Source organism: Amblyomma mixtum, chromosome 3 (genome assembly GCF_055824585.1).
Source record: "Amblyomma mixtum isolate Tamu chromosome 3, ASM5582458v1, whole genome shotgun sequence".
Taxonomy (NCBI): Eukaryota; Metazoa; Arthropoda; class Arachnida; order Ixodida; family Ixodidae; genus Amblyomma; species Amblyomma mixtum.
In genome coordinates, this window is record NC_143014.1 from 125,485,118 (window position 1) to 125,555,795 (window position 70,678).

At 49.2% G+C, this 70,678-nt stretch overlaps 3 protein-coding genes and 2 long non-coding RNA genes across 5 annotated transcripts; 1 reads left to right on the forward strand and 4 right to left on the reverse strand.

Moving 5' to 3' along the window:
• Nucleotides 1-25,450: 25,450 nt before the first annotated feature.
• LOC149351746 (uncharacterized) lies at nt 25,451-30,103 on the reverse strand. The gene is made up of 3 exons (XM_089575636.1): nt 29,867-30,103; nt 26,616-26,825; nt 25,451-25,621 (listed from the first exon to the last, which is right to left on the reverse strand). Exons 1-3 carry the CDS (start codon nt 30,101-30,103, stop codon nt 25,451-25,453), a joined length of 618 nt encoding a protein of 205 aa, XP_089431762.1.
• A 7,364-nt stretch (nt 30,104-37,467) lies between these two features.
• Nucleotides 37,468-42,383, forward strand: LOC149351747 (uncharacterized). The gene is made up of 3 exons (XR_016290647.1): nt 37,468-37,844; nt 40,053-40,180; nt 42,073-42,383. It is a non-coding gene; the product is annotated as an uncharacterized LOC149351747 (long non-coding RNA).
• Nucleotides 42,384-49,370: 6,987 nt separating this feature from the next.
• LOC149351748 (uncharacterized) lies at nt 49,371-54,660 on the reverse strand. The gene is made up of 3 exons (XM_089577082.1): nt 54,424-54,660; nt 50,581-50,790; nt 49,371-49,813 (listed from the first exon to the last, which is right to left on the reverse strand). The coding sequence occupies exons 1-3, from the start codon at nt 54,658-54,660 to the stop codon at nt 49,568-49,570; spliced, it is 693 nt and encodes a 230-aa protein (XP_089433208.1). The 3' UTR covers nt 49,371-49,567.
• A 1,658-nt stretch (nt 54,661-56,318) lies between these two features.
• LOC149351749 (uncharacterized) lies at nt 56,319-61,037 on the reverse strand. The gene is made up of 3 exons (XM_089575637.1): nt 60,801-61,037; nt 57,531-57,791; nt 56,319-56,585 (listed from the first exon to the last, which is right to left on the reverse strand). Exons 1-3 carry the CDS (start codon nt 61,035-61,037, stop codon nt 56,319-56,321), a joined length of 765 nt encoding a protein of 254 aa, XP_089431763.1.
• Nucleotides 61,038-65,267: 4,230 nt separating this feature from the next.
• LOC149351750 (uncharacterized) lies at nt 65,268-69,403 on the reverse strand. Its single transcript, XR_016289506.1, has 3 exons — nt 69,085-69,403; nt 65,856-66,065; nt 65,268-65,355 (listed from the first exon to the last, which is right to left on the reverse strand). It is a non-coding gene; the product is annotated as an uncharacterized LOC149351750 (long non-coding RNA).
• Between the last annotated feature and the right edge of the window lie 1,275 nt (nt 69,404-70,678).

Genomic DNA, 70,678 nt, shown 5'->3' on the forward strand with positions numbered 1-70,678 from the left:
CCACGACGCCGAAGCAACGCCGTGCGCTCGATCACGATACTGAGTCGATTTGAAGACCGTACTGTCAGCTTAACGTAGGTGAATTACACAACTCAGCTTCGGAGGAATGCTCGCCGCTACTCCTCGCGGTGAAGTTCGCACAAAGTACCCCAACTCGTTGCGGATAGGCAGACAGAGTAAAGCCTTCGCACAAATGTTGATGACAGATGCCACTTGTGGCGTTGTGGGTATTACAGTAAACAATAAACAAATAAACGCTCTAGCTACTCAAGTATGCGAGTTGTTCAACTGTGATGCTTTGAGGTAAACGCGCAGACAAGCATGTCGCAGAACAAGCGAACAAGAACCTCTTGACGACACGAGCAAACAATACGCTTTCGAAGCTCCGAACGCACGTCCGTATGTGGTGGATTTCGAGAAAATATAACGAAGATGCAAGAGAGCAGCTATGGAGATCATGTGAAGATTTAACGCGCGATATCACCCTCCAGGAACACTAAAAGTAAGCAAAATGCACGCAGAGTTTAACTCAAAATGGCTGACAGCGCGGCGCGCAGCTGTCGTCTGCTGCCTTCCCCGCAGCCCATAGAGTTTCTTACTATTACCTAGAGGGAAAGCTGGCAACCCGTGTATGGGAGTTTGCATGGAGGCCCCTCGAGACCACTTCAGCCACCATGGGCGCTCAAAGCATGGTGAGGCGATGAGCTAGAGACTGCAGAACTACAACTTTTGGGCAAAAAATAATAGCAAAATAAAGCTGTTCGATAACTACTAATGTCCTAACATTCAATATCCTGTCTGTAAATTTCAGCAAACGAGCACAAGAGCATGTAAATGCAAAGTTTGCCCAAAACGAGACATGGCTAGCTTTCCTGTTGGTCAAGTAATGAGCACTACAAAAACAATATTTCCATATTAACAGGCGAATTTTTAAAAGTAAATATGTTTTTAAAAAATATTGTTGCTTAGATACTTTAAGAGGCTTTTTAATGGCATTTTGGAAAAGTGAAATCTTTTATTGGCGTCGTGCGTCGTTGCATTTTCACTACTATGGCTTTTCCCCACTGCGTTCGCGCGAAAGTCGTCCGCGCACACACGAATAGTGTTTTCGGAATGAAACATGTTAGTAGTGCCATTCCGTGTTCCCAAAAAAAAATACGACTGTCCCGCAACAAGTAGCTCACCGTTCCATGATGCTTTGAGCGTCCATGGTGGCTGAAGTGCAGCGCCGCCAGCTTTCCCTCCAGGTAATAGTAAGACACTCTATGCTGCAGCCCCAAGTAGCCCGCGGACTGCTATAGCCGAAAAACGAACGTGTTCCTATGGCGGTGCAGGCAGTTTTCTCACTGGTGGTCGGAGCTTTTGGGCGGCCCGAGAAAAAAGAATACCGGACTCGAATCCGCAAGTAGTCCCGGACAGTCCGGGACTGAAAATCAAACGCGCCCAAAATTTCTAAGAGCAAGTAGTGTGCGCGCCCGAACCGGGGTCAGTGTCTATCTCGTATTCATTTGATTTCGGCGCTGTTTTGTGCCTTAGACGCCAAAATTCTTTGATCCCTGCCCCCTCACCTGCTAGAGCGAAGGACTGGTATTGATCGACATCATTTCAGTGTGTAAAGACCTTGTGAGAGAAAATGCACATCGCACGCCCATTGATCACGACAGACTACTTTCACAATACCGAAAAGGAGTAGAGCCTTCCGGAATGCCTCTATAACGCGCCTGACTCAGGTACACACAGAAATTATCGGAGCCAGGAGGACACAAAACAGCTCATTTGTCTTCTCGACTGGCGACGACGCCTGCCACGGATGGATGCAGCGTGCAGACTGCTTGTTGGGAAGCGCATTGCACCCTTTGCTTCGTGACTGCATGCTTAAGCAGCGTGGAAATCGAGCTTTTTCGTGGCTTCCGTGTTCCACGAAAACTTCATGTGCGTACACTGACGTCACATCCGTCCTCTCCTCGGAGGCGCCGCTGCACTCGTTTTTGCACAACCGGCCATTCCAATGAATTCGGCGCAAGAATTTGGCCTGATCTTGCATTCATAAACAACTTCCCACTGAACAATGCGTCTAACGTGAGTATCTGAGTATGGTTACAGCTGTAGGTTTCCAAAGACTGATCGGAAACATTGAGCTAGTATTTTCACTCCGTGATATTCATTTCATGCGCCTCAGAAAATTATTGTTTGCTACTGACGACGACGGCGAACAGTCTAAGGCCAAATGACAGTTGACGAGAGGAACATCTCAGTTCACGAAAGGGACGACAGTTGTGACCCATGGCCACCGATATCAAGCATGAATGCAGGGTTTACTAAACATTGCCGAACGCTGACACGTCGACTAGTTTTGGAAGCCGTACGATTTGAGCACCATGAACGCCGCCACACGAATGGACGCGTACCGGTGACGAACGCCAGGATCAATCGTGGCAGCATGCTCCGCGACGTCGGAGGGGACCCTGTTTTTGAAAAAGCTACCGAAGAAAACTGTAGTGTACCCGGCTGTTTTCTTTTGTCTCTTATTCTAGAATCGTTCTAAAACTTGAGAGCGTTTCGAAAAATTTTGAACGTGCACAATTTGACTCGTTCAATGAATCGAATAGTAGGATATTAGATTGGATGTTAGAAAATGACGAATATTCGCACACTCCTACTCTTAGGATAGATCATTCCTGAAGGCGTCACCGACCAGCTCATATGGTAGAGTGTCTAGCACCGGTCAGTAAAGACCGGAATAGATTCCGGTACAAAAAGGACGGCAGTACAACTCATTCACACGCACACACCACACAGAAGCAATGCACTGCCCGGCACAGACCAGGACCAGACAAGGAGATGATGGGCTGACTAAGATTCCGATCCACTCAAAACCAAAAAGACCACTGAGGAATGTTAATTTTTGCTTTACGGTGGCGTTGATTATGCGAGGAAATTAACTGCTCAATCATTTCACAAGGCAGATAATATTACATTCAGCAGAATAAAGACCCTGGGGGCAGCTGAATCCACAACCTGCGAATTTGTGTATAATGCTCAAGAAAGGGAGCTATAGTGACTACTGCCTTCGCAGGTATTCATCCTGTAGTCTTATGTTCAATATAATCACCCGCGCCACATCCGGCCGGCAATAACAGTGCACATGCGTTAGGCCACATTCTCACAGCCTGTTTTTCCCATGCTCCGTCGCCTCCGTCGCGCCTGCAGCTGACGGAGGGCGCTGTTTTTGGACCGTTTTGTCCCCTGCTCTACAATACCGCTGAGCGGCGGTGCCGGAGCGCCGCCCCACGGAGAACGCGTCAGTCGCAGCGCGAGCTTGCTTCAAGTGACCCACGGCTTGTTTCCTGCGACCAAGAGCTCGCGCTAGCGAGCATGGCGGCTTCGGCGGCGGCGGCGATGCGCGGGTTCGAAGGTGAGCGGGCATGGAGAAAAAAAAAGTTTTTTTTTTTTCGCAGTCGTGAAATGCACACGTCTTGCACCCCGAAAAGCGCCCGTTGCCAAGGAACAGAGAGCGGATAACGGTTGTGCTTCATTTGGCAATGTACGAGGTGTTCCAGCCAAAAGAGTCTCCGAATGAGTTTGGTGTTAGGACATTAGAAAGAAATGTATTAGAAGAAAGCCGCAACCAATCGGCGAAGCAGACCACTTAGTATGAAGACCGGTTTCAAAAGTTCAGGGGAAATATTCCTATATTTATAACAAAGTTCATTATCTCCCTTGAGACCTTCAATTTCGCTGACTGGCCAGAATAAATTCACTACATTGCGCATTCCTCTACCACTTCAATAATAGATTGCCTATTGAATCCATTAGCTTTAGCGCCGTACGCGCGGTGTTTTTCAGCAAATTGTGGAGTTGCGCATAGTTATTGAAACTCGCTCCTAACTTGTGCGTGAGCTCGCGAGATCACGTCGTTTTTTGTACGATAAGAAGCAAACAAACTAAAGCCGAGGAGGCGACAGACGACTTTCACCAGATCCTTCTTCGGAGCCCGCTTGGGAGAGAAAAAAAAGGCACTGACGTAGAGTCACGTGGGAACAGCGAGCGCCCACCCAAACTGGTTTGCCGGTGTCCGGCGCCTCTTTCGATTCGAAGACTACTGCGTTCCGTTGCGGCCGCGGTTTCAGCCTCCGTCGCCACCGCGCCGTAGTGGAGGTCGGCTGTGAGAAAGAGGTCTTAGACTGCGAGTGCTACGTAGAGTATGGTCAAGCGGGGACCACACAGGTCCAAAGCAACTGTCAAACACGATCTCCCGGCCAGAACGGAACCCTCTTCTTCTATTGTCTGTAAAATCACTTGCCTAAAACAGCTACTCAACTAACTTTCTTGTCCAATGAACTCCACTACTAAAAAAATTATTCCCGTGCACTTTAATTCGCTTCTATAGCTGCTAGTTTGTTTCGTAAATATAACCTAATCAGTCCCTCATTCTCTTATCCTTGCCTGCTGAGAAGTATAGCGAGGCTCTGTTTTAGCAGTAGTGATACCATAAGTAGCATTTGAAGGTTGTCGTACAGCTGATGTTTTCCCCATTACACCACGCACAATGTGGCAATTGAGCTACACCAGCACGGAATACGTTCACCATTCTCACCTGGAGTGGCGCTAGTGCATAATCTGAACTTGAGGCTAGGCGCAATATGAAGACTTAAAAATGAGGTGGCCAGACCGCCACCGCTGTAGTTCATTTGGCTAGAGCATTGCTTGAGAAATGCGAAACTCTTGGATTTCAGTACCACCAGCGGTTGCCTTTTATGCTTTCTGTAACACCCACGAACGATGTATTACTCATTTTCTTCTCGTGGTGGGGAAAACATTTATTGCACTGTATGCAACACGAGTACGAGTAAGTCGAGTAGGAAATAAAAAAGTATATTTCCATATGCTTTCTTCAGTTTAAGTGACTGATGGCGCATTTCGTGAATATGCGCTTGGCATAGAATAGCCTGAACACGCGGCTCAGTAAAGCTATTACTGAACTGACTATCCCTTTACGTATCAGCGAGTTTTCCATGCATGGTCGAATCAGCCTCAGAAGAAACAAGCGATTCGTAAAATAGTAGTTTTTCTGGTCTGTGGGCAAGAGCAAGTGTGGACTTGATGTGCGTCTTTCAAGTGTTCGTTTGGCTGCTTGACGACAGCCACCTTCAGTCGATTGTGTTACTCGTGCTGAGCAGAGAGTCCGCTTTGGCTGCTTTCGCTGCCTGATGCGCCTGAGCATTAGGACCATTTTCTTCCGCCTTTCCGCCGCCTTTGGAGTCCCTGACGGTCTTCGATATAGCCGTGCCCTTTTCAGCTCCAGCGTCGAAAACACGAAGAATTCGCAGTTTAGAAGACCCTTTTTACTCTCTACTCATCCGGCTCCATTCTAAGGCCGCAGCACAACCACTTACCAGTATGTGAATTGAAAGCGATAGATCTAATCCTTGAATTGAGTGCGTTGGAACTTAAGACGCAAAGGATGATCTGTGTCCTTCCCCTTTAGGTTAGTGCGGAAGCCGGCACCTCTTGTAGTTGCACGCATCAAGTACAAGCGCACAGATTGTCTCTGCGCAAATTGAGTCACTTGCCAGCTGTTCGCCAGATGCAGCACGTGGCAGAATTAACATTATTCACAAATCTTGCTCAGCTGCGGGAGTACAGGCATTATTGCAGTAGTACATAGTAAAGAAGAGAACAAGGAAAAAACAAGACCAACATAATGACACGAACGAAACTGCCATTCGCTGCTTGCCAAGCACTTCTCAGGGCGTCAAAGACTCAAGCTTGTTTTAAGGGCAAGCGAAACGCTAAAAGTAGGAGTAATAAAATTTTCAATGCCTCTATCCTGTGCTCGAGCCGTACGAGGCACTGACCACATACTGCACGGGCATCGCGCGCTGCTTCCCCTGCTGCTCTCTGCGCTTCGTGGGGAGGGTCGGCAATGCATCACTGCTAGAAAATACAGCCGCAGCAGCCGGCCGACTCCTCCCTTCAAGCATATGGCGCAAGCTACTAGTGGCTACTTCGAGGCTAAAATCCGGGTGGACGTAGTTTTGGTCAGGTGTCGTCACTTTCTAACGGTTCCCACTCATGAGCCAGACAGAGAAGAGTGTGACAATGCTGGTGGACAGCCGTTGTCGAGACCATACGGAGGTATTCCAAGGTGCAGCGTTTATTTGTCGACAACTCCAGAATCACGTAGCAGTATACTACGAGGGCGACCGTGGTCACCGCCAGTCACAGCGCGGAAACCAAGATGGAACCCCGTCGGTGTGGCTTACAATCAAAGCGGCTGCTGATGCCCTTTGAAGAATCCCGGTAGCGACACTGGTCCTCTTGCTGCCTGCCCACGTGCAGCTGAGGTAGGCTTCCCGGATATAGTTCCTATAGAGCGCGAATGCTGGGAATTACATGCTATTACCCGCTGCAAATTCAATCGTTAATAGGCATAAACGAATGTGGGACTGTTTGTGGCCAGAAATAAGTTTCGCAGAGAAAGCTTTTGGAGATTACTGCAGAATTAGGTGGGGGGGGGGGGGGGAACAGAACATACAAGAGAGAAGAGACAACAGCAACTCTCGTGTTGTGTCTCTCTTTCACATGTCCCGTTTTTTGCGCTTATGCTTTAGTCATAGCATTCCAACCAGCCAAACTTCATGAGGTGGCGAGATTTCAGATACAGTTGTTGGGGCTAGTCGGTAAGCCATTAACTCAGAAGAACCAGCGCAAAAGGACAACCAGCAGGTCGTCCTCATTCATTCTTGTCCGTTCTCCTTTTGCACTGGTTCTTCTGAGAACTTTAAGATGTTCTTTTGAAAGGAAGCTTTTAGATTTTCTTTTTTTTTATTAGTCTCGAGGAATGGTGACAGTCTCAGGAAAGAAAGTCATGGTTATTTACCTGTAATATAGCCTGTTTAGCTAGCAGGTCGCAGTCCCACGCGGTGCAAGGTAACACGGAGCTGGAAGCAACTGCAGGAGCAGCGGGCTTACGCAATGCACGGTGTTTGTACGAGCCGCCGCCTTCAAACAGCACAGCCGGCCCTTTCCATTCAGCAGCGTTGATGTTGTCAAAGGCTGGTGGCCAGTGGTCCATGAATAATGCGCTACCCTGCGATGACCAGATCGAAAGATGCAAATGGAGCTGTCCTGCATTCACCTTCTGGTGCCAGGAACATGGCACCAGGGACATTTTCCCCATTGCGGGAAAAATGTCCTGTGAAATTAAGCACGATATTTCCCGACAGAAACGTCTGGAAACTGGAGCAGCGCTTCGTGTACGCCATAATCCCTGGCGGTAATAACACGCACTGCCTAACACTGCAAGTACTGCTGAGTAGAAGATCACGTCGATTAAATGAATAGGTCAGCCGTAACTTACGATATAGATCGGGTGTAATTAAAACCACTATCGTAAAGTTTTAATTCTGGTGTTATTTAGTTAACAGGTTCCTGTGATCTACGGCGGCTCGCGACTGCCTACACAGGGCACAGCGACCTATACGACAGGCGGAGCTTGTTGGTGTCCCGATCTCGCGACCCGACACTGTGGTTACATCGAGAGGTCTGACTAAGCCTTACTCCTGAAGCAGTGCGCTTTCATTTGGGTCACTGCACAACTTCGACTTTCTGCAAGGAATGGATGGTTTGGATAAATACGCACTGCACGGCACTCATCTCACTGTTCACATATTCTGTCTCATCTCTCTCGCATTCTTGGCCCATATCTTGTGCTGTTAGTTTGCTACCCTTGACGCGTGCTGCTCCATGGTTATGGAAACCACCAACAAGCTGAGTTTTCTAATCTTAAACACTTTTATGCTGTGTTGTGATTTCGCAAGGCTTTTCCATGCGCCTAGGAGATAACTTGAATCCGAGCGCAGTGCCATGACAGTCTGCATTGTCCCAAAAGTGTGTCTATTGCCTAGGTTCTGCGCTATGCACGGGCTGCCAAGCACCGCAGGTGGATGCTTCGCGCGACCCGAAGGGCTCCGGTAAGGTCGTCACCGCACGACCGTTGCGGCGGGCACTCCGTCTCCACATTGAAAAGAGCGGCTGGCCAGGGCTCTGAACAGTGCTATAATTTCGGCACTAAGACGTTAATTGAGATCGTCTTCATACTGCACTTAATATTTCAGAATAATCCTGTCCCAGGACGCGCCGGAAGGACAATCTTGGCTGCGCGCACATTGTGACGTATACAATGGGCGCTGCCATCACGCCGCAGGAGTAAGCCTGTGATCTCTCGAGTAAGCGTGCGCTTCTGGCGCGTCCCGGGGCGCGGTGATGCGCAAATATTAAGTGTCATATGGGCAAGATATCAGTAAACCTCTCATTCCTGAAATTAGAGCCCTGTTTCATTGCGGCCACCCCCTCTCCTCCCTGAGGAGGCTGAGTCCATGCCGCAACGGTGCACCAGTGGGCGTGCGGTGGCGGCCTGACCGGGCCCTTCGGCTCACGCGAAGGTTCAACCCACGTTGCTTGGCAGCCTGTGCATAGCGCAAAACCTATAGAATAGACACACTTTTGGGACAGTGTGGACTGTCATGGCACTTCGCTCGGACTCAAGGTAAGTCCTAAGCACATGAAAACTCCTTGCGAAATGACAGCAGAGCTTTAAGGCTGTGAAGGTTGGAGAGCTCGGCTTTTGTTGGTGGCTTCCATAACCAAAGACCAGCACGCCTCATGGTAAGCCAATAGACAGGATCAGATGTGGGCCAAGAATGCGAGTGAGATGAGACGTGATATCCGAAGAGTGAGATGAGGGTCAAGCAATGGTGTATGCTCAGGTATGCGGTAAGCTTAATGAAAGACCACAGAACCATTTCCACGCAATGACACTGCATACGAGCCTCATATCTTGAGGCGAATGGATTTAAGAAAATAGAAGCAGATTCAGGCCAGGCTCTATTACCCAGTATAACGGGGCCGTGTCTAACGCTTGGCTGTGCATTGACCACTGGGGTGACGTGCTTATGAAGTGCACGCACATCCTGTTTCAGCACGATATTTCAGACATTTGAGACGATATTTGAGACTGACGCATGAAAGATTGCTTTCAAGGAACGCCGAAGGAGTCTCAGATAAAGCAAGTCAAAGCTAACTGCTGCCATTTCATAGCACGTATCACTGTTCCTGCCACCCAATTTGTTATAAAAATTTCAGCATACCTGAATATATCCGCCCTAAAAATCGATGTGAAAATGCCCACCGAACTGTAGCGGGACGAAAATTGCGGATCGGGTACACATCGTGCTACTCATGCCCTCTCGCGCTCAGTATGGCTAGCAATGCACCAGATGTTTCGGAGCTTCCTTCACAATGTAGTGCGAGCCCGATGGTGTTGAAAAATTGTGCATCGAGCTGCGATTCCGAGAGGTGACGCTTTTGCAGTATGCACCATAGGGCATTCAAGACCCGTGAGGCGCGACAAGCGGTAAAGTCGCTTCCGGCACGTTGCATGTCATACTGAGCGCGGCGTACACATTCATCAACAAAATCCGACGTGCAGCATTCTGTGACAGCTGGCTATACGGTCACGAATAAAAGCTTTCAGGGAATAATGCCGCACGTCAAATTTTTTCTTCTATTTTGAAAAGAAAGCTTCATTACGGGACCTCTGCTTCAATCGCGGAAGAGGTCAAACCATGAAAAAGAGAAAATGAAATTGTGTCAACATCCATGATTGGGAGTCGAACCCGTGGTGGCGCGAATTGCCATTCAGCTGGACTACTAGGCTATCGCCGCCGCTAACACGCTCCGTGTTAAATGGCGCCTGATTATCTCGATGTGCATTGCAGAGCGTCGTCTTCATCAAATTCCCACTGCTTGGTCCCGCCGCACTGCCTCCTCAACGTCGACTTCTACGTAGCACAAATCCGTGCTTTCGCTCCGATTCGAATGTAGTAAGCATTCTCAGTAGTTTTCTCACAGTATTTCGTGTGGACACAGCCGCATGCATGGAATTGACGCAGGAGATCTGCCGCGACAATTTTTCCGAACCTCCTTGATCAAATTACTACTAGCAGCTACGATGGCTGAGGTAGCTACTACTCGTGGGCTTGGCGTACGCCTCTATATAGCCTTACCTTGAAGCTCGCGACGTGGCTGCCGAAGTCGGTGCGTGCCATGAGGGTGCTCACGAGGGCGACGAGCTGGAAGCGGCCGTGGTCTCCGAACACCCCTCGTCGAAGTTCTACGCAGCGTCTTCCAGCTGGCGGGGCCCCTGACCCTTGCCCGCGAAGACAGCTGGCTCCAACGTCGCGAGCGCCTGGGTCTCCAAGGGTCAGAGCGAATGGAGGCTGCCCCGACTGGACAAGAGCATCCTTCCTGGTTGGCTGCCCATTCTGAAGTGCTGACGCTTCACCTGCGCGAGAGCGCGGTGTCACGGGGCCACGTCACGCTTAGCGCACCGCTGCTCTTCTTCGTCGTCATCCCCTTCCTCCCACTGGTATTGGGCATTGGGCGCATTTGTTTTTGCAGCCCGGGAATACTTGTTGTCAGGCCTCGGCTTCCGCTCTGACACAGCGTCATGGTCACATGACCTACTTACCAAAGGCCGCTTGCGGACTCTCCGCCAAAGTCGGGCTCCTCCTAGGTTACTGTACCAGGACGCTGTCATCTGATAGCAGACGACGCAACGTATGGCCACCACGACGCCGAAGCAATGCCGTGCGCCCGATCATGATTCTGAGTCGATTTGAAGACCGTAGTGTCAGCTTAGCGTAGGTGCATTACAGAACTCAGCTTCGGAGGTATGCTCGGCGTTACTGCTCGCGGCGCGCAGCATTTGTGGGCATAGTCTTCGCGCAAATGCTGACGACAAACGCTATAGCTGCTCAAGTATACGAGTGGTTCACCTGCGATGCTTTCAGGTAAGCGCGCAGACATCATGTCGCAGAACAGGCGAACAAGAACCTCTTGACGACACGCAGAAACACACGCGCTTGAAGCTCCGAACGCGCGTCCGTGTGTGGTGGATCTCGAGAAAATAGAACGAAGATGCAAGAACAAAAATCTTATGGTAGCTCAGAGAGCAGCTAGGGAGCTCATGTGAAGGTTTAACGCACGATATCGTCCTCAAGGAACACGAAAGTGCGCAAAATGCACACAGTCTAACTCAACATGGCTGGTAGCGCGGCGCGCAGCTGTCGTCTGCTGCCTTCCGAGCAGCCCCAAGTAGCCCGCGGACTGCCATAGGCGAAAAACGAGCATGTTGCTATGGCCATGCAGGCAGCTTCCTGACTGGTAGGCGGAGCTTTCAGGCGGCCCGACTCCTGTCCGGACTCCTGTCCGCAAGAAGTACCGGACTGTCCGGGACTGAAAAACAAACGCGCCCATTATTTCTAAGACCAGGTAGTGTGGGCGCCCGAACCGGGGTCAGTGTCTATCTCGTGTTCATTTGGTTTCGGCGCTGTTTTGTGCCTTAGGTGCCAAATTTTTTTGATGACTGCCAGTCCACGAGGTAGAGCGAATGCCTGGCATATTGATTGACACCATTTTAGTTTGTAAAGACCTTGTGAGAAAAAATGCACATCGCAAGCCTCATTGATCGCGACAGACTGCTTTCACAATACCGAAAAGGAGTTGCACCTCCCGGAATGCCCCTATGCCGTGTCTTACTCAGGTCCCCACAGAAATTATCGGAGCCCGAAGGACGCGAAAAAGCTCATTTGTCTTGCCGCCAGGCGAGGACACCTACAACGGATGAATGCATCGTGGAGGTTGCTTATTGGGAAGCGCATGGCACCCTTTGCTTCGTGGCTGCAGCAGCTTTGGAAATGAAACTTTTCAGTGGCTTGCGTGTTCCGCGAAAACTTCATGCGCCTGCACTCATGTCACATCTGTCCTCTCCTTGGAGCCGCAGATGCACTAGTTTCCACACAACCGGCCTTTCCACCGAATTCGGCGCAATAATTAGGCCTAATGTCGCGATCGTTGCACCAGTAGTTTCTTGGACGATTCGTGCCGATAACACGAGCAAAATACGATGTTCGTGTCAGGAGCTGCGTCGATAGCGTTCAAATGGTGGGACAAAACTACTTGTTTCTAGGCGATCTGCTGCACCTGCTTTTAACGTCAAGGCGCTGAAAAAATAGAGGCTGGGTGGAAAGGACTTCCTTCTTAAGTAAGAGGTAGGTTATGTGTTACCATAAATTCATTGTCTTTTCCATGCCCGTCATCTAACTATGCCACGGCACGGTTCTTTTTCCTCATTGCAGCGCACGCGACTTTCGATACGGCTGCTTTAGTGTTTTTGAACTTTGCATACTAAAACGCCCGCATATGCAGCGAAGTTGGTCATGCTTGAAACTGTCGCGGTAACATTCGCATAACAAGCAGCGGCTTTAAAACATAGCTCGAAAAACAGGCAATATTTGCGAGACGTCGGACAACGGCATATCAGCAGCTGTAAATTTGCTCAGCCATTCAGCCCGTGTTCACAGGGTGTGGCAAGAACTCACATCACGGAGGGAGTCCGATTGCAGTAGCCGCCACACCACTAACATCAATATCTATAGTGTCTAAAGCAAATCAATCTGCAATATGCAACACAGAATACTTGGAAGCCACCTATATGACAATCTAGTGGAAATCTATGACAGCAATCCGAACATTACAGTCAGTGTGCGTTGGATATCTGGTCATGCTGCGATCGAGGGGAATGAGTTGCTTCATCAACGTGCCCGTGAAATCTTTCTCCGGCGCCTTCCATTCCTTTGTCTATTCCATCGTCAATCGACGACACCGCAACGTACAAAGAGAAAATAGCTGAACACTACCAGACCATCAACGAAAATCCTACAATTCTACCCCATCCTCATTCCTGATTGAGCACAGAACAAGCACAGGTCCTTCGCCTCCTCACCCAATTAATGCTCTACAACTTCGGATGGCGTGACACAGCACACTGTCCCAGCTGTCCAGAGATCAAGGCGGACAAAGAACACATTCCCTACTCATGTAACACTGGCATTACCTCCCCTTATTTCCCTTACCCTCCCAATCCTTCCTGGAGTGCTTAGCTTCACTCTGGCTCTTAAGATCTTCACCGGCCCTGGGCGGAGCAACTGCTCTTCACTGGGCCTTAGTGCAGGTCGAATGAAGTCTTCTTTTCCTTCTCCTCCTCTTATGGAAAGCAGAAGCTTAGCCTCAGAAGAAGAGGCAGTGCTCTTAGGTAGGGGTGTATGAGTATCAAGAGCACTTTTTTGAAACCGAATCAAACACTAATAGTCTAGCTATGGTACCAAGACTAATACGAATCTAATAATGAAAGAAATAATTAAAGGATATTCGTAAAAATATAATAGTTACGCAAATCCGTGAAAAGCTTGCGGAAACGTCATACTTCATGGACAGGTATAGCTCCCTTGGACATGATTTTTAAATGTAAGGCAGCTGTAGAATACTGCAAGATGTTGCGGGGGCTTTTGTCTAAGGCAGCGGCCGGCCGTACATGAGGAGGAACGTAAGTGGGCCACCTAGGTCGCGTGACCTTTTGGCGTCATCACAACCTGCCTACCAGATTGTGAGCAAACTGACGACCGTGGCAAGTGGCAGTTAAATTAATGACTGGCCTTCAAAGGTGTGGGGATTGAGACTCTTGGGCTACCCGAGTGTGCGCCCGCTTCTGCCGTTTCGTTCGTTAGAGAGACCCCCCATAAGGTGTCCGCGAACGGAATGCGGGCAGCCACGCTGCTTGTCCTCCCACGGGAAGCTCCTTCGAGAACCGCAGTATATCACCCTGGTCGTGTTGGTCTTGATGTCGATATAAAACCAACTTTCCTTTCTGAAATAAACCAGTGTTGGAAGTTAGCGCCGTGTGTTGTCTGTCTTTCTGTGTCCTTGTCTCTTTGCGCTACGTTTTTACTTTTGAAATATGAACGAACAAGCCCAAGCATATACCCTTCTGAAATCACCCTCCCTTCCGTTCTTCCCGCTTTGACCTCCCTTCCCAATTGGGTTACTCCGAGTGACAGTTGGGGGGCGTTGTTTCGACGAGAGGCCCTGAGCGGGACATGAACGGGGAGATCGCCACCGACTCGGGCAGCAGAAAGGTGCGTAGTGTATGGCTCCCGGGTGCCCCGGCCTTTGGCGGGGGCCAAAGAGCGCGGGTGCTTTAACGTGCGCGCCTAGTATGTACGCTCCAGTGCAGACCCGAACCTCCGGAGTCGTGTAGCCCACCTGTGCGGCGCAGACGCACTCCGGATTCGGGAGGGCCTCATTTGGCTGGTTCTCCATCATCGCCGGCTGTTGCCGATGGCGGCGTGCGATGAGCCATCGATGTGCGACCTGCGTCGTCAAGATGTGCTCCGCGTATACCCCATCCTCCCTCGTGTTGCGTTGCGCGCGATTCAACCCTTTGGTTGGCCGTGTGGCATGCGATCCCCCTCAGCTGTGCCGTCACGCGCGTATACGTAGTCTTTGCTTTGCGCGCGCGGCTCCGCGGGCCCGGTTTCGGGTGCTGCGGCGGGGCTATGGGTTGCACCGAGGTCTGGGGATTAGTGCAGTGTTATGTAATGCAGCCTAATGTGTAATAAACACTTGTGCTTTCGAATAGCTGCGCCTTCCTTCCTTCGGAGCGAGAGCGCAGGCGCGCACCAAACGCTGGCAGTGCCCTCAGCTTGCTCCGGCCCGAACCCGCGATATGAGGGCGAAGTGGCACCTAATTAGCACACCGTCACTCGGGTGCTGATGATCCCAGAAAGGTTGCACGGGAAGAGCAGCAACCTCAGTCGCACAAACCCCACCGGTGGAAGCACCTGCCATCGCAGGGCAGTGCCGCATCGCCTAACCGCTGCATCACTGCACCAGAAGTACTACGAAGACTCCCAGGGATCAATGAATGTAAATCCGAGAACGACCGATTGTGCATATATGGGCACTAACCATGTATGAAACAAAAAGGGGCAAATGTGACGAGGCCAAAAAAGGCATGTGATGCAACAGGAGAAGCGCCACAAGACTTTTGTGCTCGTCCCATTTGCGCCTTTCTGTTTTAAACATGGCTACGAACCAACGAGCCCAAACCAAGGTACTTCTAGGGCACTAAACCACCAAAGCTATCGCGTCATACCCTTCAGGCGGAGCTTAAGTGTCCCCTACAATTTTTTCGAAACCGAATTGAAGACGAGCAGTTTAACTTGTGTGCCGTAAGTAATGCGAATCTCTTAATAAAAGAATTAATTAAAGACTATTCGTACCAAACGAAGACTCATGCGAAACCGCGAAAAGGTTGCAGGAACGCCGTTCATCATGGACAGGTGCACCTTTCTTGGACATCATTTTTAATTGTAAGGTGTTAAGATCGTAGTACACGGGCCTGGAAAGATTACTTCCAGACGTGTGTCATCGTGAAGCAAGATGCGGTGTTAAGGTCGGAGAACACGGGTCTGGGAGAAATTACTACCAGACGTGGGTCGTCGTTAAGCAAGGTACGGCGAAGGCTAAGCAGCGGCGGAAGCAGCCAGCACACGTGTCTCCTGGGTGGCTGAGAGTACCTGCTTTCTACTCGGCGACCGTTGCCCCAAGGCTGCCGTCATGGACAGCCGAGAGAGGACCCAGGTGACAGCTGGTTCTAATTACCGAGCCCTTCCCGGTCGAAGTGCAAAACAAAACAGCAGGGGCTGAATGAGGCGCCCCCTCCGCGGGGAGACGGACGGTATCTTCCCCAATTGCTGTGAGCGTGCCGGGGGAACAAAGGGCTTCGTTTCCTGTGGCTCTTTGGCGTGCCAAGCACCGCGACGAGCTGGCGGGTATCGTTCGAACATCTCTAAGGACAAAGGGACCACTTTCCGGCATTTCTCGTGACCTCGCCTTCCGGCCATGAGCGGCGGGTGTCATTTGATGAACAACAGATGCGGTGACCCGCGGGGACCTTTGGCTGGCCTGAAACCATCACCTACCGCAGTCGACGCTTCCTCGACGGCAACCTTCCTTCCCTCAGACTGAACATATGACGGGGGCGTGACCTTAAGTGCGGTGCTGTGTTTGTGCGCACAAGTGAAAGTTCTAGGCCCCTCCCACTCCGGCGTTGGCGTCCTCAACCTAGGGAATCTGGGGAACAAGAAGAGTATAAAAGTCGACAACGAATGCGGCAGAATCGTGTCTCACTTAGTCTCTCACTTCTGTTCTCTTATGCTTGTAAGAAATGTAAATAAACCTATTCTCCTCTCGCCACCCTTCGAGCCTCTTCGCCCAGCGGCACTCCTGTCCTGAACCCTCAACTTCAACAACTGGTTGGCAGCAGTTGGATCGACCATGCTTCGTGGTGCTGCTTCTTTGGGTGAGTGCTCGGACTTTGCTTGAGATTTGCCAGGCTTCAAATGTTTGGGTTATAACTTTGAACTGCTGGGAATCGAGGGAAGTTGTTCGATGAGGCGTGTGTGTTTTAACCTCACGACAACAGTTGAACAGCAAAGCCGGGGCTAGGAGCAGCAAGCATGGATCTCATGACATGGCAGGAGGCAGATTTGCTAGCGTTGTGCGAGGAGTTTGGTGCGGTAGTACAGGAGGAGATGAAGAAAGCCGATATTTGTAAGTCGCTCTTAGAAACCGCAGAGTGGTTTGTTGGGCGAGTTGGTTTTCCTTATTGAAATATACCTGCGCTTAAAAGACACGGACTGAAAGATAGAGACACACACTCACATCGCTGGAAGTGAGTGTGTGTCTCTATCTTTCAGTCCGTGTCTTTTAAGCGCAGGTATATTTCAATATTAGAAACCGCTGACGAGGAAACAATTGAGTGTACTTGGGAACTCCTCAAACTGAAGATAAAGAAAGCAGAAGATAAGCGAAAGAAAGAGGAAAAAGAGCGGAAAAGAGTCGAAGAGCAACGGCTAAAGGCAAAGCAAGAGAAGCAGGAAATAAAGAAACAGGAGCGGAAAATAGAGGAACAGGAGCGGGAGTTGAAAAGAATGCAGCTTAGAGTTGAGATGCTACGTGGCGCAGCCAAGAATGAAGGATGCGTAACTTCGACAAAAGCGGAGAGTGAGAAAGAAGAGTGCCAAGAACATGCACGAGAAGGTAGTCATGAACTCTGCAAAAAGGCGGAACAGGCAGAGCACAAGCGCATAATGGCAAAAATCGACCGGAGCATTAGCGAGGGAAACTGGGATGTGACGCAATCTCAGCTGCGAGCTTTCAAGAGAAGCGAAAGCATTTCAAAATTTCTTGACAAATTTGAAAGCATCTGTGAGAAGTCTAAATTAGACAAAGACATTTGGAGCTACATGCTAGTATTCGTTTTGCCGCCTCAGCCTGCTAATGTCGTTCTGAGCCTGTCTGATAAGGATATGGATGACTACAGAACAGTAAAGACAGCTTTATTCCGTCACTTCGGAGTTAGGACAGATTGCCTGAATGGACCGAAGCACTCAAACGCTAGAGTGAAGGAAGCAGGCAGGCGCGATGTGGCTTCTGTCCAGAGAAAGCCCGATAAGCATCAGACTGTCGCGGAATGCAAAGATTTGAACGCTGCGAAAACGAAACAGGCGCGTGATCGGCCCGAGTGGGAACCAAACGCGACAACTCCAGAGAAACGTTCCAAAGAGGCCAGAGAGACCGTTGCCGAGCTGGATCGACGCGACGCTCGGATAGAGAAAGAAGGTGCAGGAAAAGGGGGGAACCTGACACTAGAGTGTAACAAAAAGGCACGCGAAACCGTTGCCGAGCCGGGTCACCGCGTTGACATGAAACGGGGGTCAGTGCAAGCGGGCGACCGGCTAAGAGGTAAAGCTGAAAAAAGGGAATACCCGACCCGACAGCTGAAGGAAAAGGCATGCCAGACCGTGGCCGAGTTGCACAAGCGCGACGCCACGAGAAAAAGTTTGTTCGGCCGTCCAAGGGGCACGGACGTGAGAAGGAAAAGGTAGAGATGCCCGAATCTACAGGTTCCAAATGTGAAATCGAGGCTAGCCTTAAAAAGTGTGCACAAAACTGTGCAGAGTGGTGCCACCGCAAGGTGTGTGACAGAGATGAGCCAGGTGAGCTCGAAGGCAGTGAAGAAGACGCGCAAACGACAGAGGACAATACTCAGGGGAATGAGTCGCCTAAACCAGAGGCAGTGAAACGTCCCGCGGTCGATTGCGTACAGTTAGTGAGTAGCTGCGACGCCAAGGAGATAGTTGCTCGTAAGCCCGGAGATAAGTGCACCCTTAATGTGTATGGGAGACCTAAAGAGATGGTTGTTGATCCCGAGGTGCACGCGGGAGGCTCGCAGCTAGGAGAAAGGAGCGCACCACTGCCGGAGCAGAAATGAAAGGCTCTTATCTAGAGTTAGCAGTGCGAACTGTCACTGATGTAAAGAAAGGTGGGGTGGCTCCAAAGCCTAAAGAAAGGAACCGCACTGCGTATCAGAGAGTAGGTTCTGATCGTGCGACGCGTGCGGAGAGGTCAGAGAACAAACCCCACAAAACTGCCAGGAAATTGTCTTCTAAGGAAGAAAATGGCGGTAAGCCCCCAAAAAGGTCGCGACATGCAAAAGTGACAGAGTCGTGTAGTCTAGAGACAAGTGCGGTCAGCTCTCGAGGGGGGAGAAAGGTAAAAGTAAAGAACTCTCCGAGCGATTCCCTGAAAATGAGTAGCACGATGCCCAGGCGAAAGAAACGACGTCGAAAGCTATCACGGCAAGTTTGTAGTGCCAGGCTACTGAAAAGGGCGCGGAAAACTCGTTTGCGTCTGCCGTGTCAACAGACTGGTAAGAAGGGGGACAGTGCAGCCGGCTCAAAGTGGGAAGAGGGGACAAGCAATCCCCTTGCCGGAAGACCATTGCTGTGTTGTAGGGTTCGGTACTGCGCGCGCTACCGAGGCTTTCGCAGTGTCTGGACGGGGCACACAGACGGAGACAGTGGTCAGAAAGTGACTAATGCGAGGGGCGGCATCATTCGTCACGCTTCCGCAGCTCGAGGGAAGGTCAGACGGACGCGACCCCGGAGGGCGCGGCTGAAAACTTAATCCCTGAGCGCAAAGGAGAGACAAATTTTGCTTATCTTTTCCTTTTTTTGTGTGTGTTGACTGCACACGCGATGACAGGCTCCAGCTCAGTGAAAGTTTCTGCTGGGTCCTGGACAGTAAATTGTTAGGACCAACGACGGTCTTTTTAGTTGTGGTTGCGATTTTCCTTTACGAGGAAAGGGAAACAAGAGTGAAATGTAAAGTTAGTTCATTTTGCCAAGAACTTAGATCACTCACATGTGTAAATGAACTGTCATGCTAAGACAGAATGTGATGTTATGACAAGTCAGGTAACTGAGAATAAACTGTGTCTGGCGAGTGCGTTTGAGGTGCAGTTTTGCAACACTGCTTTTACAATTTGTAGCCAATAGTGTTCATGGACTCCAACGGAAAGAAGCCTAGACTCTGACGGAAAGAAGCCGCCAGAGCTTAGTGTACGGGCACGTGGTTTGAATGACAGGGCGTAGAATTATATCTGCATGCTTCAATGTACGAGGTCTGTTAGAAAAGTATCCGACCTTTGGCCGAAGAAAAAAAACTGGCATAACAGGAGCGTTAGAAACCTAATAACCTTCACAGTAGTCTCCTTGGGGCTCCATAGACATCTCCCAGCGGTGCTGCCATTGTTGGAAGTATTCCGACAAGGCCCTTTTCGGAATGGAATTTAGCTCTGCTGTCGTTGCAGCCATAATGTCCTTTCTTTTCTGAAATGGCGCTCCTTTCAATGGCCTCTTCATTTTAGGAAACAGCCAGAAGTCGTAGGGGGACATATCAGGAGAGTAAGGATCCTGTTGAACTACAGGAGTCTGGTTTTTCGCCAGAAAAGTCTGAATCATATGAGAGGAATGTGCACGAGCAATGCCGCGAGGGATGCGCCAATTTCTTGTTGACCTCAATTCCGGTCTCTCGCGCCGCATAGCACCACGTAGGCGATGGAGGACATCGCTGTAGTACTATTTAGTCATTCTTTGACCCTGTGGGGTGCGTACTCGTGGTGTGCCACACAGAGGGAGTCAAAAAAGCAGTCAGCATCACTTTGACATTGCTGCGCACTTGGCGGGCCTTCTTTGGTCTTGGTGACGTGGAATGCGTCCTCTGTGACGACTGGGATTTGGTTTCCAGGTCGTACCCGTACACCCAAGACTCGTAACTAGTGATTACGGCGTCGGTGAAGTCAGGGTAACTGTTTGTGGAATCCAGCATCTCCTGTGAGACTTCAACACGAAGCTGCTTTTTCTCCACCGTCAGCAGCTTCGGCACGAATTTCGCTGCCACTCTCTCCATGGCCAAATCTTCGGTGATAATGGAATGTTCAGAAAAATTGGTGATGTCCACCTCTCCCGCAATTTCTCGGATAGTCACACAACAGTCCCGCATCACCACAGCGTTCACTTCGGCAATTACCTGGTCATTTCGGCATGTTGATGGCCGACCGGAGCGTGGCTCTCTCTCCACGGATGTGCGGCTCTCTTTAAACCAGTTGCACCACTGCTTAATCTGTGTGCTGCTCATAGCATCGTCACCGAAAGCCGTCTGAATATTCCGAATGGTTTCCACTTGGCTATCGCCAAGTTTCTGGCAAAATTTGAGGTAGTAGCGCTGCTCCTCTCGCTCCGCCGTTTTCCTTGCAACAAAAAACCGACGAGAGCACTGCGCACTGCCTCACTCAAACGCTGCTTCCCAGCGACTGACGCTATGGGCAGGCGGGAAAAAATTCGTGCATGCGCACGAGGGTTCAAGGTCGGCTACTGTAAGCGCGCTTGTTTCATATCCATCAGGTGTTCGCAAAAAAAATAAACTCGGATACTTTTCTAACAGACCTCGTACTCTCAACTTCGAGACAGCAAGCTTTTTGACAGTGTTTCCTCGGAAAGCTCGTGTAGGACAAGCTGGGCAAAATTTTGAACTTCCTGTTAATGATCCTTTTAGTGACAGAGGATATTGGGGTGGTTTAAGCTTTGCGCGCTTTCAATCGAAATTTTAGTTGTGGGACGAAGCTTTGAGAGACCACACCTAAATCGTGCTACGTGGCGGTTGGACTTCGGCCGTTATGAGGTTACATGTAGTTTCGCTTTATGGCCACCAACTACAAAATTCTGAGTTGAATTTTAGGCTTCCCATTTGTATTGCTTAACAGCCTGGTGGATCTCGGGTGAATTTCCTTGCACTGCCTGGGGAGTGGCGCTATGTTGTGTGATTGGTTTCGACTAATGCCTCCCTTGTGCGAGGATTAGGACTCTGCTGTGTGCTCGCAGAGAAAATCAAGACAGGCATCCCACACTACATCTCAAGCCCATCTCTCCTCGGCGAATGATTGTGACCACTGGCCGGTCGAGATTCTCCTGGCCGCGGAGGAGCTGTTAAGATCGTAGTACACGGGCCTGGAAAGATTACTTCCAGACGTGTGTCATCGTGAAGCAAGATGCGGTGTTAAGGTCGGAGAGCACGGGTCTGGGAGAAATCACTACCAGACGTGGGTCGTCGTTAAGCAAGGTACGGCGAAGGCTAAGCAGCGGCGGAAGCAGCCAGCACACGTGTCTCCTGGGTGGCTGAGAGTACCTGCTCTCTACTCGGCGACCGTTGCCCCAAGCCTGCCGTCATGGACAGCCCAGAGAGGACCCAGGTGACAGCTGGTTCTAATTACCGAGCCCTTCCCGGTCGAAGTGCAAAACAAAACAGCAGGGGCTGAAGAAGGCGTCGCCGCCGCGGGGAGACGGACGTTATCTTCCCCAATTGCTGTAAGCGTGGCGGGGGAACAAAAGGCTTCGTTTCCTGAGGCTTTTTGGCGTGCCAAGCACCGCGACGAGCTGGCGGGCATCGTTCGAACATCTCCAAGGACAAAGGGACCACTTTCCGGCCTTTCTCGTGACCTCGCGTTCCGGCCATGAGCGGCGGGTGTCATTTGATGAACAACAGATGTCGGTGACCCGCGGGGACCTTTGGCTGGCCTGAAACCATCACCTACCGCAGTCGACGCTTCCTCGACGGCAACCTTCTTTCCCTCAGACTGAACATATGACGGGGGCGTGACCCTAAGTGCGGTGCTGTGTTTGTGCGCACAAGTAAAAGTTCTAGGCCCCTCCCACTCCGGCGTGGGCGTCCTCAACCTAGGGAATCTAGGGAACAAGAAGAGTATAAAAGTCGACAACGAATGCGGCAGAATCGTCTCTCACTTCAGTCTCTCACTTTTAGTCTCTTACGCTTGTAAAAATGTAAATAAACCTTCTGCACAGTTTCCTTCTAAATGGAGTTCGCCATCTTCCTTCTGAGTCGGGACATGCGGCCCTGAACGATAACCCCCACAACGCCAGGGCCCCTCCGTCTTCAAAAAAGGCAACTGTGGAACGCTGCAGGACACTGCTGTGAACATATTTTTGGGAATAGTATAATGTTCTATGTGTAGCAAAATCCTGCTTTAAACGCTTTTCCTGCGCTCGTACCGGTTACTTAACGGTGCCAAGAAACGAAACGTGTGCCTTTTGACAATAAATAGCAGAAAACTACACGCACCCAGAGGAGGAATCTGCGAATATGTGGACTGTTAGTGTGCCATCTCACGATATGCAAAAAAAAAAAGCCTCATAAACAACTTAGCGCTAAACAATGCACTTTTCCAGAATTTCAGGCTATGGTTACCGCAGTAACTTTTGAAGGACTGAACAGGGACCTTCACTGTAATACACGCCGCACGAAGACAGTATTTTCACTCAGTGATTATCATTTCATGCGCCACGGATAATTACCGTTCGCTACTAACGACGACGGCAAACAAGCAAACACCACACCAAAGTTGACGAGAGGGACAAGAGTTGCGAGCCATAGCAACCGATATCAAGCATGAATGTAGTGTTTACTAAACTTGGCCGAACGCTGCCGCGTCGACTAGTTCACGAAGTCATATGCTTTGAGCACCATGAACACCGCCACACTAATGGGCGCGTAATGGCGACGAGCGCAAGAATCAATCGTGACAGCATGATGCGCGACGTCGGAGGGGGCCCTGTTTTAGAAACAGCTACCGAAGAAAACTACAGCGTGCCCGGCTGTGTTCTTGAGTCTGTTATTCGAGAACCATTCGAAAACATGAGACCCTATTCGATGCGTTTCGAAAATGCGCATTACTTGATTCGTTTAACGAATCGAATAGGAGGATATTAGATTGGATGTTAGAAAACGATGAGTATTCGCACACCCCTATCCCCAATACAGATAATTGCTAAAGGCGTCACCGGCCAGCTCACATAGTCGAGTTTCTAACATCGGCCAGTGGATAGCGGAATACATGCCGCACACAATGCACGGGAGTACAACTCACTCACACACACACCAGACAGAAGCAATGCAAGACCCGGAGCAGACCAGCCAGGCATGGGGAGATTACGGGCTCATTAAGATTCCGAGCCACTGAAACCAAGCATACCACTGAGGAATGCTAATTTTTGCTTTACGGTGGTGTTGATTAGGCGAGAAAATTAACTCATCAATCATTTCAGAAGGCAGAATATTTTACATTAAGCCCAATAAAACGCAACCACGTGCTGTTGGGGGAACTTAACCACCAACCTCCGCCTTTGTGTACAGTGCTCTGCCAAGTGAGCTACGGTGACTGCCTGGCTGTATTGCCTTCGGAGGTATTCATCGTGTGGTCTTGTGTTCAGACTGCTCACCCACACCACATCCGAAAATAACGGTGGACATCCGTTACACTGCAAGTGCTACGTAGAACATGGTCAAGCGGGGACCCACACAGGTGCGGCACCACTGTCAAACGTGATCCACCGGCCAGCATATTTCCCTCTTCTATTCTATGTAAAGTTATTTGTCTAAAATATTTATTCAGCCAACTTTCTCGCCTAATCAACGCCACTAGAAAAAAAATATATTCCCATATGCTTCCATTCGCTTCTATGGCTGCTAGCATGTTTCGTAATTATAACCTACTCAACCCCTCATTCTCTTATCCTTGCCTGCTCAGTAGGATAGCGAGACTCTCGGTTCTAGCAAATACCATAGGAAGCATTGGAGGGTTCTCGTATTGCTGATTCTTTCCCCATTAGACCACGCTCAACGAGGCACTTGAACTACACCAGCACTGACTACGTCCACCATTTTCATCTGGAGTGGCGCTGGCGAACAATCTGAAATTCAGGCTAGACGTAACAAAAAGACTTACGAAAGCAGGTCGCCAGACAGCCGACGTCGTCCTTCACTTGGCTAGAGCTTTGCTTGAGATATGGGGAAGACGGATTTTAGTAGCACCAGCGGTTGCCGTGTATGCTTTCGGTAACACGGACTAAGAATGATTACCCATTGTATGCTGCACTGTTCCCATCACAAGTATGAAATAAAGAAGTACATTCCCGTAGGCTTCATTCAGTTAAAATTACTGATGGCGCCTTTCGTCATTATATGCTTGGCATAAAAAATCCTGAACACAAGGCACAATAAAGCTATTCCTGAATTAACTTTCCCCTTACCTATCAGCCAATTTTCCAGGCATGGTCGAATCAGCCTCAGAAGAAACAAGCGATTCGGAAAACTGTAGTGTTTGTTCTGTACGTAAGAGCAGATGTGGGTCCGATGAGTGTCTTTCAAGTGCTCATTTGGCTGCTTGACAACCGCCGCCTTCAGTCGCTTGTGTTATTCGTGCTGAGCAGCGAGTTCGCTTCCTTTGGCTGCTTTCCGTGCCTGATGCGCCACGGCATACGCACCATCTTCAACCTTTGCGCCGCGTCTGGCTGCCCTGACGGTCTTCGATATAGCCGTCCCCCTTTCAGCTCCAGCGTCATACCCACGAAGAAATGCCAGTTTAGAAGACCATTTCTGCCCTCTGCTCATCCGGCTCCTTTCTAAGGCCGCAGCACAATAACTTAAAACTGTGTGAATTGAATGCGGCAGAACTAACCTAAGACGGAAAAGATGATCTGTGCCCTTCCCCTTTATGTTAGTGGGGAAGCCGGCATCATTTGTAGTTGCACGCATCAGCTACAAGCGCGCAGATCATCACCGCGCAAATTAAGTCACTTGGCAGATGTTCGCCAGATGCAGCACCTGGCAGCATTAACATTATCCGCAAATCTTTTATTAATCACATGGGTGCATGCATTATTGGAGTACTACACAGAAAAGAAGAGAGCAAGGAAGAGGAAAGACAAACACAATGACACGAACGAATCTGCCACTTGCTTCATGCCCAGAACTTTCCAGAGCGTCGAAGAACCAAGCGTGTTTTAATGGCGAGCGAAATGCCGAAATATAAAAGGAGGAGAAATAAAATAATTGAAAATGCCTCTTTGTCCTATCCCCGAGCAGTACGAGGCACTGACCGCATACTGAACGGGCATCGGACGCTGCTTCCGGTGCTGCTCGAATACGGCAGACGCGGGTCACTCGGATCGCAACCCTATCAGCGTCATTTCGTCCGAAACCCATGCCGGAGACCCACTGGTTGCGCGTGTGATGGGCAGCGGGACGAGAGAGGCCATCTCGAGGGCCAGATGCTTGGAGGTCGGGCTTAGGCGGAGGTCACGACGCGGGTGTAAAAAACAGCAGGAATCATGGACTTGCACGGCGTGAAGTGACAGTTCGAGCAGTCGCCTTCCAGCAGCAGGACCGACTGCATCCTTTCGGCAGCATTCATGTTGCCGCAAGCTGCTGGCCCGTGCTCCATGAATAGTGCGCTACCCTGAAATTACCAGATTTGCGAGCTTCAAATGTAGATGTAATGCATGCGCCAGGTGGAGCTATCAACATAAGACGCATAGAAAGGACTTGCAAAATTGCGAAGCGATCGTTACTGAAGCCAGACAGAATATGATGGTAGAGCAGCACTGATTGAACACGTAACACTCCTCGAACAGGCGGTAGTAGTTCGCGATGCAAAAGACGTGGGCATTATGGGCGTTCAATGCCTCGCAATGGGAGCGCTGCAACAGAAAAAAACAAGCTAAATTTATTAACTGAACAGGACATTCGCACGTTTTAAGCTCTATAGGCTTTATAGGCTTGTAGGCTTTATAGACTTTATTCCTATAAGAAGACATCGCTATAAAGCCGTGCCCCTTGCGTACTGTTGCTTGAAGACGCGATGAGGCCCATTGCTCTTCGAAATCTAGCGTTCAAAGAGTAATAACAAATGTGGGAATACCTGTCAGGGAGGGTGTAATATCTGCGTTGCGTGCGCTTCTGTCGATTTATAATTTCAATGGAGTGCGAATGCTGGGAATTACATGCGATTACCAGCTGCAAACTCAACCGTTAAAAGGCATAAACGAAGGTGGCGCACTTTGTCGCAAGAAATCAGTTGCGCAGAGAAAGCTTTTAGAGATAACTGCGGAATTAGTGTGAAAAAACACAACGGTCAAGAGAGAAGATACAACAGCAACTCTCGTGTTGTGTCTGCGTTTCCAAACATCGCGTTTTTTGTGCTAATTCTATAGTCATAGAATTCAACCAGCCAAACTTCATGAGGTGGAGAGCTTTTAGGTACAGTTGTTGTTGGGGCTAGTCGGTAAAGCATTAACTCAGAAGAACCAGCGCAAAAGGACAACAGGCAGGTCGTCCTCCTTTATTCTTGTTTGTTGTTCTTTTGCGCTGGTTCTTCTGAGAGCTCTCAGTTTTTTTTTTATTGCTCTCGAGGAATGGTGACAGTCTTTGGAAAGGAACTCATGGTTATTTACCTGTAATATAGCCTGTTTCGCCAGCAGGTCGTATTCCCAGGTGGTGCAGGGCACGACGCGGCAGCAAGCAGCTGCAGGAGCAGCGGGCTCACGCAGTGCCAGGGGTTTGTACGAACCATCGCCTTCGAAAAGCACAGCCAGCCCTTTCCATTCGGCAGCTTTCATATTGTCAAAGGCTGGTGGCCAGTGGTCCTTGCATAGTGCGTTACCCTGCGATGAGCAGATCATGAGATGCAAATGGAGCTGACCTGCATACACCGGCTGGTGCCAGGAACATGGGGAACCATTGCGGGAAAAATGTCCTGTGAAATTAAGCACCATATTTGCCGACAAAGACGTCTGGAAGCTGGAGCAGCGCTTCGTGCACACCATAATCCCTGGCGGTAATAGCACTCAATGTAAGAGATGATGGAATCTATCTCTAGCGTAAATCAGAGCCTCAAACTGAAAGTGCTGCTGAGCAGAAGATCACGCCGATGAAACAAAGAGGTCAGCTGTAGCTGACGACTTAGATCTGGTGTAATTAGAACCACAATGATAAAGTTTTAATACTGCAGTTACTTAGTTAACAGGATTCTGAGATCTACGGTGGCTTGCAACCGCCTACACAGGGCACAGGCGTAGCTCGTCGTTGCCTTGTCTCTCGGGACCCGACACTGTGCTTACCTCGAGAGGTCTGAGCCTTAATCCCGCAGCGGTGCCCTTTCTTTAGGGTCACCGCACAACGTCGTCTTGCGGCAAGGGATGGAAGGTTTGGATAAATACGCACTCCATGGCCCTCATCTCACTCTTCACATATCAGGTCTCATCTGCCTGGCATTCTTGGCCCACATCTGGTGCTGTCAGTTGGTTTACCCTGAGGAGTGCTGGTCCCTGGTTATGGAAACCACCAACAAGCCGAGTTCTGCAATTTTTACAACCTTTATCCTGTGCTGTGATTTCCCAAGACTTTTACACGCGCTTAGGACATATCTTGAATCCGAGCGCTGTGCCATGACAGTCTAAATTGTCCCAAAAGTATGTCTATTGCCTAGGTTCTGCGCTATGCACAGGCTGCCAAGCACCTCAGGTTGAAGCTTCGCGCGAGCCGAAGGTCCCCGGTCAAGCCGTTCCCGCACGCCCACTGGTGCACCGTTGAGGCGGGCACTCCATCCCCGCAGTGAGGAAGCGGCTGGCCAAGCCTCTAAACAGGGCTCCAATTTCGGGAATAGGACGTTTATTGAGATCGCCCCCATATTACACTTAATATTTCCGAATCACCGCGTCCCAGGACGCGCCGGAAGGACAAGCTCGGCGGGGCGCACATGGTGACACATACAATGGGCGCGTCCATCACGCCGCTGCAGGAGTAAGGCAGTAATCTCTCGAGTAAGCGTGTGCTTCTGGCGCGTCTCGGGACGCGGTGGTTAGGAAATATTAAGTGTCATATAAGGACGATATCAATAAACGTCTCATTCCTGAAATTAGAGCCCTGTTTCAAAACGGCCAACCGCTCTCCTCCCTGCGGAGACAGAGTGCACGCCGCAATGGTGCACCAGTGTGCCTGCGATGACGGCCTGACCGGGGCCCTTCGGCTAGCGTGAAGCATCGACCCGCGGTGCTTGACAGCCTGTGCATAGCGCAGAACGTAGACAATAGACACACTTTTGTGACAGTTTAGACTGTCATGGCCCTGCGCTCGTATCAAGGTATGTCCTAAGCACTTGGAAAAACGTTTCAAATCACAGAAGAGCTAATAGGTTGTAAAGATTGGAGAACTCGGCATGTGTTGGTATCTTGCATAACCAAAGAGCAGCAGGCCTCATGGTAAGCCAATTGACAGGATCAGATTTGGGTCAAGAATGCGAGTGAGATGAGACGTGACATGAGAAGAGAGCTGAGGGTCAAGCAATGCGTATTTGCCCAAACCATCCATTCCTTGCAGAAAGACGAAGGTGTACGGCAAGGTTAATGAAAGCACCCCGCAGAAACCACAGAACCTATTCCCACGCAATGACACTGCATACCAGCCTCATATCTTCAGGCGAATCGTTTTAAGGGTATACAAGCTGATTCAGGCTGGAGTCTATTAGCGAATGTACCTGGGCCGTGTCTAATGCTTGGCTGTGCAGTGACCAGCGGGGTGACTTGCTTAGGAAGTGCGCGGAAACCCTGCGCCAGCACGATATTTGAGACACTTGAGGCGATATTTGAGACTGAGGGGTGAGAGATTGCTTTCAAGGAATGCCGAAGGAGTCTCAGAAAAAGCAACTCATGGCTTACTGCAGCCATTTCATAGCATGTATGACTGTTCCTGTTACCCGATGTGTTTGCACGGAACTTTCAGCATACCTGTACATAATCGCCCTAAAAAATTCATGCGAATATGCGCACCCAACGATGCCGGGGCGAAAATAGCGGAGCAGGTATGCGCCGTGCCTCTCATCCGCTCTCGCACTCGGTATGGCTCGCAAAGCTCGAGATGAGGCGGAGCTTCCTTCGGAATGTATGCGAGCCCGGTGGAGTGGAAAAATTGTGCATCGAGCTTCGATTCTGAGAGGTGACGTTTTTGTAGTATGCACCATGGGGTATTCATGTTCCGCCAAGCCGCTGTAAAGTGGCTTCCTGCAAGTTCCATGTCATTGTGAGTGCGGCATACACATTCACCAAAAAATCCGACATACAGGATTCTGTGACCGCTGGGTATACGCTCACGAATATCAAGCTTTGACGCAATAATACCCCATTTCGAATTTTTTGTTTGTTTTTTTAAAAGCGAAAGCTTCACTATGGTACCTCGGGTTTCAATCGCGGAAGAGGTCAAACCATAAAAAAGACAAAATGAAATTGAATCAATATCCATGTTTCGGAGTCGAACTCGTGGCTGCGCGAAATGATTTCATTTAAGGACTGCTCAGCTAGACCACTAGGCTAGCCAATGCGCTCCGTGTTAAACTGCGCTACATTCTCGCGCTGTGCATTGGAGAGCGTATTCTTCATCAACTTCCCACTGCTAGGTCCCGCGGCACTGCCTGCTCAATGTCGTTTTCTACCTGGCACTAATCCGTCCTTTCGCTCCGATTCGAATGTAGTAGGCATCCTTAGTAGTTTTCTCTCAGTATTTCTTCTGGACGCCAGCATGCAAGGAACTGACGCAGGAGATCTGCCGCGATAATCTTTCCGAACCTTCTTGATCAACCTACTCCTTGCCGCTACGATGGCTGCGGTCGCTCCTTATCGTCCCCTTTGCGTACACCTCTACATAGGCTTACCTTCAACCTCGCGACGTGGCTGGCGAAGTTGGTGCTTGCCATGAGGGCGCTCACGAGGGCGTCGTGCTGGAAGCGGCCGTGGTCGCCGAACGGCCCTCCGTGGAAGATCTCCGCCGCGTCCTCCAGCTGGCGTGGCCCCTGACCCTTGCCCGCGAAGCCAGGTGACTCCAACGTCGCGAGCGCCTGGGTCTCCAAGGGTCTGAGCGAACGGAGGATGCCTTGACTGGAAAAGAACATCCTCCTTGGTGGGCTGCGCATTCTGAAGTGCTGGCGCTTCTTCATCTGCGCGAGAGCGCGGTTTCACGGGGCTATGTCATGCTTAACGCGCCGCTGCTCTTCGTCGTCATCATCCCCTTCCTCCCGCTGGTATCGGTCATTATTTCTACCAGCAGGCAGGGTGCCCGCCGGAGCCAGGGTGAGTGGGTGCATTTGGTTTTCAGTCCTGGACTGTCCGGGTACTTGTGGACTCGAGTCCGGTATTTGTTTCTCTCGGGCAGCCCGAAAGCTCCACCCACCTGCCTGTGTCGCCATAGCAACGCGTTCGTTTTTCGCCTATGACAGTCCGCGGGCTACTTGGGGCTGCGGGGAAGGCAGCAGACGACAGGTGCGCGCCGCGCTGGCAGCCATATTAAGTTAGACTCTGTGTGCATTTTGCGTACTTTTCGTGTTCCTGGAGGACGATATCATACGTTAAACCTTCACATGAGCTCCGTAGCTGCCCTCTGAGCCACCGTAAGACTTTTTGTCCTTGCATCTTCGCTTATTTTCTTGAAATCCGCCGCACACGGACGCGCGTTCGGAGCTGCGAGCGCGTATTGTTTGCTCGTAGCGTCAAGAGGTTCTTATTCGCTTGTTTCGCGACATGCTCTCTGCGCGCTTACCTGAAAGCATCGCAGGTGAACCACTCGTATACTGGAGCAGCTATAGAGCTTGTTGTCAACATTTTTGCGGAGGCTTTCGTCTATCTGCCTATCCGCAACGAGTTGGACTACTTTGTGCGAACTTCGCCACAAGCAGTAGCGGCGAGCATACCTCCGAAGCTGAGTCCTGTAATTCACCTACGCTAAGCTGACAGTACGGTCTTCAAATCGACTCAGTATCATGATCGAGCGCACGGCGTTGCTTCGGCGTCGTGGTGACTGTGGCTTGCGTCGTGTGCTAGCAGTTGACAGCTTTCTGGTAAAATAACCGAGGGGGAGCCCGGCTCTGGCGTCGAGGTCGCATGAGTAGGTCAAGTGACCATGACGCTGTTTCCTGTCAGAGCGGAAGCCGAGACCTGTCAGCAAGTATTCCGAGACTGGAAAAACAAATACGACCAGTGTCTGTCTCCTATTCATTTGGCTTCGGCAGCGTTCTTTGCCTCAGACGCCAAACTTCATTCATGCCTGCCCTCACACGCTCTAGAGCGAAGGACTGGCATTTATTGAAACCCTTCCAGTGTGCAAACCCTTGTGATGAAAAATGCACATCGCATGCCCCACTGATCACGACAGACTACTTTCACAATTCCGGAAAGGAGTTGGGCCTTCCGGAATGCCTCTATAACGTGTCTGATCAGGTACACAAAGAAATTATCGGAGCCCGGAGTACACGAAAAAGCTCATTTGTCTCGCCCCCTGGCGACGACGCCTGTCACGCATGGATGCATTGTGCAAGTTGCGTATTGGGAAGCGCATAGCACCCTTCGCTTCATGGCTGCATGCTTAAGGAGCGTGGAAATCAAGCTTTTTCGTGGCTTCCGTGTTCCGAGAAAACTTCATGCGCGTACAGCGATGTCACATCCGTCCTCTCCTCTGAGCCGTCGATGCACTCGCTTCTACACAACCGGCCTACCTGCAGAATTCGGCTCAAGAATCAGGCCTAATGTCGCGATCGTTGCACCAGTAGTTTCATGAAAGACTCTTGCCGAGAACACGAGCTAAATACGATCTTCGTGTCAGGGGCTGCGTCGATAGCGTTCAAATCGTTGGACAAACTACTTGTTTCTAGGTGATCTCCTGCACCTTTTCCCACTGTAAAAGAGCTGAAAAAACAGAGAATGAATGAAAAGGACTTCCCTCTTAAGGAGGACGTAAGTTATGTGTTACCATAAATTCGTTTTCTTTTCCATTCCACTCATCTAACCATGCCGCTGCACGGTTCTTTTTCCTCATTGCAGCAACCACAAGACGTTCGACACGCCTGCTTTTGGGCTTTTTAATTTTGCATGCTGAAACGCCAGTGCTATGCAGCGAAGTATTTCGTGCTTGAAATTGTCGCGGTAACATTCGCATTGCGACCAGCAGCTTTGAAACAAAGCTCGAAACACAGGCGAAATTTGCGAGGCGTCGGACAAAGGCATATCAGCAGCCGTTAATTGGCTCAGCCATTGAGTCCGTGCCAACAAGGTGTGGCAAACAGTCACATCACGGAGGCAGTGCGATCGCACTAAACACCAGACCACTGACATCAACATCTATAGTCAAGGGCGTCCGCAGAATTTTTTGCAGGGGGGGGCCCCATTGGTTGTTGGCGCCGGAGGGGGGGGGGGGATATGTTCGTAGCAAAAAGGCACTATTTGCGGAGTAAATTTATTTATTTATATATAAATAAAAAATAAGTGAAATACACACATGAAATAAAAATTACAAACAGCAAATTAAAGCGTGGCTAGGAGAGATACATTGGAGTTTATCAACGAAGAAACAATTAAAATTAATAAAAAATGGAAAAAGATACTGTCACTTCGTGGAGAAAAGTGCTCAGTCTTGCTGCATACGGGTTCTCGACTCACCCGGATTGATGACCAGCACACAGCACAATATCGTCACAAACACGCAACTACTGTCACTCAGTCAGTCTTCCTTGAACAGCAACTGTAGACGCCTCGGATTTTTCTGGGCGAATTGCGTGATTACACGGGTGATAAATTCATTTCTGTACTTCATTACACGCTCTCGGTGCACACTCATCACACACATTGATTGGAAAAACGGTTGAACGGGTACGTTGAAAACAAAAGATGACTATATATACAACGAAAACTTATTTACAAGATAAATGCACGCTCGCAGCTTCATACACCTCGCTCCATCTTGCTTGCGCATCCGCACAGCCGAGCAACGGCACACACACTGCTCGCCGCTCGTCGTTTTCTCGTCCGCTGTCTTGGTTGTTCTCAGCTTCGTTGACAACCGGCCACTAAAACACCGAAGCACAAACACAGAGGCGCGCACACGTGCAAGGGTTTACTTCCGCGCGACTTCCAAGGGGAAGGGACACTCGCCACTCCGGTCGGAAAATTTGTTTTGTGTGTTTTTATGGTGTTCAGTGCCCCAAAACGACTCAGGCTATGAGGGACAAAGTAGTACAGAGTTCCGGATAATGTCGACCACCTGGGTCTCTTTACCATGCACTGACATCGTACAGTACACGGGCGCTGTTGTGATTTGAGGCCCAGCCAGAGGTGACAGGCGAGCCAGGCAGGCGCCATCGGGCTGCGTTGACCAAAGGCGCTGGTTTTCAGAGAAGACGCAAGGAACGCTGGTGTGGGGCGCCTCTGGAGACTGCGTCGGCGTGAACAAAAGGAGCTAATCCCCTTTGCCGAAGATTCTGAATGCGGCGCTTCTACCGAACTGCGCTCTCCCGCGGATCGGAGGAGACAGCGAGCGGCGGCGGCGCCAACTCTTCGCCCGCTTGCCCCTGAGCAGCCCGACAAAGCGGGTGTGGACACGGCTGATTTGTCCTTCCCTCCTGAAGATGCCCTGTGCACTGTCTGCCTCCGTGTCGCTATCTCTCTAGAGATCAAAGAAACAGACACCCATCTCAAGACGGCTCGAAACACATGCTCGCCGGTGCCGCTGTATGTCTGCAACAGGTCGCCCTTCAACAGAGCTAACGACGGCGTGGTTTGAAAACGGCATAAAGACGCGTGCCCGGACGCGGCATTTCGCAGATGTGACCCAAAGCGTGGAAGCGGGGCTGCTTTTACCCTTTTGGCTGAGCGCACCACCGCCCCTGGCGTGCGGCCATCACTCACGCTTCGAGTGAGTGATTTTCCAGGGGGGTGCAGCCGCCCCCCCTTGCCCCCCCCCCCTCTGGACGCCCATGTCTATAGTGACTACAGCGAAGCCATCCGTAATATACAACGCAGACTATGGGAACCCACCTACACGACAATCTACTGCAATCCTATAACAGATATCCAAACATTACAGTCACTGTTCATTGGATGCCTGGCCATGCTGGGCTCGAGAGAGATTAGTTGGTTCATCAACGGGCTCGTGAAACCATTTTCCGGCGCCTTCGATCCTCTGCTCAAATCCATCGTCAGTGGAAGACACCGCAACATAAAGAGAGAAAATGGCTGAACACGCATACGAGAACATCAGGGAAAATCCCACAATTCTACCCCAGCCTCATCCCTCACTGCGCGCAGAACAAGCACACGTCATTCGTCTTCTCACCAAATTAATTTTCTGCAACCTCGGATGGTGTGACACAGCTCACTGTCCCAGCTATCCAGAGATCAAGTCCGACAAGGAACACCTCCCCTACTCATCTAACACTGCCATTACCTCTGCTTATCTCCCTTATCCCCCCCCCCTCCTTCCTGGAGTGCCTAGCTTCATTCGGGCTCTTAAGACCATCAGCGGCTCTTGGCGGAGCAAGTGCTCTTCTTGACTGGGCCTTAGTGCAGGCCGTAATAATGCTTTTTTTCCACCTCCTACGGAAAACAGAAGCTTAGCCTCTGATGAAGAACCGGTACTCTTATGTAGGGGTGTATGATGAGTACTTTTTCGAAACTGAATCGAATACGAATAGTCTAGCAACAGTACCGAAGTTAATACGAATATAAAAATGAAAGAAATAATTGAAGAATATTCTTACGAAAAGAATATTCATGCCAAACCGCAAAAAGCTTGCGGGAACGCCATACTATAAGATGCTGCTGTGAACAAGTTTTTGGGAATGGTCTAATCCCCTGAAACCTGGTAAAATCTTGCTTTTAAAGTTTGTCCCGTGCTCGTACCGGGCAGTTAGCAGTGTCACAGAAGACCAAAGGGGTGCTTTTTGACAATAAATAGCAGAGAACTAAAAGCGTCCCCAGAAGGAATCAGCGCATATATGGACTGTCAGTGTGCCATCTAATGATATGCAAAAAAAAAGCATTCATAAACAACTTCCCGCTGAACAATGCTTTTATCGAGAATTTGTGATTATGGTTAGATCTGTATGTTTTGAAAGACTGAACAGAAACCTTCAGATAGCATTTTCACTCCGTCGTCATCATTTTATGCGCCTCGCAAAGGTACCGTTTGCTACTCACGACGACGGCGAACAATCTAATGCCGCATCATAGTTGACGAGAGGGAGGAGAGTGGCGAGCTATGGCCACCGATATCAAGCATTAATGCAGGGTTTACTAAACTAGGCTTAACGCTCCCGCGTGGACTAGCTTTGGAAGCCATATGCTTTGAGCACCATGAACGCAGCCACACGAATCGACACGTCGCGCCAACGAACGCGGGGATATCAATCTTGGCAGCATGCTGAGCGACGTCGGAATGGGCCCTGTTTCTTACAAAAATGAACATTGAGATGCAATTAACTGTTTATAGAGTATTTATTGAGTCAATAAAAAGTCTATTAATACTCAAATCCTAATGACTTTGGTCTATAAAAAGTCAATATGTTCTTGACTGGTATGACCCAATATAAATTTAATTGACTACAAGTGAATTAAAACTCAAGCAACAAAAAATCAATTTACATCGATTTCTCACTATGTCATTAAAAAGTCAATAAGTTCTTGACTTATATGACCCAATATAAATTTAATTAACCACAAGTGAATTAAAACTCAAGCAACAAAAAATCAATTTACATCGATTTCTCACTATGTCATTAAAAAGTCAATAAGTTCTTGACTGATATGACCCAATATAAATTTAATTGACTTCAAGTGAATTAAAACTCAAGCAACAAAAATTCCATTTACAGCCCATTTCTCACGACTCATTAAAAAGTCAATATGTTATTGACTGATATGACCCAATATAAATTTAATTGACTACAAGTGAATTAAAACTTTAGCAACAAAAATTAAATTTACAACAGATTTCTCACAAATTTTAGAACCAACCGCAACAACAGCTCAAACGATTCCCATTTCAGCTGAACAGCCTTTATTCATATTATATCTGCTGTGGGAGAGGTCATGATGTTGAAGTTGGTTGTAGGTTGTGACTCGGAAAAACACTGCTCATGAGGTCGCTTCGCAGTGTAAAATTTAACGTACAACTGAACACAGTATTCTTTTTTGGTACCAAGTGAGAAATGTGGTATGAAACTATCCTTAGGTTGGAATTAAATTGCACAATGTAAGGGAGAGCTCACTTGAGTTACTGATTCATAAATGTGACAGCACAATGGTGCGGAGGCAGCATTACCTGAATACCGGGCGTTTCAGCAATCACCTTCAAAAATTTTCAAAAATAGGCTTTTTGGGGTAAAAATATGGTTGTGCTATCACCAGTGTTGGCGGACAACAGAAAGCCGGTAAATTGTCTTCAGTAAGCTGGTTTACTAATTTTTAATAAATAACTTTTTAATCAGTAGAGTTAGGCGCCTAGTTGCAATCAGAGATTTGTAGCTGGTCGCAATTAGCCATATCAGATTTTAGAAATTGGAAAACGCGATTACCCTTGGGGCTGCGGCTCGACAAAATTTGGCTTTTTCGACTAGTTACATGCACTGGAGGGCTTGCTTTGCTTGCATGCTTTCGAAACCGAATGTATTTTCGCACGATGCAGCCAAATTTTGTCGAGCCACAGCAGAGAGTGTAATCGCGTTTTAGAAATTCTAAAAACTGATATGGCTACTACTAACGACCGGCTACAAATCTCTAATTGCAACGAATTGCCTATCTCTGATAGTTAAAAAGTTAGAAATTAGTTTACCAGCTTACTACCTAAGACAATTAACCGGCTTCCCGGTGTCCAGCGATACTGGTAATAATGTGCCGCAAAAGCCATATTTTTACCCCAAAAAGCCTATTTTTGAAAATTTTCGAGTCTTCCCTGAAAAACCTGATATTTATTACGATTGAAGATGTCAATCCAATTGGGGATTTTTACAGGTGTGGGTTATAAGGGGCCGTACACATTTGCTCACAAAGGGAGCATTCACACGTATGTACACGAGGGTAACTAAAGACTATTACAACAAAAAGGAGGCAAACGCATGAAATAAAATGGCATCATCTTGATTGGACCATAGAGTATAAGCATGCAGGCTGTTGAAATGCCTCGTGAGACCAGTATTCAACACACCTATTGAGAAACCAATATACAGCATATGTACAGCCTTTGTCAAAAGTTTGGAGCCCAGGGGGTTTTCTTCTGAGCCACACTGTGTTGTTCTTAATGAATCTCTAGCGCTCCAAATTTCCTGAACAAGAGAAGATTTCTGGTACTGCCTCCTGCAATAGGTAGTACTTCCGTGAATGCTCCTGGAGTCCCAATATAAAGCTTAGAAGTGAACCCCCTGGGCTCTAAACTTTTGACAAAGACTGTACCTTGCGCCCGCGCCGCGGACTTGCTAACGCCGTTCAAATCGAGCGCGCAGGCTGGCAGGTCACGTGACAAGACGAACACATCCGGGCACCACGCGACCACGTGGGTCGTTCCGGCGTGCTGCCGTTTGTGCTCGCCGCTCGCTCGTTGGGGCATGTTTTGTGTTGTATTTATTTCAAAATCGCTGCTTCAAACTCGTGTTTGGTTTGACTTGTGATCGTAGCTTTTGGCACCGCTGGCAGTACAATTTCCAGCCCTTCGTGTGCTTCGTGAAAAAGCTACCGCGCCGCGAACCCTGCTGGCTTTTCGTCATGACAGCACGTTGGACTTCACCGATGGAAGCTGCTGCGTCTTTTATCTACCGGAACCGCCTTACAAAAGAAGAAAGCGGTTACTGGAAGGCGTCGAGTCTTCGTTTTCAGGTAAGACCTGTAATAATGCGCAGGAATGCGCGCAATTTGCCACCACGCAAATTAACCACCTAGCACTAAGGCGAGAAGAAACGGAAGAGATGAGGCGCTGCCGCCATTGTGCACGGTTATTTCTGCGGTGGCAAAATGCACTCTACATTGAGTCACTATAACTAGCTGGCTTGTCTGTGTTCACAGTGTATCCGTTGCGACGCGAACGCCGTGAAAATAAGCTAAAATCATTGTTCGACGTGGTTGTGCACTGCTGCCTGCACGCATGTTTTTCGTCGCTATCCGCTCGCAGCGGTTTGACGATAGTGCACGCAACTTGACCTGTTTAGCGTTGCATTATGTGCTGCGCGTACACGCGTCGATACAATTTCTTGAAGTGGCTTCGTAAGCTTTGAACACACCTATGCGAGACGATTAAACCTGCTGTCGAGCTCTAGGGGTATGCTGTGTTCGCTCTGCATTCGACGCAGCTAACCCATAGCTGCCCGCCTCGGTGGCCCATAGTGCGCGTCATTCGGTCTCTGGCGCTGCATACTGCGCTACGCGAGTACGCGTCAGGGCTCGGCATTTGATATACTCTGCTCGATACGACATCGAGTCGTGTTCGCTGCAGCGGACTGTGCGGCACCAGACCCGCCGCGGTGGCTCAGTGGTTGCGGCGCTCGGCTGCCGGACCCGATAGACGCGGGTTCGATACCGGCCGCGGCGGCCGAATTTTGATGGAGGCGAATTCTAGAGGCCTGTGTACTGTGCGATGTCAGGGCACGTTAAAGACCCCAGGTGGTCGAAATTTCCGGAGCCCTTCACTACGGCGTCCCTTATAGTTCGGGACGTTAAACCCCAATAAACCAAACCAAACCAAGCGATACGCGCTACTGGCCACTGTGGCGGGCGGTTAATCGCGTTGGAGTCAAAGGCAGACTGAATACGTCGTCCTCCAAGGCTGAACTGTCGGTGCAATCGCCTTGCAGTGGTGTCTTACAAGCTCAAAAAGCCACATCCAGTAACAGGCTGTATGAACGCGTATTCGCGTAAATAGAGGAGTGAAGGCTGAACTCCATGTACGCGAAAACTCACGCGAACGGGACAGCGGCAAGCGACGAGCGGCACCGTCGCGCGAAGCGAAATGCCCGTGTCGCTTGTCCTGTCGCTCGGATCTGCACTCGCAGAAAATTTCGCTCGTCGCCCGGAAGTTGCCAACGCGATTAGCCAATAGCAGCTAACCTGGCAGCGTACGTCACTACCGAGCCTCTTGCCGGCTCTGGCAAAGATGGCGCTGGCTCTGGCCGGGAATCTTGCTTCACCACCGATTCGTCGTTGTCGCTACGCTGTGCCCCACGTTCACGGCAAACTAATGCTCACGAAGCTTTCGCTTTCTCTGAACTTGCGTGAACCACAAAATTTCAGCGATAAAACACCCCAGATTTTCAGATTGCTTGTGTTTACGGTCCTGCTAGGCTTAGCGAGTATGCGTCGTTTGAGGTCGGAAAGCGCGCGAGGTTCAAACAGGTGTGCGCCCCACGTTCAGGCAACATGGCGGCGCCCGTGACAATAACATAAAATGACATGCAATGACATACAATGACAAAGCTGTAAACACGTTTTATTTTACATTTTTCTGCCCAAAATTGTAATCCTTGCAAATAATGTGACTCTTGTTATAAACGCAAACAGCTTTGCGGTGTATTATGCCAGCAACACTGATCGTCGTCTCCGTTTCGCGTTCGCGTTGTCGCTATGCATGGAGCTTGGCCGGTGGGCGAAGGAGCGACAGCCAGCCGTCGTCGCCGCGCCGCCTCGTCGCGTCGCTTACTTTTTCGCGTACATGGAGCTCAGTCTTGATGCGGCTTCCCCAATGAGAAAACTGCCTGTTCGATCATTAGTGTAGCCGTAAAGTGCTTTTAGTGGCAGGCGACCATGAAGAAAAATCATTGTTAGATGTTGAAGAATAACCAGTCCAAAAATAGGCTCGAGCACTTTGCAGCCTTTTCTAACAGCCCTTTCAGATTAATTATTTCTGAAGAACCCTGAACAGTGCAGAGCTTATTGTGGATTCAAGTGTGAGCAAGGTAACTTTTGTCTGTTTAAACTTTGCTTTGTGTTTGTGTGAAACTGGCAGTACGAATTCTTACCCATTAACACAGTCATTGTGGGTACGTCATCTTCCATAGATTGCACAGGTGAAATTCAAATTATGATGTTATGCAGGTGAAGTGCCTGCTGTCCAATGGTGAAGAGGTCTGAAAAGAGCTGTCACTGAAAAGGATGTCTCCGCTGTCCAACTGTGGGGCTGTCTTCCTTGTCTGTGCCCGTTCAACGTGTATTGCAGAACACATGTAAGTACTGAGTTTTCTAAAGTGCGTTTTTCTAGAACTCTTTGTTGAGATCAGTGTGTTGCACCAGTGTGCTTTGAACCAGTGTTGATGGCATATGTTGGCATTTGCCTTTGAAATAGTATATGTGTGTTTCTTCTCAATAAGGCGTCATCCAATACTGCAACTTTGATTCTGGATTTGAAGTGGCGGGCTACAGAGCAGCATTTTAAGGCAATATTACAGCAGGAGGACAGCCTTGTTATCCTTCTACTGTAATACCTGTGTCACATAGCACTCCTCCTAAACAGTTGTAGCCGTAGGATAACTTTCATTCTTCTACTGTAACGCCAGTGTCACATGACACTCCTCAGATACCCATTGTAAGAGGCTGCGCAAAAGAAACCAGGATGAAAGGGAAGACACGTATACCAAAGGACGAGCGCTGAAGTACCAACTGGTAGTTCAGCACTCGTCCAACTACCAGTTGGTAGTTCAGCGCTCGTCCTGTGGTATATGTGTCTTCCCTTTCATCTTGGTTTCTTTTGCGCTGCCTCTTACAATGATGCTTAACCGACTAGCATACACAAAGTTATTGATCCTCAGAGACCTTTCCAGCGAAGGCATCTGATTTCACTTGAGGAGCAAAATATGAAAGGCATTAATAGTAATTTAACTGTAAACCTTAAGATTTTTGCCATTTCGGTGAGTATACTTGCTCTAATTCACATATATTTGTCTAGGAGATTGTAGCGACCTGGTTGACTCAGATTTTTGGCTTGCTACCTGATGGCATGGCTAAACAACTCGAAAAGAATAGGATATAAGACATGAATGCATGCTGCACTAACAACTGTTTACATTATCAGTTTTCCACATTATATGGGTTGCACTGTATATACTCAGAAATAGAAAGGAGCCAAGTACAAAGAAAAGCAAACCAAACAACAAAGAGGTAAAATGCGAAATGTTACCCTCTTTTTCTCATGCACTTAGCAGCAATGGTCATAGTGAAAAATAGCATAGCAATAAAGAAGCACTTGGCTTGTAACATGCGCACCTTTTTGGAAATACTAGAGTGTAGTGGTGCATTTGCCATTCTAAGAAACTGGCTTGTCTGGCATGGCTCTGCATCTTGATGTGACTAATTGCATCATGTTTTGTTATGAAGGCTAGTGCGTTTTAGTGCTGGTTATTGCATTACTATTTCTACTTCCTCTGTCTACTAGTGAGTCGTCAGTGTGTGTTACACTTCCTTCTTTATCACATTTAAATTTTTTAGGTATTGCACATTTCAGTGTTGTGTCAAGGGCATGTGGAAAAGCTGGAATTACAGAGTTGCTCTTAGCAAGCCCAGCCTCTTGTGTGATATACAGGCAGTGCTCCTACTGTTGCATACTATTTTTATTTTTGAATATTTGCTATTACACACACTAATCTGTGATTTTCATCAGCATGAAATCATTTTCCTAAATGATTTGTGCAGTTAACGTTATAAAAAGGCAAAGTACACAATTGCCGTTTTCACTTCTTTCTTACATCGGAACCTACTACTATTGCATGACACCATCATTGTGAGGGTGTAAGTTTTGTGTTTATTTTAAACAACTACATGATTTCTGACTTGCATGCTTCAACAGGCATGAAAGCATATTACCATGACACTATGCAATCAACAAATGCAATTCGATCTTGGCCACGCCGGTGTAATGTCGATGGAGGCAAAATCTAGAGGCCCGTGTACTCTGCGATGTATGTGCACATTAAAGAACCCGAGGTGGCCAAAATTTCTGGAGCCCTTCACTGCGGTGTTCCTCAAAGCCTGAGTCGCTTTGACGTTAAACCCGCAATTAACGCCTCATTCCTGGCTGTGACTATAGCATAGAAATTTTATTCCTGTGTTCTGTTTCCTGCAGGTGCATTCATTTATTGCTTCGAGATTGAAAAGGCTGTGTACAAACTCTGGACGGAATCCAGAAGGATGCAGTATTTCTAAAGCGGGCCACCACAACTGTGTGGTGAAGAGAAGCAGTGGTACAGCGCAGCTTCATTGGCAGCTGCTCAGGAGAAGGATATTGGAAGGCAAGGAAAAGGCTCTACAGAAGACACTCACGCAAGTGAAAATGGATGCACTCACAGGTGATTACTGGTTTTAGCTGGATTTAGCACAGAAGTATATATTCACTCCGTCAGTGTATTCGAGAATTGCAACTCAGGATTTGTTAGTGGTTTATTAGGTAGCACAAAACAAAGGGTAATAACAAATGTATGGGATGGAAGCTAGTGACCAATTCACTGTAGGTATGTCATCATGTGAAGGTTTGTGTAGAAGAGGTTAATTGATGGGCATAGTTTGTAGCTCATGTGAGGGACAGTATAAATAGCTTAAATGGCGAGGTTCTGAGACCAATGGGGCAGTGCATGAGCAGAAAAACTAGCCAGGAGTTAACAAATTTTCATGAATGCTCAGCTGTCATGCTTTAGAAATAAGGCTGTTGGTATTTGGCAGCCATGTGCTGTGAAGCTCGGTATTTTAAAAGTGTTGAGGCCTAAGAGATCTGATTCAGTGTTGGCATTCATGGGAGCTGTCACATTAGCCATCCTCCTTTAATGCAAATAGCAGCATTTGCTAGTTGTCTTTGCAATGGGATCATTGTAGCAGTGTATATCATAGTAAATATATAATTTTTCTCCCTTAATCTTCAGGCACTGTCTCTACACACAAATGGATTCAAGCTGCCATCAAGGCAATGAAAGATATTCGACTTTCTCGGAAAAGATGCACGCTATGACGCGAGGGGCCTCCAGTGCGACTCATTCGCTGCTTTTGTCTACTAATAAAGCTAAGGTTGCTCTTAGGCAAATGTGAGCATTTTTTTTTGTTCTTTCAATGCATACTTGCTCTTCGTGCTTCTCAAGAACATGAATCATGTAATACTTATTTGCATGCTGCTACGTACATACTACCGTGCTCAAATTTGAGAGACCCCTGTGAGTTCTTGCCGAATTTTACCAAACTGCATGCGGGCGCCGCCTGACGAAGCAATCCTGTTGTCGAGACCGATGCCCATATGCAATATGGCACGTTTCAGCATGCACTTGCATTGGTTTCTTAATTTTGCTCACGATAGTATGTCCAAACATTGAGCATCACTATGAAGACATGTTAGGTAACAAATTTGTTTCTGGATGGTTCACCCTTCCTTTGACATCATCATCCGGGAATGCTACACCAACCGCACCAGGAAACAGTAAACCAAAGCACACCAGAGCTGGTATCAGCCGGCTGAGTCACACCAGATGAGAACACACTATGCCATGTCACAGAACTCATTTCTGAAAATCTGGTCTCGAAACACCAGGAAGGGTAATTCGCCAATTTTCTTTTGTGCGAGTGTATCGCAGTGTTGTGATTTTGAGATCACCACACGCACATAGCGGATGCACTATGTAGCTCGGAACACTGTGGCAAGGTAATAAACAACCAGTAAACTTTCGACTGGATGTATTTAGATCTTTTAATAAACAGTCAGTTAAATGTGAACTGCAGGTCAATTAAATAAAAATGCCAAGTAATAAACTGGCAATTAAATGTGAACTGCAGGTTTATAAACAGTCAGTTAAATATGTATTGCCAGTCAATAAAATCTCTATTTAGATCTATTGAGTTAAATTAATAAACTGCCAATTGGAATACGGTGGCCAATTTTAAATTGAAACTCAACACAAAAAAGTCTATAAACTGTCAATTAAACCACAAAAGAGTTCATAATAAACTGGCAATTAAATGTTAACTTAATATGAATTCAGTGTTAATTGACATGCAATTAAATGTGAACTGCAGGTATATAAACAGTCAGTTAAATATGTATTGCCAGTCAATAAAATCTCAATTTGGATCTATCGAGTTAAGTTAATAAACAGTCAATTGGAATACGGTGGCCAATTTTAAATTGAAACTCGACAAAAAAAGTCTATAAGCTCTCAATTAAACCACAATGCAATTTATTGCCGAGAGTCAATAAGTATTTAATTAAAACTGGGTGGAAATTTTTGTAAGAAAACAGCTGCCGAGGAAAACAGCAGCCAGCTCGGCTGTGTTCTTGTGTCTGCTATTCTAGAAGGTTTCAAAAACTTCAGATCGTATTTGATTCGTTTCAAGAAATTTTGAATGTGCACTATTTGATTCATTCAGCGAGTCGAATAGTAGGATATTAGATTGGATGTTAGAAAATGATGAATATTCGCACACCCCTATTCCTAAGAGAGATCGTTCCTGAAGGCGTCACCGACCAGCTCAAAAAGTCGCCTGTCTAACTACGGCCAGTGAAGAGCGGAATACATCCGGCACACAATGCACGGGAGTACAACTCACTCACACACACACCAGACAGAAGCAGTGCAAGGCCAGGAGCAGACCAACCACGGATGGGGAGATAGGCGTTCATTAAGATTCCGCGCCACTGAAACCAAGGAGGCTATTGAGGAGTGGTAATTTTCGCTTTGCGGTAGTTTTGATTAGGCGAAGAAATTAACTGCTGAATCATTTTGGAAGGCAAATCACTTTACATTCAGCAAAATAAAAGCCAACTACATGCCGTTGGAGAGAACTGAACCCGCAACCTCTGCCTCTGTATACAGTGCTCTACCAAATGAGCTACGTTGACTGCCAGGCTGTACTGGCTTCGGAGGTATTCATCTTGTGGTCTTATGTTCGCTATCCTCGATAGGTCGGCACACACACTCATGAGTGCACTCATATCGCCTCACTCACACTCACGTCTGTGAGTGTGAGTGTGAGTGAGTGGACGTGAGTGTGAGTGCGAGTGAATAGATGTGAGTGTGGGAGGTCACGAGTGTGAGTGCAAGTGAGTGGTTGTGAGTGCGAGTGAGTGAATGTGAGCGTAAGTAGAGGTGAGTGGTGAGTGGATATGATTGATGAGTAGATGTGAGTGGAGGTAAGTGGCAGTGAGTGGTTGTGAGTGGACGTGAGTGGCAATGAGTGGCTTTGAGTGGACGTGAGTGGCAATGAGTGGATGTAAGTGGTGGATGGACGCGACATGTAGCGAAGTCGGTCGCCTATGTTTCGCGACGACGATACCCGATTAGCTATTTTCATGTTGATGACAGCTGAGGGAAGCAAATATTCACTAGTGAGGGCGCTCGAGGCAGCATAAGGCATCATGCCAGTGTATTTGGACAACCGAAGCAGAGGATTCCGCTGGCATGGGAACGGCAATCTTTCGTTGCATTTGTAGTTCACCATTGGCACAGCCTCACCGGAAAACCTGATCTACTTGGCCCAGCTATTGAACTGCACAAGCTCGGCTCAGGCCCGAAAACGACCCGATTCTGATTTGTGGCGCCTAATCTTTGTCACTGGAGGAGGGAAATCGAAATGAGCTTGTGAAATGCGATTTTGTTTATTTTTCGGTTTTTCAGTGAAGTAAGTGGATTAGCTTCTGTTTGCACGCATCGATTTCAGCAATCCTAGCCACACTGATATCTGCACAACATGAGGTATCCTTTGAACCGGATACTACGATTTCCTCTCAGAACTTTTAGATAGCGCTTTTTCCCAGTAAAGTCCTATCGTTTCAGAAGGGGGTGCGATACAAAATGGTTCACAAGTTACCTGCATACGCATTCTTCCGCAAACGACGTTGAATAATCAGGTGCAATGTAAGCGCCGCTTATGACCACGCGGATGCGCACGTGGTCTCCGCACGCACTGGCCTCAAAACCATCGCGCTGGTTTATAAAACCTCCTTCAGACAGGGATTATGTGCAATGCAGAAAACGTTCTGCACTGCAGTCATGTCCGCAGATCGGTCACACATAGTAGCTTAAGAGGTTTTGTAAATGGATTGGTAATGGCAACTCCCCCTAGCATCGGTATTACGCGGGGAAATCCTCTACTTGCGGCCCATTCCAGCCATTTTTCTTTCCGTGAGGAAATCACTCGATCGTTTGAAAAACACGCTCCATCTTCTATGCCGCGAAAAGTATTCGTAGTTGCCACTTCACTCCAATGTGTTCATGCAGAGTCACGGAACGTCATTGTCAAGGATGACCAAATATTAGTAAATAGACACCATCCAAGACTATTGTCAAGACAAACACATTATTGTTACTTAGACACCGTGATAGGCACGCGCACAAGGGAGGGGAGTGCGCCCCCCCCCCCCCCCCCCCCGCCCCCTCAATCGATTCAGCCCCTAATGGCGAAGTCTGCCCCACACACTTACTCTGCCGGACCTGTTCCGTCATTGTTTACAGCGCAGTGCTACGGCCAATTAGTGGCCGAAGACCCATGGTGTTGCGTTCCAAGAGCTGTTTACTTACCGGGTCATTTGGAGGCAAGCTTTCCAGGTTATTTTTTTTAGTGACAGTAACAAAAACAAATCTGTCACATTTTCTGGGGTCTAGAGAGCATTGAAATTACTCTGGTAGCGCGATGTTACATTAATGCTTCAGCGACGCAGTGACTGCCTTCCTCTGCCGATACTCACGTGGTGAACAAGGAAGGAAAAGCCTCAGTGTCCTTGCGAACGTTTCAACAAGAGGGCTGTCTTCGTCTGGGTGAAGACAAGACCTCTTGTGGAAACGCTGGCAAGAACCCTGAGGCTTTCCCCTCCCTGTGTTCACATTTTGAGTGTGAAGAAACAAGCGGCTTGTCCTCTGTATACCATACATTACTCTGCCGATGTTACAGATTAAAATAAAAACTACTGCTGAATATCTTGTATATCAGATGGAAATAAATGTTCTATAATCATTAGTCATCTTTGCGCTCCGTTCTGGCCGTAAGGGCCTAGGTGAGAGGAGGTTGGGGGGGGGGGGGGGGGGGGGGGGGGGCACTGCGCTGAAACTTGGCTCATTATCATGGAGAACCTGAGCACGCCTATGGGCAACCTTCAAAAACTTGTCTACGCATCTTAGCCGACGCTGAACAGGCACTCATCGTCTCAGCAGCAATCCCGGGAGCACACGTTCGTAGCGCTCAGTGCATGGAATATGCGTGATGAGTGACCACTTCCTTCGAGCATCGAAACTGTGAAAATTGGCCAATAGCCCGACAAAGCCTGGGCGGCTCACCACCCCATCTTTGCGACTGAGGCTATGTTAGGGGAGCCACGAGGACAGTCGGCCGCGGCAGTAAATCTCTCTCCCCCCGTTGTTAGCAAACAAGGAAAGAATGAGTGAACATGAATCAGAGTGAGCGGTCATCAGTGTGAGTGCACATGAGTGTGAATGAGTGGTTGTGAGTGCGAGTGATCATGAGTCTGAGTAAGTGGTAGTGAGTGCGAGTGATCATGAATTCGAGTGTGAGTGAGTGGTTGTGAGTGTGAGTGGACATGATTGCGAATATGAGTGAGTGATTGTGAGTGGACATGAGTGCGAATATGAGTGAGTGGTTGTGAGTGTGAGGGGACATGAGTGCGAATATGAGAGAGTGGTTGCGAGTGTGAGTGCACATGAGTGTGAGTGTAAATGAGTGGATGTGAGTGCGAGTGGCCGTGAGTGTGAGTGTGATAGCCACCTCTCTTGGTGCCGAGGTATGCTATCCTCACCCGCGCCGCACATACAACAGGGGACATGCGTTACGCTGCGAGTGGCACGTAGAATATGGTCAAGCGGGGACCCACACAGGTCTGGGACCACTGTCAAACGTGATTCCCCGGCCACCATGGTTCCCTCTTCTATTCTATGTAAACTTATTTGTCTAAAATATTCAGCTAACTATCTCGTCCAATCAGCGCCACTAAAAAAAATATCCCCGTATGCTTCCATTCGCTTCTATGGCTGCTAGCTTGTTTCGTAATTATAACCTAACCAGCACGTCACTCTCTTATCCTTGCCTGCTCAGCAGAATAGCGAGGCTCCCTGTCCTAGCAGTACTGATAAGATATGCAGCATTGGAGGGTTCTCGTATCGCTGATGCTTTCCCCATAAGACCACGCTCAACGTGACACTTGAGCCTGGAGCGGCGCTGCTGAACAATCTGAACTGCAGGGTAGACGTAACATGGACTTACCAAAGCAGGTAGCCAGACAGCCGCCGTCGTAGTTCGCTTGGCTAGAGCATTGCTTGAGAAATGCGGAAGATTTGGATTTTAATAGCACCAGCGGTTGCCTTTTATGCTTTGGTTAACACACACTGACAGAGAACGTTTACCTATTGTATTCAGCCCTGTACTCAACACCACTATGAAATAAAAAAGTACAATCCCGTATGCTTTCTTCAGTTTAAATGACTGATGGCGTTTCCTTGAATATACGCTTGACATAGAATAGCCTGAACAGGAGGTCCAATAAAGGTATTGCTGAACTGACTTTCCCTTTACCAATCAGCCAATTTTCCATGCATGGCCGAATCAACCTTAGAAGCAGCAAGCTATTCGGAAAACTGCCGTGTCTGCGCATGATACGTCTCATTCAAGTGTTCATTTGTCTGCTGGACGACTGCCACCTTCAGGCGCTTGTGTTATTCGTGCAGAGAAGCGAGTTCGCTTTCTTTGGCCGCTTTCGCTGCCCGATGCGCCACGGCATTCGCACCCTTTTCTTCCGCCCTTCCGCCGCGTTTGGTGGCCTTGACGGTCTTCGATAGAGGCGTGCCCTGTTCAGCTCCAGCGTTTGAGTTTAGAAGACCCTTTCTACTCTACTCATTCGGCTCCATTCTTAGGCCCGCAGTACGGGTATATGAATTTAATGCGGTAGAACTTACCTAAGATGCAAAGGATGATCTGTGCCCTTCCCCTTTATGTTAGTGCGGAAGCCTACATCACTTGTTTTTTCAGGCATCAACTACTGGCGCACAGATTATCACAGTGCAGATTGAGTCACCTGCCAGCTGTTCGCCAGATGCAGCACTTGGCACCTTTAACATTATTCACAAATTTTTTATATTTAGCGTGAGTACAGGCGAGAGTACAGGCATTATTGCAGTAGTACACAAAAAGCGAAGAGAGCAAGGAAGAGAAAAGATAAACACAATGACAAGAACGAAACTGCCACTCGCTTCTTGCATAGCACTTTCTAGAGCCTCAAAGTCCCAAGCGTGTTTTAAGGGCAATCGAAACGCCGAAATATAACAGGAGGAGACATAAATAATTGAAAATGCCTCTTTGTCCAATGCTCGAGCCGCACGAGACACTGACCACATACTGCACGGGCATCGGGCGCTCCTTCCGGTGCTACTCGCATCCGGTAGACGCGGGTCACTCGGATTGCAACCATCTCAGCCTCCTTTAGTCCAAAACCCAGGCCGGTGACCCACTGGATGCATACGTGATGGACAGCAGAAGGAGAGAGGCCATCTCGAGGGCCAGGTGCGCGGCAGTCTGGCTGACGGTGGCTGACGATGTGGTAGGCAAGCTCTGCTGTTCCCCTCTACCCATGGCGCCATCAGCTAGTTGAGGCGGTCACAGACGAGGTTCCATTCACTGAAGCCGTTGGAGCCGCGAAATTCCGGGTTATGATCCGAGGCGGTGGAGGTCGTGACGCGGCCGTAAGAAACAGCAGGACCCGTGGGATTGCCCGGCGTGCAGACACTGTTCGAGCAGTCGCCTTCCAGCAGCAGGACCGACCGCATCCATTTGGCCGCATTCATGTTGGCGTAAGCTGCTGGCCCGTGGTCCATGAATGGTGCGCTCCCCTGCAATTACCAGATTCTCGAGCTTAAATGTCAATGTTTCGCACGGTCAATGCTTCGCACTGCGAGCGCTGCTATAGAAAAAACTAGTTTTCTTAAATAAAAAGGTCATTCGCGGTTTTTCTCATTTGAAGCAGTGCCTATTACGCACCGTTGCTTGAAAAGGGGATGAGGTCTACTGCTCTTCGAAAACTGGCGCTCAAAAAGTAATAGGAAATGTGGTAATACCTGCCACGGAGGGTGCATGGTCTACATTGTGTACGCTTCTGTCGATTTATAATTTCTATAGAGTGCGAATGCTGCGAACTACATGCGACTACCGGCTGTAAAGACAATTGTTAATAGGCATAAACGAATGTGGGACTGTTCCTGGCTGCGTGAAAATTTCGGCAAGAAATCAGTTTCGCAGAGACAGCTTTTAGAGATGACTACAGAATTGGTGCGAAGAAACCAGAACGTACAAGAGAGAGCTGACAACAGGAACTCTCGTGTAGCGTCTCGTCTTCCTTTGCGCTAATTATTAGCCACAAAATTCCAACTAGCTAAACTTCATGAGGTGACTAGGTTTTAGATAACCTTGTTGTTTATGTAGTTGGTAAGCCATGATCTCAGAAGAACCAGCTCAAAAGGACAACGGGCAGGTCGTCCTCCTAAATTCTTGTCCATTGTGCTTTTGCACTGCTTGTTCTGAGAGCTTTTAGATTTTCTTTTTTTCCTATTATTCTCCAGGATTGGTGACAGCCTTTGCAAAGAAACTCATGGTTATTTACCTGCAATATAGGCTGTTCAGCCAGCATGTCGTAGTCCCAGGTGGTGCAGGGCACAACGCGGCCGCACGCAACTGCGGGAGCAGCGGGCTCACGCAGTGCACGATGTTTGTACGAACCGTCGCCTTCGCAAAGCACAGCCAGCCTTTTACACTCGGCAGCGTTCGTGTTGGCAAATGCTGGTGGCCAGTGGTCCTTGCATAGTGCGCCACCCTGCGATGAGCAGATCATGAGATGCAAATGGAGCTGACCTGCATACACCAGCTGGTGCCAGGAACATGCGTAACCGTGACGTCAAAAATGTCCGGTGAAATCAAGCGCGACATTTGCCGACAAATACGTCTGGAAGGTAGAGCAGCGCTCCGTGTACTGCATAATCCCTGGCGGTAATAGTTCGCAATGTGCGATATGAAGGAATGTGCCTCGAGCGTAGTAGAGCGCCTCACATCGCAAGCGCTGCAGAGCTGAAGATCACGCCAATTAAAGGGAGAGATCAGCTATAGCTTATGACATAGATCCGCTGTAATTAAAACCGTTATCGCAAAGTTTTAATACTCTTGTCATTTAGTTGACAGGGTGCTGTGATCTACGGCAGCTCGAGACTGCTTACATAGGGCACTGCGACGTATACGACAGACGTAGCTCGTTGGCTGCCTACTCTCTCGCGACCAGACACTGTGGTTATACCTCGACAAGTCTCAGCCTTACTCCTGCAGCGGTTCCCTTTCATTGGCCTTACCGCACCGCCTCGTACTTCTGCAAGGAATGGATGGTTTGGATAAATACGTAATGCTCGACCCTCATCTCACCCTCATATCACGCCGATTAAACGAAGAGGTCACCTATAGCTTACGACATAGATCTGGCGTAATTAAAACCCTTATCGTAAAGTTTTAATACTAGTGTTATTTAGTTGACAGGGTGCTGTGATCTACGGCAGCTCGAGACTGCTTACATAGGGCACTGCGACGTATACGACAGGCGTAGCTCGTTGGCTGCCCACTCTCTCGCGACCTGACACTGTGGATACCTCGACAAGTCTCACCCTTACTCCTGCAGTTGTTCGCTTTCATTAAGCTTACCGCACAACTTCGTCTTTCTGCAAGTAATGGATGGTTTGGATAAATACGTAATGCTCGACCCACATCTCACTCTTCGCACATCAATTCTCATCTCGCTCGCATTCTTGGCCCACACCTGATCCGGTCAGTTGTCTTACCCTGATGCGTGCTACTCCTTCGTCATGAAAACCACCAACAAGCCTAGTTCTCCCATTTTACAACCTTCATGCTGCGCTGTGATTTCTCAAGGTTTTTCCATGCGCTTAGGACTTGCATTGAATCCGAGCTCAGTGCCATGGCACTCGACATTCTGTCAAAAGTGCGTCTATTGTCTAGGTTATAAGCTAAGCACAGGATGCCAAGCACCGCGGGTAGAAGCTTCGCGCGAGCCGAAGGACCCCGGTGAGCCCGTCGCCGCGCACACACTTGCGCACCGTTGCGGCGTGCCCTGAGTCTCCCCTTTGAGAAAAGCGCAGGGCAGCAACGAAAGAGGGCTCTAATTTCCGGAGTAGTACGTTTATTGTGGTGTCCGTTATGCGACGCTTGGTATTTCCGAATCACACCATCCCCGGACGGGCCGGAAGAACCGGCTTAGCTGCGCGCACACGGTGATACACACAATGGGCGCTGCCAGCACGCCGCTGCAGGAGAAAAGGCTGTGACCTCTCGAGTGAGCCTGTTGTTCCGGCGCGCCCCGGGAAGGGATGATTCGGAAATATTAACCGTCGCATAAGCAACACCTCAATAAACGTCTTCTTCCTGTAATTAGAGCCCTGTTTCACTGCGACCAGCCGCTCTCCTCCCTGCGGAGACTGAGTGTGTGACGCAACGGCGGACCAGTGTGCATGCCTCTATGCCTGACCGGAACCCTTCGGTTCGCGAGAACCTTGAACCCGCGGAGCTTGGTAACCTGGGCATAGCGCAGAACCTAAACAATGGACACACTTTTGAGACAATGCAGACTGCCATGGCACTGCGCTCGGATTCAAGTTATGTCCTAAGCGCATGGAAAAGCCTTGCGAAATCACTGCAGAGCGTAGAGGTTGTAAAGATTGGAGAACTCGGCTTGATGGCTTCCACAACCAAAGACCAGCACGCCTCAGGGTAAACCAGCTGACGGTACCGAATGTGTGCCAAGAATGCGAGGGACATGAGATGTGATATCTCAAGAGTGATTTGAGGGCCAAGCAATGCGTATTAAGGCGAATGCCTTTAATGCCTCATAATCTCGTGACCAAGACGTGTTAGCAAATTTGTCCGCGTTTCAGATTGGTCGAAATGGTCGTGACGTCACTGCGCGCGAATTTTAACGGGTGTTCACCGAAATATGTGAAAAAGTTACTGCCAATTTTCTTTCCTCAAATACAATTTTCCACTGGTCTCCATCGAGATATGTGAGACAGTTACTGCGTAATTTCCTTTAATCAAATACAATTTTCATTTTCTTTATTACGGCCCCTCTTTCTCTTTTTTCTTTCACTCCACTTCCTCCTTTCCTGTATGGTGCGCTTCAGGTGTCCACCGGGGTGACAGAGAATTACAGCGCCATTTCCTTTCCTCAGAAAGCGTTGCGTTCAAAGGGCAACGCATCGCGCCGAAAGGGTGGTGGCGTTGCGTGGACTCCCTGGCAGCGCTACAACACGCTGTCGCGTTCCACTCCTTAAAGCAAAGGTTAAGCGCCATTAATTGGCAGTTAATTAATGCACCAACAGAATGTGAAATGAACAATAGCGTAGAAGAATGCAACACTCAGGCTTTCGCCTTTCACCACTGCAGCTGCTAAAGTTCCTCGTAATTTTTTTTTTAATCAGAACCATTCATTCCTTGCAGAAGGACGAAGTTGTGCGGTAATCTTAATTAAAGCGCACCGACCAAACCACAAAACCAATTCCCACTGCAAAAGACACTGCACACAAGCCTCATATGTTCAGGCGAATCCTTTTAAGGGAATACAAGCAGATTTAGGCTAGGGACTAGTAGCGAATGAAACTACGCCATAGAAAGAAGAAGATGCTTAGAAAGTGCGCGAAAATCCTGCGCCATCACGATCTTTGAGACAGTTGAGATGATATATCTGACAGCGATGAGAGGTTGCTTTCAATTAACGCCGAAGGAGTCTCTGATAAAAGAATGCAATGCTTATTACAGCCATTTCACAGCATATACCACTGTTCCTGCCCCTCAGTATGTTTGCATAAAAATTGCAGCATACCTGAATATATCCGCAATAAAAAATCTATGCGAAGGTGAGCACCGAACTATAGCGGGGCCAAAATACCGGATCGGGTATACGTCGTGCCACTGATGCCCTCTTAGTCAGTATGACTTGCAGTCACAAGATCTGGCCAGAGCTTCCTTCACAATGTAGTGCGAGCCCGGTGGTGTTGAAGAGTTGTGCATCGAGCTGGGATTCCGAGAGGTGACGATTTTGCAGTATGCACCATGTGGCATTGAAATCCTGTGAAGCGCAAACCGCAGTAAAGTCGCTTCCGGAACGTTGCATGTCATACTGAGCGCCGCATACACGTTTACGTAGAAGAGCTATCGTACAAAATTGTGACCACTGGCTATACGTTCACGAATATAAAGGTTCGAGGAAATAATGCCCCACGTCTTTTTTTTTCCCTCTAAGTATTTCTTATAGACAGCAGCATGTAAGGTAATGACGCAGGACCTCTGCCGCGATAATATTTCCGAACCTTCTTGATCAAAATACTCCTAGCCGCTACGATGGCTGCGGTCGCACCGTATCATGGGCCCGGCGCACACCTCTACATAGCGTTACCTTGAAGCTCCCGACGTGGCTCCCGGAGTCGGTGCGTGCCATGAGGGCGCTCACGAGGGTGACGAGTTGGAAGCGGCCGTGGTCGCCGAACGGCCCCTCGTCGAAGCTCTCCGCCGCGTCCTCCAGCTGGCGTGGTCCCTGACCCTTGCCGGCGAAGCCAGCTGACTCCAACGTCGCGAGCGCCTGGGTCTCCAAAGATCTGAGCGTGCGGAGGCTCCCCTGACTGGAAGAGAACATCCTTCCTGGTGGGCTGCGCATTCTGAAGTGCTGACGCTTCTTCATCGGCGCGAGATCGCGGTGTCACGGGGCTACGTCATGCTTAGCGCGCCGCTGCTCTTCTTCGTCATCTTCCTCTTCTTCCCGCTGGTATCGGCCATTATTTTTAAGAGCAGGTAGTGTGGGCGCCCGAACCGGCGTCAGTGACTGTCTCGCATTCATTTGCTTTCTGCGCACTTCTGCGCATCAGACACCAAACTTCTTTGATAACTGCCCGCACACGCGCTAGAGCGAAGGACTGGCATTGAATGACACCCTTTCAGTGTGTGAAAACCTTGTGGCAAAAAACGCCCATCGCATGCATCATTGACCGCGACAGATTACATGAGGAATACCGAAAAGGAGTTGAGCCTCACAGAATGACTCTATGACATGTCTTGCTCAGGTACCCACAGAAATTATCGGAGCCCGGAGGACACGAAAAAGCTAATTTGTCTCGCAGCCTGGAGACGACGCCCGTCACGGATGGATGCATCGTGCAGGTTTCGTGCTGGGTAGTGCATAGCACTAGTGCATAGCATACTTTAGGTAACACACACAAACTAAGAATGACTACACATTGTATGCTGCACTGTACTCAACACCAGTATGAAAAAAAGTACATTCCCGTGCGCTTTATTGAGTTTAAATGACTGATGGCGCCTTTCGTGATTATACGCTTGGCATAGAATAGCCTGAACACAAGCCATAATAAAGCTATTCCTGAATTGACTTTCCCCTTACCTATCAGCCAATTTTCCGTGTATGGTCGAATCAGCCTCAGAAGAAACAAGCGATTCGGTAAAATGCGGCGTTTGTTCTGTACGCAAGAGCAGGTGTGGGCCCGATGAGTGTCGTTCAAGTGCTCGTTTGGCTGCTGGACGACCGCCACCTTCAGTCCCTTGTGTTCATTGTGGAGAGCAGCGAGTTCGCTTCCTTTGGCTGCTTTCCCTGCCTGATTCGCCACGGCATTCGCACCATTTTCTTCAACCTTTACACCGCTTGTGGCTGCCTTGACGGTCTTATAGAAGTGCCCTTTTCACCTCCAGCGTCATACCCACGAAGAAATCCCAGTTTAGAAGGCCATTTCTGCCCTCTCCTCATCCGGCTCTTTTCTAAGGCCGCAGCACAATCAATTCAGACTGCGTGAATTGAATGCGGTAGAACTAAGCTAAGACGCAAAAGATGACCTGTGCCCTTCCTCTTTATGTTAGTGGGGAAACTGGCATCATTTGTAGTTGCACGCATCAGCTACAAGCGCGCAGATTATCCCTGCGCAAATTAAGTCACTTGGCAGCTGTTCGCCAGATGCAGCACATGGCAGCTTTAACATTTCACAAATCTTTTATAATTCACATAAGTACAGGCATTATTGCAGTACTACGCACGAAAAAAGAGAGCGAGGAAGAGGAAAGAAACACAATGACACGAACGAAACTGCCACTCGCTTCGTGCACAGCATTTTCCAGAGCGTCGAAGTCCCAAGCGTGTTTTAAGGGCAAGCGAAACGCCGAAATATAACAAGACAAATAATTGAAAATGCCTCTTTGTCCTATGCTCGAGCAGTGCGAGGCACTGCCCACATAGTGCACGGGCATCGGCCGCCGCTTCCGGTGCTGCTCGCATCCGGTAGACGCGGGTCACTCGGATCGCAACCCTCTCAGCGTCTTTTCGTACAAAACCCAGGCCGGAGATCCACTGGCTGCAAATGTGAAGAACAGCGGGAGGAGCGAGGCCATCTCGAGGGCCAGATGCTTGGCGGTCTGGCGGTCTGGAACCGCGGGCTTGCATGGCGTGCAGTGACTGTTCGAGCAGTCGCCTTCCAGCAGCAGGTCCGACCGCATCCATTCGGCAGCATCCATGGTAGCGTAAGCTGCTGGCTCGTGGTTCATGAAAAGTGAGCTACCCTGAAATTACCATATTCGCGAGCTTCAAATGTGGATGGAATGCATGCGCCAGGTGTCGTTACGAACATGAGACCCATAGAAAGGCCTAGCAAAATTGCGCAGACAGAATATGATGCAAGAGCAGCACTCCTCGCACAACGTAGGACTCGTTGAACAGGCGGCACTAGCTGTTGATGCGAAACACGTGGGCATTATGACGGTCAATGCCTCGCAAAGCGAGCGCTGCTACGGAAAAAAAAAACCTAGTGTTATTAAATGAACAGGTTATTCGCGTTTTTTCTCCTATAAAGCCGTGCCTCCTGTCCACTGTTGCTTAAAAATGGGATAAGGTGCACTGCTCTTCGAAAACTGGCACTCAAAGAGTAATAACAAATGTGGGAATACCTTCCAGGGAGGGTGTAATGTCTACGTTGCATGCTTTTCTGTCGATTTATAATTTCTATGGAGTGCGAATGCTGGCAATTGCATGCTATTACCAGCTGCAAAGTCAGTCGTTAAAAGTCATGAACGAATGTGGGGCTGTTTCTCGCAAGAAATCAGTTTCGCAGAGAAAGCCTTTACAGATGACTGCAGAATTAGTGCAGAAGAACAGAACGTACACGAGAGAAGAGACAACAGGAACTCATGTATGTTGTCTCATTTTCCACACGTGGTGTTTTTTGCGCTAGTTCTTTAGTCATAGAATTTCAACCAGCCAAACTTTATGAGGTGGCGAGCCTTTAGATTCAGTTGTTGTTGGGCTAGTCGGTATGCCACTAACTCAGAAGAACCAGCGCAAAAGGACAACAGGCAGGTCGCCCTCCTTTATTTTTATCCGTTGTCCTTTTGCGCCGGTTCTTCTGAGACCTTTAAGATGTTCTTCTGAGACATTTAATATTTGCTTTTTTTTTCTGCTAGTCTCGAGGAATGATGACTGTCTTTGGAAAGGAACTCATGGTTATTTACCTGTAATATAGCCTGTTTAGCCAGCAGGTCGTATTCCCAGGTGGTGCAGGGCACGACGCGGCCGCAAGCAGCTGCAGGACCAGCGGGCTCACGCAGTGCGCGGGGTTTGTACGAACCATCGCCTTCGAAAATCACAGCCAGCCCTTTCCATTCGGCAGCATTCATATTGCCAAAGGCTGGTGGCCAGTGGTCCTTGCATGCTACGCTACCCTGCGATGACCAGATGGTGAGGTGCAAATGGAGCTGACCTGCATTCACCAGCTGGTGCCAGGAACATGGGGAACCACAGTGGCAAGAATGTCCGGTGAAATTAAGCAGGATATTCGCCGACAAAGACGTCTGGAAACTGGAGCAACGCTTCGTTACGGCATAATCCTTGGCGGTAAGAGCACGCAATGTAAAAGGTGAAGGAACCTACCTCAAGCGTAATGCAGTGCCTCACACTGAAAGTTCTGCTGAGCAGAAGGTCCCCCCCGTTAAAGGAAGAGGTCCCCTATAGCTTTCGACATAAATCTGGTGTAATTAAAGCCGCTATCGTAAAATTTTGATACTGGTGTTATTTATTTAACAGGGTCCTGTGATATACGGCGGCTCGCGACTGCCTACACAGGGCACAGAGACCTATATGACATGTGTAGCTCGTTGGTTGCCCACTTTCTCCTGACCCGACACTGAGGTTATCTCGAGAGGTCTGAGCCTTAATTCTGGAGCTATGCGCTTTCATTAGTGTCACCGCACAACTTCGTCTTTCTGCGAGCGATGGATGGTTTGGATAAATACGCACCGCGTGGCCCTCCTCTCACTGTTAAGATATCCCGTCTCATCTCACTCTCATTCTTAACCCACATCTGCTGCTGTCAGTTCGGTTACAAAAGAGGCGTGCTGCTCCCTGGTTATGGAAACCACCGCCAAGCCGAAATCTCCGATCTTTACAACCTTTATGCTGCGCTGTGCTGTGCTGTGTGAGGACATGGCTTGAATCCTAGTGCAGGGCCATTTCAGCCTGCATTTTTCTAAAAGTGTGTCTATTATCTAGGTTCTGCGCTATGCACAGGCTGCCAAGCACCGCGGGTCAATGCTTGGCGCGAGCCGAAGGGCCCCGGTTAGGCCGTCGCCGCACGCCCACTGGCGCACCGCTGCGGCGAGCACTCCGTCTGCGAAGTGAGGAGAGCGGCTGGCCAGGGCTCTAAACAGCGCTCTAATTTCGGGAATAAGACCTTAATTGAGATCGTCCTGATATTAAGTTTAATATTTCCGAATCACCCCGTCCTAGGAAGCGCCGGAAGAACAATCTTGGCTGAGCGCACAGGGTTACACATACAATTGGCGCTGCCATCACACCGCTGCCATGACGCCGCTGCAGTAGTAAGGCTGTGATCTCTCGAGTAAGCGTGTGCTTCTGGCGCGACCCGGGACGCCGTGATTCGGAAATATTAAGTGTCATATGTAGAGGATATCAATAAACGTCATATTCCTGAAATTAGAGCCCTGTTCATTTGCTGCCCTCCACTCTCCTTCCTGCGGAGACTAGAGTGCGTGCCGCAACGGCGCACCAGTGGGCGCGCTGCGACTGCCTGACCGGGGCCCTTCGGCTCGCGCGAAGCTTCGACCCGTGGTGCTTGGCAGCTTGTGCATAGCGCAGAACCTAGATAATAGACACACTTTTAGGAAAATGTAGGCTGAAATGGCATTGCGCTGGGATTCGAGGTACGGCCTAAGCGCGTGGAAGAGCCTTGCAAAATCACAGCACATCATAAAGGTTGCGAAGATTTGATAACTCCGCTTAGTGGTAGTTTCCATTATCAAAGAGCGGCACGGCTCATGTTAAGCCAACTGACAAAATCAGATGTGGGCCAAAAATGAGAATTAGATGAGAACTGATATGTGAAGAGTGAGATCGGAACAAAGCGATGCGTATTTATCAAAAACCATCAATTCCCTGCAGAAAGACGAATGTGTGCAGTAACCTTGATGATAGCGCACGGCAGAAACCACAGAACCTATTAACACGCGTTGACATTCCATACAAACCTCAATTCTTCAGGCGAATCGTTTTAAGGGAACACACGCAGATGCAGGCTAGGGTCTAGTAGCGAACGTGACTATGCCATGTGCTGTGCTGTGACCAGCAGGGGGACTTGCTTATAAAGTGCACCCATATCCTGCGGCTGCCCGATATTTGAGAAATTTAAGACGATATTTGAGACTTAGTCGTGAAAGGTTGCTTTGAAGGAACGTCGAAGGAATCTCAGAAAAAACAATTCATGGCTTACTGCGGCCATTTCATGGAATGTATGACTGTTCCTGTCACCCGATGTGTTTGCATGGAAATTGCATTGTACCTGGATATACCCTCCCTAAAAAATCTATGAACCTAACCCTGACAGGGTGAAGTTAGCGGATCGAGTATACGTCGGGCCACTCATGCCCTCGCGCTCTCAATGCGACTTGCAACGCACGAGATGTGGCCGGACCTTCCTTCACAGTTTAGTTCGAGCCCGGTGGTGTTATAAAGTTGAGCCCAGGGCTGTGATTGCGAGAAGTGACGCTTTTGCAGTATACACCATGGGGCATTCAAGTCCCGTGAAGGGCAAGTCGCAGTAAAGTCGCTTCCGGCACGTTGCAAATCATACTGAGCGCGGCATATACATTCACGAACAAAATTCGACGTACAGCAATCTCTGACCACTGGCTATACGCTCACGAATATAAAGCTTTGACGAAATAATGACCCACGTCGATTTTTTTTTTTTTTTCAAGCGAAAGCTTCAATACGGGACCTCAGGCTTCAATCGTGAAAGAGGTCAAAGCATGAAAAAGAGAAAGTGAAATCGAATCAATATCCATGATTGGGAGTCGGAGTCGAACCCGCGGCTACGCGATCAGATCTCCTTTAAGGGCCGCTCAGCTAGGCTACTAGGCTATCGCCACAGCCAACACGCTCCGTGTTAAATTGCGCCACACTCTCGCGCTGTGCATTAGAGAGCGTCGTCTTCATCAACTTCGATCTGCTAGGTACCGCGGCACTGCCTGCTCAACGTCGTCTTCTACCTGGCACTAATCCGTCCTTTTGCTCCGATTCGAATGTAGTAGACATTCGCAGTAGTTTTCTCTCAGTATTTCTTGTGGACACCAGCATGGAAGGAACTGACGCAGGAGGTCTCCCGCGATAATCTTTCCGAACCTTCTTGATCAAACTACTACTAGCCGCTACGATGGCTGCGGTCTCTCCTTATGTTGGGCTTTGCGTACGCCTCTACATAGCCTTACCTTGAAGCTCGCGACGTGGCTGCCGAAGTCGGTGCGTGCCATGAGGGCGCGCACGAGGGCGACGAGCTGGAAGCGGCCGTGGTCGCCGAACGGCCCCTCGTCGAACGTCTCCGCCGCGTCCTCCAGCTGGTGTGGTCCCTGACGCTTGCCCGCGAAGTCAGCCGACTCCAACGCCGCGAGCACCTGGGTCTCCAAGGGTCTGAGCGTGCTGAGGCTACCCCGACTGGAAGAGAACATCCTTCCTGGTGGGCTGCGCATTCTGAAGTGCTGACGCTTCTTCATCTGAGCGAGAGCGCGTTGTCAAGGGGCCACGTCATGGCTAGAGCGCCGCTGCTCTTCTTCCTCATCTTCCTCTTCTTGCCGCTAGTGTCGGCCATTATTTCTAAGAGCAGGTAGTGTGGACGCCCGAACCGGCGTCAGTGTCTGTCTCGTATTCATTTGCTTCCGGCGCTCTTCTGTGCCTTGCACGCCAAACTTCTTTGATGCCTCCCTGCGCACGCGCTAGAGTGAAGGACTGGCATTGATTGGCAAACTTTCAGTCTGTAAAGACCTTGTGACAAAAGATGCACATCGCATGCATCATTGATTGCGACAGACTACTTGCACAACACCGTAAAGGAGTTGACCTCCCCGGAATGACTCTATGCCGTGTCTTGCTCAGGTACCCACAGAAATTATCGGAGCCCGGAGGACACGAAAAAGCTCATTTGTCTCGCAGCCTGGAGACGACGCCTGTCAGGGATTGATGCATCGTGCAGGTTGCGTATTGCGGAGTGCATAGCACCCTCCGCTTCGTGGCTGCATTCTTAAGGTGCGTGGAAATCGAGATTTTTCGTGGCTTGCGTATTCCGCGAAAACTTCATGCGCATACAACGATGTCACACCCGTCCTCTCCATGGAGTAGCTGGTGCACTCGTTTCTACACAACCGGCCTTTGCGCTGAATTCGGCGCTAGAATTAGGCCTAATGTCGCGATCGTTGCACCACTAAGTTTCTTGAATGATTCGTGCCGAAAACACGAGCTAAATATGAACTTCCTGTGAGGGGCTGCGTCGATAGCGTTGAAATCGTTGGACAAACTACGTTTCTGTAGGCGATCTGCTGCACTTTTTCTTAATGCCAAGGCGCTGAAGAAGAGAATGGATGAAACGGACTTACCTTTTAAGTAGAACGTAGTTTATGTGTTACCATAAATTCGTTTGCTTTTCCATTCCCCTCATCTAACCATGCCACTCCACGGTTCCTCTTCCTCATAGCAGCACACACAACACTTTCGAGGCGCCTACTTTTGGGTTTATGAATTTTACATCATTAAACACCTGCGCTATGAAGCGAAGTTTTTCGTGCTTGAAACTGTTGCGGTAACATTCGAATTACAAGTAGCACCTTTGAAAGATAGCTCGAAAAACGGGCGAAATTTGCGAGGCGTCGGAAAAAAGCATATCAGCAGGCGTTAATTGGCTCAGCCATTCAGCCCATGTACACAAGGTATGGGAAGCACCTACATCACCGAGGCAGTGCGATCGCACTAAATACCAGACCACTAACATCTATAGTGACTACAGCAAATCAATCCGCAAAATACAACGCAGACTGCTGGGAGCCCACCTGCATAACATTCTAAATGAATCCTATATCCGTAATCCGAACATTACAGTCACTCTGCGTTGGATACCTGGCCATGCTGGGATCGAGGGAAATGAGTTGGTTCGTCAACGGGCCCGTGAAATCATTTTCCGGCGCCTTCGATCTCCTTGTCAAATTCATCGTCAGTGGAAGACACCGCAACAAAGAAAATCGCTGAACACTACCAGACCATCAGGGAAAATCCTACAATTCTGCCAGATCCTGATTCCTTACTGGACACAGAACATGCACACGTCCTTCGTCTCCTCACCCCCTTAATTCTCTACAACTTCGGATTACGTGACACAGCTCACTGGCCCAGCTATCCAGAGATCAAGTCCGACAAGGAACACCTCCCCTGCTCATGTAACACTGCCATTATATCTACTTATTTCCCTAACCCTCCCTCTCCTTCCTGGAGTGCTTAGCTTCGCTCGGGCTCTTAAGACCATCAGCGGCTTTTGGCGGAGCAAGTGCTCTTCTTCACTGGGCCTTAGTGCTGGCCGAAATAAAGTCTTCTTTTCCTTTTCCTCCTCCTATGGAAAACAGAAGCTTAGCCTCACAAGAAGAGCCAGTACTCTTATGTAGGGGTGTATGAGTATGAAGATACTTTTTTCGAAACCGAATCAAACACGAATAGTCTAGCTACGGTACCGAAACTAATACGAATATAATTATTAAAGAAATAATTAAAGAATATTCGTACAAAAAGAATATTCTGCGTTCCTAAACAACTTGCCGCTAAACAATGCGTTTATCCCGTATTTCTGTACGTTTCGAAAAACTGAACACAAACCTTCAGATAGTATTTTCACTCTGGATATTCATTTCATGCGCCTCGGAAAATTACCGTCTGCTACTGACGACGACGGCGAACAGTCTAACGCCACATCTCAGTTCTCGAGAGGAACGAGAGTTGCGACCCATGGCCACGGATATCACGCATGAATGCAGGGTTTACCAAAATCTGCCGAACGCTGCCGCGTCGACTAGTTTTGGTAGCCGTACGATTTTAGCACCATGAACGCCGCCCCACGAATGGACGCCTACCGGTGACGAACGCAAGGATCAATCATGGCAGCACGTTCCGCGACGTCGGAGGAGGCCCTGTTTTTGAAAAAGCTGCCGAAGAAAACTGTAGCGTGCCCGGCTGTTTTCTTGTGTCTTATTCTAGAACCGTTCTAAAACATGAGATCGTTTCGAAAAATTTTGGAACGGGCTGTTTCACTCGTTCAATGAATCGAATAGGAGTACGATATTAGATTGGATGTTAGAAAATGACCAATTATCGCATACCCCTACTCTTAACAGAGATCATTCCTGTAGGCGTCACCGACCAGCTGCTATACTCGAGTGTCTATCACCGGTCAGTGAAGAGCGGAATAGAACCGGTACATAAAGGACAGGAGTACAACTCACTCACACACACACACACCACACAGATGCAATGCACTGCCCGGAGCAGACCAGGCACGGACAGGGAGAGGATTGGCTCATTAACATTCCGATACACTGAAACCAAGGCGACCACTGAGGAATGTTAATTTTTGCTTTACGGTGGTCTTTCTTAGGCGAGGACATTAACTGCTCATCCTTTCAGAGGGCAGACAACTTTACATTCAGCAGAATAAAGACCCTGGGGGGAGCTGAACTCACAACCTCCGAATTTGTGTATTGCAAAAGAACCGAAAGTTGGGCCAGTTGGTATTGATCCATCTTAAAAACGTAGCAGCACGAAAATACGAGGATAAAAAAGACACAGGTACGACAGGACATGCTTTTTTTGTCCTCGTTTTTTCGTGCTGGTACGTTTTCAAGTTGTGTATAGTGCTCAACAAAGTGAGCTATGGTGACTATCTGGCTATACTGGCTTCGCAGGTATACATTGTGTAGTCTTACGTTCACGATGCTCAGCCGCGCCACATCCGGGAATAACGATGGACATGCGTTAGGCCACATTCTCACAGCCTGTTTTTTCCGTTGCTCCGTCGCGCCCGAAGCTGACGCAGGGGGCTGTTTTTGGACGGCTTTCTCCTCGAAATTGGGCGGCCGTTGCCGCTGGGCCCTGCTCTACGTTTCCGTCGAGTGGCGGCGACGGAGCCCCGCCCCGCAGCGCGAGCTCGCTTCACGTGACACACGGCTTGCTTGCTACGACCGAGAGCTTTAGCTGGCGAGCGTGGCGGCTTCGGCGGCGGCGGCGGCGGCGATGCGTGAGAACGTGGGTGCGCAAGCACGGAGAAGAAAAAAGCTTTTTTTCTTAGTCGTGAGATGCACACGTCTTGCACCCCGTAAAGGGGCCCGCTGCCAAGGAAAAGAGAGCCGATGACTGTTTTATTTCACTTGGCAATGTATGCGATGTTCCAGCTAAAAGAGTCTCCGAATGAGATTTCGGTTTGTACATTAGAAAGAAACGCATTAGAAGAAAGGCGCAATCAATAGTCCAAGCGCTGCTTCCCCTGCTACTCTCTGCGCTTCGTAGGGAGGGTCGACAATGCACTGCTAGAAGATGCAGCCGCACCAGCCCGCCGACCCCTACCTTCATGGATATGCGATAGCTACTAGTGGCTACTTCGAGGCTAGAGTCCGGGTGGACGCAGTTTTAGTCCAGCGTCGTCACTTTCTAACTGTGCCCACTCATGATCCAGACAGAGAAGACTGCGACAATGCTGGTGGACAGCCGTTGTCGTGACAATACGGAAGTATTCCAAGGTGCAGCGTTTATTGTCGGCAACTCCAAAACCACGTAGCAGTATACTACAAGGGCGACCGTGCTCACAGCCAGTCACAGCGCGGAAACCAAGATGGAACCCCGTCGATGTGGCTTCCAATCAAAGCGGCTGCTGATGCCCTTTGAAGAATCGCGGCAGCGACACTGGTCCTCTTGATGCCTGCCCACGTGCAGCTGAGGTAGGCTTCCCGGATATAATTTCTATGGAGAGCGAATGCTGGGAATTACATGCTATTACCAGCTGCAAATTAAATAGTTAGGCATAAACGAATGTGGGGCTGTTTATGGCAAGAAATAAGTTTCGCAGAGAAAGCTTTTAGAGATGACGGCAAAATTAGTGCAGAAAAACAGAACGTACAAGAGACAAGCGACAACAGGAACTCTCGTGTTGTGCCTCGTTTTTCACACGTCCCGTTTTTTGCGCTTATTGTTTAGTCATAGAATTCAAACCAGCCAAACTTCATGAGGTGGCGAGCTTTTAGATACAGTTGTTGTTGGGCTAGTCGGTAAGCCATTAACTAAGAAGAAACAGCGCAAAAGGACAACGAGCAGGTCGTCCTCATTCATTCTTGTCCGTTTTCCTTTTGCGCTGGTTCTTCAGAGAACTTTAAGATGTTCTTCTGAAAGAAAGCTTTTAGATTTTTTTTTATTAGTCTCGAGGAATGGCGACAGTCTCAGGAAAGAAACTCATGGTTATTTACCTGTAATATAGCCTGTTTAGCTAGCAGGTCGTAGTCCCATGCGGTACAAGGTAACACGGGGCCGGAAGCAACTGCAGGAGCAGTGGGCTCACGCAGTGCACGGTGTTTGTACGAGCCGCCGCCTTCAAACAGCACAGCCGGCCCTTTCCATTCGGCAGCGTTCATGTTGTCAAACCCTGGTGGCCAGTGGTCCATGAATAGTGCGCTACCCTGCGATGACCAGATCGTGAGATGCAAATGGAGCTGACCTGCATTCACCTTCTGGTGCCAGGAACATGGGGAACCATTACGGGAAAAATGTCCTGTGAAATTAAGCACCATATTTCCCGACAAAAACGTCTGGAAACTGCAGCAGCGCTTCGTGTACAGCATAATCCCTGGCGGTAATAACACGTAACGTAAATATTGAGGGAATCCGCCTCTAGCGTAATATACTGCCTAACACTGCAAGCGCTGCTGAGCAGAAGATCACGTCGAATAAATGAATAGGTCAGCTGTAACTTACGATATAGATCTGGTGTAATTAAAACTGCTATCGTAAAGTTTTCATACTGGTGTTATTTAGTTACAGGGTCCTGTGACCTACGGCGGCTCGCGAGTGCCTACACAGGGCACAGCGACCTATACGACAGGCGTAGCTCGTTGGTGTCCCACTATCTCGCGACCCGACACTGTGGTTACATCGAGAGGTCTGAGACTTACTCCTGCAGCAGTGCGCTTTCATTAGGGTCACCGCACAACTTCGACTTCCTGCAAGGAATGAATGGTTTGGATAAATACGCACTGCAGGGCACTCATCCCACTCTTCGGGTATCACTTCTCATCTCACTCGCATTCTTGGCCCATATCTAGTGCTGTTAGTTGGCTACCCATGAAGCCCGCTGCTCCGTGGTTATGGAAACCACCAACAAGCCGAGTTTTCTAATCTTTACAACTTTTATGTTGTGCTGTGATTTCGCATGTCTTTTCCATGCGCATAAGAGATAACTTGAATCCGAGCGCAGTGCCATCACTCTCTACATCGTCCCAAAAGTGTGTCTATTGTCTAGGTTCCGCGCTATGAACAGGCTGCCAAGCACCGCGGGTCCATGCTTCGCGCGAGCCTAAGGGACCCGGTCATGCCGTCACCGCACACCCGCTGGTGCACAGTTGCGGCGAGCACTACATCTCCGCAGTGAGGAGAGCGGCTGGCCAAGGCTATAAGCAGCGCTATAATTTCGGCAATAAGACGTTTATTGAGATCGTCCTCATACAGCACTTAATATTTCCGAATAACCCTGTCCCAGTTCGCGCCGGAAGGACAGGCTTGGCTGCGCGCACAGGGTGACACATACAATGGGCACTGCCAGCATGCCGCTGCAGGAGTAAGGCTGTGATCTCTCGAGTAAACGTGTGCTTCTGGCGCGTCGCGGGACGCGGTGATTCGGAAATATTAAGTGTCATATGGAGAAGATATCAGTAAACGTCTTATTCTTGAAATTAGAGCCCTGTTTCATTGCGACCACCCCCTCTCCTCCCTGAGGAGGCTGAGTCCATGCCGCAACGGTGCACCAGTGGGCGTGCGGTGGCGGCCTGACCGGGCCCTTCGGCTCACGCGAAGGTTCAACCCAAGTTGCTTGGCAGCCTGTGCATAGCGCAGAACATAGAGAATAGACACACTTTCGGAACAGTGTAGACTGTCATGGCAGTGCGCTCGGACTCAAGGTATGTCCTAAGGCTTGCGAAATGACAGCAGAGCTTTAAGGTTGTGAAGGTTGGAGAACTCGGCTTTTGTTGGTGGCTTCCATAACTAAAGACCAGCACGCCTCATAGTAAGCCAACAGACAGGATCAGATGTGGGCCAAGAATGCGAGTGAGATGAGACGTGATATCCGAAGAGTGAGATGAGGGTCAAGAATGCGTATGCGGAGGTATGCGGTAAGCTTAATGAAAGCGCACCGCAGAAACCACAAAACCTATTCCCCGCAATGACACTGCATACGAGCCTCATATCTTGAGGCGAATGGATTTAAGAAAATAAAAGCAGATTCAGGCCAGGGTCTGTTACCCAGTATAACGGGGCCGTGTCCAACGCTTGGCTGTGCAGTGACCACTGGGGTGACGTGCTTATGATGTGCGCGCACATCATGCGGCAGCACGATATTTGAGACATTTGTGACGATATTTGAGACTGAGGGATGAGAGATTGCTTTCAAGGAACGCCGAAGGAGTCTCAGATAAAGCAACTGAAGGCTTACTGCTGCCATTTCATAGCACGTATCACTGCTCCTGCCACCCGATGTGTTATAAAATTTTCAGTATACCTGAATATATCTGCCCTAAAAATCGATGTGAAAGTGCCCACCGAACTGTAGCGGGGCGAAAATATCGGATCGCGTACACATCGTGCTACTCACGCCCTCTCGCGCTCAGTATGGCTTGCAATGCACCAGATGTGGCGGAGCTTTCTTCACAATGTAGTGCGAGCCCGGTGGTGTTGAAAAATTGTTCATCGAGCTGCGATTTTGAGAGGTGACGCTTTTGCAGTATGCGCCATAGGGCATTCAAGTCCGGTGAGGCGCGAGCAGCGGTAAAGTCGCTTCCAGCACGTTGCATGTCATACTGAGCGCGCCGTACACATTCATCAACAAAATCCGACGTGCAGCATTCTGTGACCACTGGATATAAGCTCACGAAAATAAAGCTTTGACGGAATACTGACCCACGTCGATTTTTTTTTTTTTAAGCGAAAGCTTCACTACGGGATTTCGGGCTTCAATCGTGAAAGAGGTCAAAGCATGAAAAAGAGAAAGTGAAATCGAATCAATATCCATAATTGGGAGTCGGAGTCGAACCCGTGGCTACGCGAACAGATCTCCTTTAGGGGCCGCTCAGCTAGACCACTAGGCTATCGCCGCAGCCAACACGCTGCGTGTTAAATGGCGCCTGATTATCGCGATGTGCATTGGAGAGCGTCGTCTTCATCAACTTCTCTCTGCTAGGTCCCGCCGCACTGTCTCCTCAACGTCGTCTTCTACGTAGCACAAATCCGTGCTTTCGCTCCGAATCGAATGTAGTAAGCATTGTCAGCAGTTTTCTCTCAGTATTTCGCGTGGACACATCCGCATGCATGGAATTGACGCACGAGATCTGCCGCGATAATCTTTCCGAACCTCCTTGCTACTAGACGCTACGATGGCTGAGGTAGCTACTTCCCGTGGGCTTGGCGTACGCCTCTACATAGCCTTACCTTGAAGTTTGCGACGTGGCTCTGACGTGGCTCGACGTGGCGACGTAGCTCGACGTGGCGCTCACGAGGGCGACGAGCTGGAATCGGCCGTGGTCTCCGAACGCCCCTCGTCGAAGTTCTACGCAGCGTCCTCCAGCTGGCCTGGCCCCTGAACCTTGCCCGCGAAGCCAGCTGACTCCAACGTCGCGAGCGCTTGGGTCTCCAAGGGTCAAAGCGAATGGAGGCTGCTCCGTCTAGACAGGAGCATCCTTCCTGGTGGGCTGCGCATTCTGAAGTGCTGACGCTTCTTCACCTGCGCGAGAGCGCGGTGTCACGGGGCCACGTCACGCTTAGCGCGGCGCTGCTCTTCTTCGTCGTTATCCCTTTCCTCCCACCGGTATCGGGCATTGGGCGCATTTGTTTTTGCAGCCCCGGAATACTTGCTGTCAGGTGTCGGCTTCCGTTCTGACACAGCGTCATGGTCACATGACCTACTTGCCAAAGGCCGCTGGCGGACTCTCCGCCAAAGCCGGGCTCCCCCTCGGATAGCAGACGACGCAACATCTGGCCAGCACGACGCCGAAGCAATGCCGTGCGCGCGATCATGATTCTGAGTCGATTTGAAGACCGTAGCGTCAGCTTAGCATAGGTGCATTACAGTACTCAGCTTCGGAGGTATGTTCGGCGCTACTGCTCGCGGCGCGCAGCATTTGTGCGGATAGCCTCCGCGCAAATGCTGACGACAAACGCTATAGCTGCTCAAGTATACGAGTGGTTCACCTGCGATGCTTTGAGGTAAGCGTGCAGACAGCATGTCGCAGAACAAGCGAACAAGAACCTCTTGACGCCACGCGGAAACATACGCGCTCGAAGCTCCGAATGCGTGTCCGTGTGTAATGCATTTCGAGAAAATAGAACGAAGATGCAAGAACAAAAAGTCTTACGATAGCTCAGAGAGCAGCTAGGGTGCTCATGTGAAGGTTTAACGCACGATATCGTCCTCAAGGAACACGAAAAGTGCGCAAAATGCACACAGTCTAACTCAACATGGCTGGTAGCGCGGCGCGCAGCTGTCGTCTGCTGGCTTCCCAGCAGCCCCATGTAGCCCGCGGACTGCCATACGCGAAAAACGAGCGTGTTGCTATGGCCATGCAGGTACCTTCCTGACTGGTAGGCGGAGCTTTCGGGCGGCCCGACAAAGACGAATACCGGACTCTTGTCCGCAAGTATAGTCCCGGACTGTCCGGGACTATCCTCGGCGGCGAATTAGCGTCCAAACCCAGACTGGGTCTCCTGGCTTGTATTCCGCGTTGCGTCTTCGTAGGTTGTAGCGTGTGGCGTCGGTCCGCTGCTGGTCTTTGATCCTTAATCGGGCAAGTCTTCGGGCTTCTTCTGCGCGTTGTAGGTAGGCGGCGGCGTCGACGTTATCTTCCTCGGTAACGTTCGGCAGCATGGCGTCCAGCGTGGTCGTGGCCTCTCTGCCATGGACGAGCCTAAAAGGCGTCATCTGGGTAGTCTACTACACTGCAGTGTTGTAGGCGAAGACTACGTAAGGCAAGATGACGTCCCAGGTCTTGTGTTCGGCATCGACATACATTGCGAGCATATCGGTGAT

Excerpts from the sequence above, each read along its gene's own strand:
- LOC149351746 (XM_089575636.1), bottom strand. The coding sequence starts at position 30,103 with ATGTTCTTTTCCAGTCAAGGCATCCTCCGTTCGCTCAGACCCTTGGAG. Across the intron at positions 26,826-29,866 it reads GCCACGTCGCGAGGTTGAAG|GGTAACGCACTATGCAAGGA; the intron begins GTAAGCCTATGT and ends TGCTCATCGCAG. Across the intron at positions 25,622-26,615 it reads CGAAACAGGCTATATTACAG|GGTAGCGCACTATTCATGGA; the intron begins GTAAATAACCAT and ends TGGTAATTTCAG.
- LOC149351748 (XM_089577082.1), bottom strand. The coding sequence starts at position 54,660 with ATGTTCTCTTCCAGTCAGGGGAGCCTCCGCACGCTCAGATCTTTGGAG. Across the intron at positions 50,791-54,423 it reads GCCACGTCGGGAGCTTCAAG|GGTGGCGCACTATGCAAGGA; the intron begins GTAACGCTATGT and ends TGCTCATCGCAG. Across the intron at positions 49,814-50,580 it reads CTGAACAGCCTATATTGCAG|GGGAGCGCACCATTCATGGA; the intron begins GTAAATAACCAT and ends TGGTAATTGCAG.
- LOC149351749 (XM_089575637.1), bottom strand. The coding sequence starts at position 61,037 with ATGTTCTCTTCCAGTCGGGGTAGCCTCAGCACGCTCAGACCCTTGGAG. Across the intron at positions 57,792-60,800 it reads GCCACGTCGCGAGCTTCAAG|CTGGTGAATGCAGGTCAGCT; the intron begins GTAAGGCTATGT and ends TCCTGGCACCAG. Across the intron at positions 56,586-57,530 it reads CTAAACAGGCTATATTACAG|GGTAGCTCACTTTTCATGAA; the intron begins GTAAATAACCAT and ends TGGTAATTTCAG.